The sequence below is a fragment of the Gossypium arboreum genome, chromosome 12, assembly GCF_025698485.1.
Source record: "Gossypium arboreum isolate Shixiya-1 chromosome 12, ASM2569848v2, whole genome shotgun sequence".
Taxonomy (NCBI): Eukaryota; Viridiplantae; Streptophyta; class Magnoliopsida; order Malvales; family Malvaceae; genus Gossypium; species Gossypium arboreum.
The window spans coordinates 88,425,486-88,487,783 of NC_069081.1; the positions used below are offsets into that span (position 1 = coordinate 88,425,486).

The 62,298-nt window shown below is 30.8% G+C and overlaps 3 protein-coding genes and 1 pseudogene across 3 annotated transcripts; 2 read left to right on the plus strand and 2 right to left on the minus strand.

Moving 5' to 3' along the window:
* The first annotated feature begins 7,396 nt into the window (after positions 1-7,396).
* Positions 7,397-10,590, plus strand: LOC108460712 (4-hydroxy-tetrahydrodipicolinate synthase, chloroplastic-like). The gene is made up of 3 exons (XM_017760317.2): positions 7,397-7,918; positions 8,483-8,566; positions 9,368-10,590. The coding sequence occupies exons 1-3, from the start codon at positions 7,833-7,835 to the stop codon at positions 10,293-10,295; spliced, it is 1,098 nt and encodes a 365-aa protein (XP_017615806.1). The 5' UTR covers positions 7,397-7,832; the 3' UTR covers positions 10,296-10,590.
* An 8,803-nt stretch (positions 10,591-19,393) lies between these two features.
* Positions 19,394-24,472, minus strand: LOC108458633 (uncharacterized; annotated as a pseudogene).
* A 9,148-nt stretch (positions 24,473-33,620) lies between these two features.
* Positions 33,621-36,625, plus strand: LOC108458634 (uncharacterized). Its single transcript, XM_017758039.2, has 4 exons — positions 33,621-34,127; positions 34,525-34,761; positions 35,213-35,430; positions 36,084-36,625. The coding sequence occupies exons 1-4, from the start codon at positions 33,852-33,854 to the stop codon at positions 36,283-36,285; spliced, it is 933 nt and encodes a 310-aa protein (XP_017613528.1). The 5' UTR covers positions 33,621-33,851; the 3' UTR covers positions 36,286-36,625.
* A 10,728-nt stretch (positions 36,626-47,353) lies between these two features.
* On the minus strand, positions 47,354-48,967 carry LOC108460631 (fasciclin-like arabinogalactan protein 8). The gene has a single exon (XM_017760198.2). It carries the CDS (start codon positions 48,883-48,885, stop codon positions 47,638-47,640), a length of 1,248 nt encoding a protein of 415 aa, XP_017615687.1. The 5' UTR covers positions 48,886-48,967; the 3' UTR covers positions 47,354-47,637.
* Between the last annotated feature and the right edge of the window lie 13,331 nt (positions 48,968-62,298).

Genomic DNA, 62,298 nt, shown 5'->3' on the forward strand with positions numbered 1-62,298 from the left:
TGTCAAAAAAATCAACTCATATTGCGAGAGGTGAGTTGAGCCTCAGGGCACGCTGAGGTATTTTCGATTTTTGCTTTCCAATTTCTGCTCTTCAAAAAAATCAACTCATATTACGAGAGGTGAGTTGAGCCTCAGGACACGCTGAAGTAATTTCAATTTCTGTTTGTCAAAAATCAACTCATATCGCGAGAGGTGAGTTAAGCCTCGGCTCACATGCTGAGGTCTTTTCAATTCATTTTTCAATTTACGTTCACAAAATCAACTCATATTGCGAGAGGTGAGTTGAGCCTCGAGGCACGTTGAGGTATTTTCAATTAATGTTTTTTCAATTTATGCTTTTCAAGAATCAACTCATATTACGAGAGGTGAGTTGAGCCTCGGGTCACATGCCGAGGTATTTTCAAAATCTGTTTGGCAAATTCTGTTTTCAAAAATCAACTCATATTGCGAGAAGTGAGTTGAGCCTTTGCTCACGTGCTGAGCTATTTTTCAATTTCTGTTTTTAATGTCTAGTTTTTAAAAGTCAATTCATATTGCGAAAAATGAGTTGAGCTCAGGATCACACACCGAGTAAAGAATAAAGATTGGAGCCGATTGAAGGCACCAGATTTTGTCTCCCTGAAGTTGCAGTGGAGCTGGTCGAGGATATCAGATCTTGCCTTTCTGAAGTGGCAGAAGAGAAGACCAAAAGCTTATCTCATGAAAGCAATAGAAGAGAAGACCAAAACCTTATCTCACTGAAGCGATAGAAGAGCGGATTGAAGTTGTAGATTTTATTTTTCTAAAGTTACAGTGAAGCGGATCGAAGCCACAAATCTCATATCCTTGAAGTTACATTGGAATAGATTGAAGCTACAAGGCATATCTCCGAATTTGCAGTGGATTGAACCAAAGCTACAAGATGCGATAGACTGGAAAGAGATTACCTAGATGAGAAGACCACCAAAGAAGTCCATACTTAGCAAGACCAGGCAAAATTGGCCTTTCTTTATATCTTTGCTCTATTCTCGTTACACGATAATAAGCAAAGAGGGGCAGCTGTTGTAGGCCAATTTTAGCCCATTTACATCAAAACCCAATTTAGCCTTACCTAACCCACCAAAATTAAACCCAAAACCCAAAATCTTAACTACCCAAAGCCCAATTTACATCAAAACCCCAATGGCCCAAACCCTAAGCCCAAATCAAAATAAAAAACCCTAGCCCACAACTTAAACTTTTCTCAACTAGCCACACTTTTTCCACCACCAACTCCACTAGCCACACCTTTTCCACCACCAACTCCACTAGCCACTCCTTCTCCACCACCAAATCCACTAGCCACACTTGCTCCATTACCTACTCCACTAACCACACTTGCTCCACCACCACTTGTACCTACAAATGAAGACATAAACAATAAAAAATTATTTTATAAATGGCTATATAAGCCTTCTCATATTTTGTATATGGGGGGATTTTTTTTTTTTGGAGAGTTTTTGGGAGAGAAAGTTATTGTAAAGGATTTTTGGAGAGGTTTCTTTTTAAAGTAATCAAGGAGAAGAGTTATTGTGAAGGCTAGTTTTTGAAGAAGCTAGTTTTTTTTTTGGAGATTAATCAAAGATCAAAGCAAAAGAGGTTTCTTTGTCTATTCTCATTTTAAGTTCTTTGTTTACTTATTGTTTTCCTTTCAATCTTATTTTGTTTCTTTTATACGAAAGTAAAAAATAAAAGGAAGAAGCTTACCCATTTTTACCGAAAAGTTTTTGAGGTCCCATTGCCGTGTCTGATGCCGTGCATGTCCCATGACCGGACGATGGCTTGACCTTGTGGCCGAAAATCACCCACCCTCTCCCTCTCTTTTTTTTGTTATTATTATATTTCTTAATATTATATTATATATATTCTTTTAATATATTAGGTATATTTTAAATTCTATATTACGTATATATATATTTTTTATACTATTTTATTTATATATCTTTAATATTATATTATTTATATATATATATTTTTTTCTACATGTTATCTTATGTATATATCTTAACTATATTATGTATGTATTTTTAACACTATATTATGTACATATTTTTAATATTATCACGTATTTATTTTTTATATATGTACATATTGATGTAGTATTATTAATAGTATTTTTTAAACATCATTATTATTTCTAATATATATATTATGTACATCTTTTTATTTCTATTTTATTTTTATTTGTCAATATTAATTATTATTATTCTAATATTTTGATATTTTAATATTTTATATTTTATATATTTTATTATTCACATCATTGTTCGCATTTTTGACAATAATATTCTTAGATTTTTTTACTATCATTTTAAAATTTTTACATTTTAATTTTAAGAATAAGGCAATGTACCAATTTTAACATTAAGTCATCGATTTCATCGCTATGTTGGGTAAAATTAATCGGCTCGTGTTAAAAGCAGGACGTCCTTCTAAAAACAAAAAACTTACAACTTCTCATTTCCTTCAATCGGATCACACTTAAATGTCAAATTGAATTCGTATTTTTGAAAATCAAGACAACATGTGTTTAATAAGATACCAATTTTGGGCGTCGCGGGGGTGCTAATACCTTTCTCGCGCGTAACCGACTCCCGAACCCTAAATTTTCTCTGGATTTTAACGTAGACCTAAACTCAGCCTTTTATTTGTTTTAATAAGAGATCTAATAGGTGCCCGATCACACCTAGGAAAAAGGATCAGTGGCAACTCCCTGTTTATTTCAAAAATCAAACATCAAATTTTAAACTTTTTTTCAATAAATCGCCACAATTAGCGACCAAGCTAAGCTAAAATTTTTACGTCGCTACAACCGTAGTCTCCGTAGACATCCTAAAAGTCGACCACAATTGACGAGAATTCAAAATGACATGGATGTCAAGGAGACAGGCGAACCCAAACTATGCATTGTGTGTCAAACATCCGAACATAACCGATCAAAATGCGAACATTGTGTCTATGTTTTCGGCCATCGTCTTTTAATGTTGGACTCGAAGATGACGAATGATATATTATTGAACTCATATTCTTGAAAAAAAATTGTAAAAATATAAAAAAAATTAGATAAATGATATACTTTATTCAAATAATACACTTGATTAAATATAATTTAATACACATACATATTTACTTTAAAACACATTAAAATGAAATAAATGACAATGAGAGAAAATTAATAAGAAAAAATGTAAATTAAAATGGAAAGAAAGATAATTTAAATGAAAAGAGAAAAAATTAAATTTAAATGGAATGAGAAAAACATTAAATTTAAATGGGAAGATAGATAAATTAAATGAAATGACAAAAAAAAACTTAAATGAAATGAGAAAAAAATTAAAATGGGAAGAAAGATAATATAAATGAAATGAGGAAAAAATTAAATTTAAATTAAAAATAATATAAATGAAATGAGAAAAATTTAAATTAAAATGGGAAGATAGATAAATTAAATGAAATGAGAAAAAAAATTAAATTTAAATGGAAAAAATATAAATTAAATAAAATGGAAATGGAAATAAAATGAAATGGAAATTCAAATGAAATGAAATGAAATGAAAATTCAAATTTAATTTAATTGAAATTGAAATGAAATGAAAAAAAAGTGATATGACATTTTAGGCAAGCGTGCTCCAGCCTGAGAAATGGGATTGCATTGGTTTAAATGAAATGAGAATTTTTTTGAGAATTTTTTTAGTTTAAATGAAATTTAAAATTTTGTAATGGAATGATATTTAAATTGACAAAAATTTAAATAAAATATGAAAAATTTTAAATGACCCGATATTGAGACAACTTATAATTAATATGAAAAAAATGAAATGAATTTAAAAAAATTGCATTGAAAAAGATAACTTGAATTGATACTAGTTGTGATTAATATGAAAAAAATTGTATATCAGAAAAAAAATAAATTTAAATTAAAATAAGTAATAAAATGAAATTTTAAATGAAAAATGAATATGAAATGAAATGTAATTTGTCATGAATATGAAATGAAATGAAATAATGGTTATGAAATGGAATAAAAGTTTAAATGAAAATAAATTATAAATTTAAATGAAAATAAATACTGAAATAAAAAAATTGAAATGGTAAATAAATAAATTGAAATGGAAAATTTAAATTTAAATGAAATAAAATGTAAATGAAATGAAATGGAAATTAAAATAGAAATGAAACAAAAAACAAAAAAAATGTTGAAATGATAGGGCCTGTGCCTGTTTCAAGCCTGCATCACTGACCGAGGCCAATTTGGCCTTTAAATGGCCGGTTATAGGATGTCATTTAACACAATTTTTTTTTCCAATTTTGCCTTTGCTCACCCCACTATGGTCCCCCACTATAAATTGGCTACTTCAACCCACAATCGCCGACTAAAGACCACCAAACACCTCCGACAACCGTCATTCACCATCAACCACCGCCGACCACCACCGATCACTCCATGAATCCTAATCATAATATAATTTTAAAGGACAACAACCACATTTCAGCCTATGTGCATAAGGTAAACGAGAAGAAAAATGTTTCATTATTTTTAAATGATCATTTAAATTCATTACATGGCCAGCACCCAAAGATAATTTTTTTTACATATCTGGTGCCGGCCATCAGTGTACCAAAGTAAAAAAAATTGCATTGGGACACGACAAAGGTGCCTAGTGCCAACCATCTACTGACTAGCACCATTTTTTTTTTACATCTCTGGTGTCGGCCATTACATGGTCAGAACAAATTTTTTTTTAAATACTGGTATTTTCGTATACCGTTATGATAAGATTTTAAAAAAAAATACCCTGGTGCTTGCCATTAGGTTCCCAAAGTAAAAAAAAAACTCAAATTTTTAAAGCCTGACACAATCATCAGGCAATCATGGGGCCAAAACACTAGGTAGTGCCGGCCATTAGGTTTCCAAAATCCCATTCTACTATTCATTTTAGGTCATTTTGGTGATTGTTTTTTAACCTGAGTTATTTTTATAAATATCAAAAAATTTTAGGCTAAATTAGTAAAATAGTCAATTTCCTATCATCTTTCCACCTTAAATTTAGTTTTGATTACAAACTTATGAGTTTTTTGAACTCATGTTATCTGAGCGTTAGTTGGGAGTTTTAAATATCAATAGAAATTTATGCTTTCGTATTGTCGGTTAATTCAATTGATTTTTCGAATTTAATCAACTTAATCGATCACTTTACATATTAATTGAATGACCGATTTAGATTTAACTAACTTAATTGAATTAACTTAACTTTGATCAAGAAAGTTAGTTAATTGATTTAATTTTATATATTATAAAAATATTTAATATAATTATAATATATTATATATTAAGTTGGTTAAGTCAGTTGATTTGATTATGAATTGTAGTAACTAGTAACAACTGAACTTAACTAAGACCATAACCAACCATTGATTTTAATCAAATAGGTTAACAAAATTCTTCTTTTTTTTTTTTTTTGTTCTTTTCAAAGTTTTGATTGCAATTACAAGCAACATAATCGAACTGATATCTCGAGCCAAATCAAAATAGCTATATATAGAAAGGACCAACACGTGATATGATTCAAGCCGGAATAAATATAGAAACAATCAGTACATGATTTACGTAGGGTAGTAGTTAAGTTTTGATCATTAATATAACAAGACATCCTACTTTGCCAACAGTATCGAGACTCCATCTTAGCTTATTAGGTCAAACAATGAAAAAGAAAAATTATGGGCCCAAATTAGATGGGCCTCCTTTTCTAATCCTAGTCATTGTGATTGTAAGTGAATGAGAATTGCGGGTACAAATATCCAAAACCCACGAATAAAAAGGTATAACTATGCTTTTGGTTCCTGCATTCTTAACACATTTGAAATTTAGTCCAATTATTTGACAGTGGACTTGACTCCCAAAAATGACAAAATTGAATTTTGTAATATTATAAAAAAAATTCACATTTTGCCGAATTTTATTCTTTAATTCTGGCCCCATAATTTTTTTTTGATTTCGCCCCTAAAGCAAGTCAGCCCATGACAAATTGCTTTTGGCCTCTTTTTAGCCTCGAACATATGTGACAAGTTGCAATGCTAACAAATTGGCCTTCGCACCGCAACAGCTACCTAGTCAAGGTCGAAGACAAAAATGGATAGCTTTAACTTAGCTTCCAAGATGTTATATTTATCTCCACCCTCTTCTCTTTACCATTACCATTTTCCTTAAACTCGATTTAAAAATTGGAAAGCGTTCAAAGTCTGATCTTTGATGGTCTCAAGCTCGATCAATTTAGATTTAGATTGAAAAATTCGAGTTATTGTTTGTAAATTCAAATTAATTTAAATTTTGATCCTTATTTAACATAACTTAATAATAGTGGTTATAGTCTCTTATTGAGCATCATAAAATTGAATTATTTATGAATCTATTACAACCTCTGGGTAGCCCAATTAGTAAGGCCTTGGTTGGGTTTAGGCCCATTTTTTATTTGGATCCTTCCAAATTACAGGGAGTTGTTAATAAATGCATGAGGCTCAACAAAGATTGTTCAAATTTTGGGCTTATAAATCTGAATTTTAGTCTTTCTGTTTTTTATATTTCAAAATTCAGGTTGAATTGTTAACATTTTTTTATTAAACCCGTTAATTTGACATTTTAGAATAAAAAATAATCATTTGATAGAAATTTAACTAAAAAACGATGTTGTAATGTTGAATTTAACAAAATAATTTTAACAATATTAACAATTAAACCTGGAATTTGAAATTAAAAGGGATTAAATTCTTATAAATAAAATTACAATCACTAAATTCTATATACACAAAGAATGCAAAGGTTTGTGGCATATTTTAACAATAAATGTATAAGGCTCATTCAAATTTTATGTGAGCGAGTTGACTGGTCTTTACTAGCTCAATGATAAGATCTAGACATTGAGAACATTGAAATATCATATTTGAATTTCAATATATGTAAGAATATGGGTTTTGACACGTATCTATTCTAATTAATTAGTTTGAGTTAGTCAATTTAGTGTTTGTAATGGTTAATTTTGATTGGAATTGAGAGAAAGTAAGGATTATTCATTGATCTAACTCAACATTGATGTACAATAAAATAATATCATCACATGTCCTCGAACAATGATTTAGATTATTCATTAATTTTAACTTAAATTATCAATATCATATCAATCAAGTTATTTCATCATTTTAATAGTTAAATTTGACATTAAATATTAACTTAAATTTGATGTTAAACATATTCAAAATACGCGAATCAATATCTACCATATTAAATCAATTGATATTAATATTATTATCATCTCGATTGAAATCATATTTTTATTAATACAGAAAAATATAAATTTGAGTATACTAATCTTAGGAGTAATTGGAATCAATTTTTTATTTTTGATTTTATCATCCCTACCCGTAGCTGCGCCCCACGAGTCAAAAAGATGGTGCGAAATTTGCATGTAGAAATTAGGCACAAAACTACAAAAAGCATACGAATCAGAGCCGCGGCCATTTCCAACCCTAAAACCCACATCAATTTCTAGCAGCCTCCATTACGTTTCCCCTTCAACCCCTTCACCTCATCACCGGAATCTGAAGTCATGGCTCAAAGCCATCGCCGTGGCGTAACCTCCGCCGTCTTCCTCCGATCGACCATCTTCACCACTGTTATCACCACCATTACCATTCATTGAATCAACCTCCCATTTATCTCATTTTCCACACATTTTCAATTTCTAAGCATAAAAATCCTTATCCAACTCAAATTCAAACGTTATCTAGACTTTGGGTTGCTGTTTTCATTTGGTTTAAAAATGGCTATTTTGAAGAGCTATGGAGCTTGCTTGAGAGAGTCTTCCTTCCAGTTTCCTCGCTCCCATCGCATCGATAACTACAAGAGGTATTTTAAAAAAAAAAACAAATTTAACACTCACTATTTAAGATAAGATATTTGTTCTTTTTCCTTTGTTTTTAATTGCAGTAATTGTTGAATTCATTAATTACTTTATAATCATGTATTATTCCTTGTTTCTTATTTGTAAAACAGTTCAATTTTGTACTTGTTTAAAAGATTATGGGTTTGTTTGATTTAGTGCTTGATGGGTGCTACTGATAATCAAAGGTTAATATCTTAGTTGAACTTTATATCTGCATAGTTTATTTGCTCCTATGTTAAATGTGGATCGATCCTGGGGAACAAAAATTAGAACTCAATTTGAGTTCGTTTAATGTAAAATAGGTTTTTTGAACTTATATGTATTGTTTTTTTGTTTATATAAATACATACTTCTAAATATATAATTTTATAATGAACTATAGGCTAGTAGTAATTATAGTTTTACTGAATTGGATCGCTAGTGTTCCTTGTTTCAAAATATACTTACCAATTCGAAAATCTCTAGGGAGATAATGATTTATGGTAACAGAGATTTGCTTATCATCCTGTTTGCTTGCTTTGTATCAGGAGAAATGTGAAATGGAGGTCGCCCCAAGCAGCAATAATACCCGATTTCCACCTCCCTATGCGTAGCTTCGAGGTTAAAAATAGGTAGCTAATAAAATTTTTCGTTATCTGAATGTGGTTTGATGTTTTGCTGGGAAGAATTTGTTGTTAATTTGCTTATAGTTTCTCTGCATCTCTACCTATGTTCGTTCTTGGAATGTTACTGTTGGCGGTGTTATTGTACCTGTTTATCATCTTTCTTATAGCTGGTCCAAGCGATATGTGCTTTGAATGTGCTGTTGACATTGTTCTGTTATTCAAACCTTTATTTATGGAGCCTTTCTGTGCATAAACTCAATTAGGATCTCTTCGTGCTTGTAATATTATCTTATGTTTGGTGTTGGTACTTGTGTAATGCACCATGCATGGTGAATGCATAAGATATATTAGTCCTTGATGATGATGATATGGTATGTGGGATAAAGTTGTGGTGACTGTTAATATTTTCGTGTCCTGATCTATGCTGCCCGGACTCTTCATTTTTCTTGAAATACCTGTTTTTAACAATTGGATATGGGGATATGACCTCAGGGGCAAAGCCAGGAAATTGCTCTTTTTTTTTTTTTTGGGGGGGGGGGGGTGGGGGGAGGAAGGCCACTGCTTGCCCCCCTCTCCCTCTGCCTTTGTCTGACCTCCAAGGATCCTCCAAATACGTAACTTAGAAAAATCCAACTGTACTTGTGTCATATATGTGCTCATAATCGTATCTGATACTCAGACCTGAGTCTGAGTAACGTAGGTCCTAATTGATGGAGAGATGGTTTATATGTAGCTTTAGATTTGTTGGAAATGAAGCTTTCTTTTGAAAGAATAATTGCTCTTGATGATTTGCCTAATGCTTTCCAGGACATCGGCCGAAGATATAAAGGCTCTTCGACTGATAACAGCCATCAAAACCCCATATCTACCTGATGGAAGGTTTGATCTCGAAGCATACGATGGTTTGGTGAATATGCAGATTGAAAACGGTGCCGAAGGGGTAATTGTTGGTGGCACAACCGGTGAAGGCCAGCTAATGAGCTGGGATGAACACATAATGCTTATCGGTCATACTGTCAACTGTTTTGGCGGATCCGTTAAAGTAATTGGTAACACGGGAAGTAACTCAACCAGGGAAGCGATTCACGCCACCGAACAAGGTTTTGCTGTTGGAATGCATGCCGCTCTTCACATCAATCCTTACTATGGCAAAACCTCTCTAGAGGGCTTGGTTTCTCACTTTAATAGTGTACTACCAATGGGCCCTACTATCATATACAACGTCCCGTCACGAACTGGCCAAGATATTCCTCCGCGTGTCGTCAATACTGTGGCGCAAAGTCCTAGCTTGGCTGGTATCAAAGAATGTGTTGGAAATGACCGAATTGAGCAATATACAGGTAACGGAATTGTAGTGTGGAGTGGGAACGATGATCAGTGTCATGATGCTAGGTGGAGCCATGGGGCTACTGGGGTAATTTCCGTTACTAGTAATCTGGTTCCCGGTTTGATGCACGAACTCATGTTCAATGGGAAAAACGCTTCACTTAATGCGAAGCTCTTACCTTTGATTCAATGGCTCTTTGAGGAACCTAACCCCATTGGTCTTAACACAGCCCTTGCACAACTCGGGGTTGTGAGGCCGGTTTTTAGGTTACCGTATGTACCTCTTCCGCTGGAAAAGAGGGTCATATTTGTTCAACTGGTCAATGAAATCGGGCGAGAGAATTTTGTTGGAGAAAAAGATGTTCAGGTACTTGATGACAACGATTTCATCTTGGTTGGTCGATATTAGTTTTTTTTTTTTTTTATGTCTATGTTCAGGACTCGATGCCGGTGTCTCGATTTTCGACTCTGTTTCGTTTATAGGACTACAGATAAAGTCTACCCGGTTGTTTATAAGAAAAAATATATATATATATGGTAAAGATCAAGGTTTGTTTTTGTTAAAAGTTGTCTTTTTGGATAATGTTTGTCTTTCTTGTAAGCCCAGATCAATGTGTTTCTCTGGCCTACGTATAAGTATCTTGTGATGTTAGGCCTGGTCCGTAAATAAACCGAGCTTGAATGAATGAGTTTTTGTTTATGCATCTTTGTTCAATTTTAGGTCTATTTTTGTTTGGTTCATGTTTGTTACTGAAAACTATTTTAGTAGTCATTTAATTATAAATTAGTTTTTTGGTTACTTAATTATGAAAATTACAAAATGGTCATTCAATGATCAGTATTTTTTTATTACTCAAATGTAAAAAGTTACAAAATGATCACTCAATTATTTAATTTTGTCTATTTTAGTCACCTAACTATTTTGAATTTTTAGATGTTTACATTTTTGTTGGCTAGTTGGTGACCAAAATAGAAAAAATTAAATTTGTAGTTGGTTGATAAAAAGAAATTAATTAATAGTTGGATGATCATTTTGTAAATTTTTATAGTTGAGTGACTAAAAATAAACAAAAACCATAATATTGTAGTTTACCCTTAAAATTATCAGCAAACATACTTATGAATATATAATTAAATATATTTATGGATGTTTATCATAAATAATGGACAATAAATAAATACATATTTTAATATTTTAGATATAATAAAATCAAATATAAATATAAATATAAAGAATAGATGAGTTTTAAACAAAATTTAAATGAACATTATTATGTGTGAATTTTTTTTGTATAAATGTAATATACATAAAAACAATTAATAAAAAGCCAAAATAATTAATAAAACAAAAGTGGATATCCATTATTGTTTGGGCTACAAATAATTGATTTGGCTAGGTTTCCTCTATACAATAATCGAATATATCCCCTTTTTATTATAAAATATTAAAATAAATGTTGGTTTGAAAAAAATTTATTTTATTAATAAAAATGGTTAAAATTTTAAAGATTTTCAATTTGGTACTCATAATTTTAATTAGAGACCCATAGTGACTCCATTCACTAAAATTAATGATTCAATTTGCTTAAAATTTATATGTATTAAGTTAAAAAATCCTATTTCATTCTTACTAAATTAATCAAAGAATACTATTTAGGGGTATAAATAAGATACTGATATTTACAAGCTACTCGAATTCAATTAAAAAAAACTCAAATTCGATTCAGTAATTATCGAACCGAGCTTGAACATGGACAAATCTAAAGGGGCAAGCAGAGACATTCCCCACTCAAATGGAAAATCACTATTTAAATCCTTAAGAAATGATTAAATTAAAAGTTAATTTATGATAAAATATTCCGAATTTACCCTCTTTACTTAAGATCAAACTTAATCTTAATTATTATGTTAAGTTCGAGTTCAAATAATTAAATTAAAAAAAAAAAACTATTTCATCTATCAAATACACAAAATTAAAAAAAAACTTATTTCCAAACTCAGATATCCATAAAATAAAATAAAAAGCAAAATAAAGAAGATGATGTTGATAGATGGTAACGAATAATTTCTAATTATTAATGGAGAAGTTGTGTTGTAATTGAGCCAACAAAGTAAGGTTCTCTTGATGAAGAAGAAGAGCTTTGTTCCTTAACCTCTCATTTTCTTTTATAATGCTTTGATTCTCCATGAACAACTTCAAGTTCTTCATTTCCATTTCATTTGTTTTTTCAATACCCATTTTTGCCATCTTCTTCTTCTTCTTCTTGTTTAATCTTCTCCACCTGTTTTTGATACTTTTTGTTAAGGACCAAAAGGAAAATACAGTATAATATATGAACAACAACAACAACAATAACAACAAAGAAACCCGAACCTGTTGAGTGTTGGAATTAAACGAATGTTATGGCTGTTGTAAGGATGTTTTTGAGACAGAGAATTGCTTGGAGCTGAGTTAATGCACATCTTTAGATTGAGTGGACAAAAATGGTGGGGTTTTTTTTTTGGTTCTAAAAAAAAATCTTGAGATGGAAAAAAGAAGAGGATTTGGGACTTGGAAATGGAAAAGATTAAGTTTTGAGATAGAAAGTGTTATATAGATGAATTTTTTAGGGTAAATTAGACTCGAGGCCACTAAATTATTAATAAGTTTATGTTTTGGTTACTTAATTTTAAAAAGTTACAGAATTATCATTAAATTATTCGAAAGTTTTTATTTAAGTTACTTGCTTGTGGTTAAGTTTTTTTTTTTTTTTAAGTACGGCTAGCAAGCTCTAAGAATCAATTCGATGAGTAAAAGAACATACTTTAGATTCAAGTTGATTTGACGATCAGTGTCGGAGATTGGAGAAGAGATTTATTTAGATTTTGATTTGTAGACTCGTGCCACTTAAAGTTGTATCAGGAAAAAAACTGAACTGTAAAAGAAAAAGAAAAGGAAAATTTTCAATTGATGCAGGTGGTGAGAAGAAAGAAGGTCATTTAACAGTCCAGTGATTTGAATGAAAATTTTGAAATAGTTTATAACTATTGTGTAACTTATTAAAATTGAGAGAACAAAATATAAACTTCCTAATAATCTAATGATCTGTAATGTAATTTACCCAACAAATAAAAATGAGAGAGAAAGAGAGGGGTAATGATGACAAAAGGACTCATCATTACAAAAGGGGGGCAGCAATGGATGGATGAATGGAACAATTGCTGAGAGAAGAAGGAAGAAGATTTAATGTGCTTCTCAACTCTTTTCAATGGCATCGATTAATTTTGAAAAAAGAAATTAACATTATTTATATTTAAGGTAAAATATATTTAAAACACATGAAAAGATGTGTATCAATTGTGTGGTTAAAGTTTAGATGGACTACATTAGTTGAACATAGTAGATTCAAATACCTAATTATACCCAATCTAATACTTAAACCTTATAAAATGATTTTAATTTGCTTTAAAATTTTGGTTGTAGTTTGAGGAGATCAAGTCAATTATTACAATATTAACACAGTAACACTCTTATTATGATTTGTATTTTTAAATTTCAAAAATAGAGGCAATAAGTTCTCTTAAATACAAGTAAAAAATTATTTTAATACGATATTTTAATTTGAGGACTCAATTAAAATGACTTTAAAGAATAATTTAAAATTTTCAGAACAAAAATAATAATCAAACCGATTAGGTTACTAATTTACTTGTCCAATCCAATTAAATAAATTTTTAAAATTTTAATTCAATCTAATCCAATTAAATAACTTTTTCAAAACTAATACTCCTCTAAGTTGCTAGTGATTCCCTCTCCAATTGTTCATTAACCCTCACAACTTTCCCTTTTCAGTTCTTTAACGTTTCAACATTGTGGGCTCCCTTTTTTCCACCATTTACTGCCAAAATTACAACATGGAATATAAGTTTTGAGACATATAATTAATAACAGGTTAAATTCTATTATAAGTTTTTCTACTTTTTATAATTTATAATTTAATCCTCTATCTTTACAAATAATTATATTTATCCAATATAAAAATAAACTGATATATTTGTTTAAAGTGTATGTAATTGAATCAAAACTAAAATTTTATGTATACATTTGAATCACAATCAAAATTTCACGTGTATAATTACACTAAATCAAATTTATATATAGATTTATACCAAAATAAAAAACTTAAAATATATTTTAACCTTAATAACTTCAACTTTTTACATTTTTAATCCTCAATAAATGCTTGATTGCTGGCCCCAACATAGATGTGATCATGGGTTGGGCTACCTGGCTTGGCCCGAAGGCCCGCCCGAAAAATGAGAGAGTTCGGGTAAAAATATAGACCCAAAATATAGGTTTTGGGAAAAAAATGAGGCCCGTTTAGAAAATGGGCCGAGCCTCATGTAAAACTTTTTGGCCCGGCCCGCCCAATTATATACTAAATAATTTTTTTTATTTTAATCATATTTTCTTTTTATTTTCAATTTTAATATAACTACTTTTTATTATATTTTCAATTTGTGTATTGTTTTAAGAATTATTTTAGTCTCATTTTTATTTGTTTCTTGTTTTAATATTTGTTTTAAGTTTTAAACATATTTGATTTATTATATTTTAATTTTTTATTTAATGAAATAAGCTAAAAAATTTAATATGGGCGGACTTTGTAATTTTATTTTGGTAGGGCTTGGACAAATTTTTAGGCCCATATTTCAGTGAGGCAAGGCAGAGCCTAAAAACGGGCTTAAAATTTTGTGCGGACTGGCCCGACCCATGACCACCTCTACCCCAACAGCAGCTAAGCCAAAAATGTCGGCTAATAAAAGAACCCAATAAAAAAAGAATAAATATTAAAGCTAGTAACATCATATTTTAATTTTAATTTTATGTTGATTTTATATATCAATTGATTTGATTCAATTTTCACGAAATCACGAATAATATTATTAAATTAGCATAATTTTATGTTGATATGTTGTATACACAAACAATTATATTAATCCAATATGAAAATAAATATTTATATTCATTTATTTAAATATATGCAATTTAATCAAAATCAAAGTTTCATATATACATATGAACCATAATTCCAATTTCATGTGTATAATTGTAATAAATCAACATTCATGTATCAAATTGCAGATTAAACCAAGTTCATATATAAATTTAATATTTATTCATAAAAGATCTATACATAGGATTAGTATATGATACACTAATCACAAATTTTATTTTCATAAACATACTATTATATGTTCAATTTTAAAAAAAACATTTTTTTTATTTTATTATATTCTAAAAAGATTGTGTTACTCATTTAATCTCATGGAATTTTTAAAACAATTTTATATATATATTAAAAAATACTTTTAAGGTACATAAAAATAGAAAAAAACTAAATTTTTACTCATAGCTTCGTGTTAGGTTAATTATTTATTTCTTGATTAAAGTATAGAGTAAAAATTTAAAGGTTACAATTTGCTCAAATTTTTTCTCTTTGTAGATTTGGATCTTCATATTTTTATTTTTAGGAATTTAGTCCTCTACATTTCAAATTTAAAAATTTAGATCCATTTATTAACATTGTTAAAATTCTTTTGTTAATTTACTGGTGTGACATTTTGAAATTAAAAAAACCCACTGGCATCCATGTAACAAAAAAAAAACATTGTAACAGACCTAAATTTAATAGAGCATTTTAACAGTGCTAACAAGTCTTAAAAATTCACATAATCATTTTAATTAGAATAAAGTATTTAGACTAACTAATGACATTATAAAAGTTGAGCTACCAAAATTATGTTAAATCTCAAATTTGAGTGAAATATAGGAATAAGATTGAATTTAAATCATTCTTATAATCTAAAAAAGTAGAAAGATCGAAATTCAAATTTAACTATTATACTCTCATGTAAAGAAAAATGAAAGGAAAAAACAATGGACGACCTAAGGCCTTCCTAGTATATAATCTAAAAAAGGAGAGGGATTGAAATTGAAATTTACCCATTATATTTTCATGTAAAAAAAAAAAAAGAGGAGAAAATAGAAGGGACAAAAGCCTTGGGGTCTTCTCTTTATATATAGTAGTATAGATGTCTACTTTGTAGTTGGGTTTTAGATTTGCCTTTTTCATAGAAATTAAAGTAGAAATAAATGTAAATCCAAAAACAAATCCATTGCCTTTAAACATTATTATTAATCATGATTTATCAACAACACAACTAGCTTATGATTGTTTCTGTTAATTTTATGATTAGCCATGTTGTTTGCATCTATATTATCAACTTTATGATGATGCCTTGGATTTATTTCATCAAAGGTATAATTTTTTATCAAAAAAAGTGTCCACAAAAAGCTATGTACAGAAGGACATATGTTTTAATGTTCCCTGTTCACTGCTTCTATAAGATTCAGTTCGAGTGAAATAATAAAAAAATAATTTGGAGGGCATATTTTTATAAAATTATCATTTAAGGGAGAAGGTGTAATTTTATTATATTACAATTTAAATTTTTATATATTTTAGCTAGGAAAAAATTTTAAGGGCAAGGCGCTTGCCTACCTTTCTTTGGTAGCCCGCGCCTTTGGGGGTCATTTAGAAGTTCAGCCTCCCAAAGCTTAAGGCTGGAAGAAGTTCAAAATATTAATTTTTAATTTTTAAGAAGCTCAAAAATTTATTTATTTTTTAAACTTTTAAAAGTGAAAAAAAAAAAACTTTTAAGGGCTTAAAAATTATTATTTTTTAGCTTTTAAGAGCTCAAAAATTTCTTTTACCAATTTTTAAAGAACCTAAAACTCCATTTTATTATTTTGCCTAAGGCCTTAAAAATGTCAAGAACAGACATCTTCTTTGGCATCACCTTGATCATTTTCTCTACTTTGATTTTGATTGTTTATGATTTTGTTATATCCTAGAAGTATAATAAAAACTTTAAAGAAAAGTGATTCACGACTTAAGACCTTATTCTCATTTCCTTACTCTACTTTTTTACCTTATTGTTCTAATAATGAGAGTTTCATCAGGTTCAACTCAGCTCGACTTTATATTTGATTGAGACCTAATACGATCTTGGAAAGTATATGGGAATTCACATGCAAGTCACGTGAGGACGTAGAAAAGGTGGTGGGGGTGGAGAAAAGTCCAAAAGAAAATTGAGTGTAGGGTTGGGGGGAGGTGGGGAAGAGAAGGCCATAAAGGGTTTAGTGAGAGAGAGGGTAGTCAATGTGGTTAGATCCTTTCTTTTGTTCATTTTCTTTCATGCAATTGAGTACCCCAAACCCATGCTTATTTATTAGGAAAATGAACCCTCAATTTTTGGACTTTTTGCCCAAAACAAAAAGAAAAAATCCCAGCCCTTCCTCCATTTGAGAGACTTATCTTCATCATTATGATGGAGTATTGGCATTTTTTGGCATCATCATGAGGTGAATGCGTGGGAGCTTCATTTTGGTCCATTTTCTCCTTACACACACTACTCAAATGGTCCTCCTTCAATTGCTGAATTGGGGGTACTTTGGGCTTTCTCAGCCCACATAAAGTCCACTCCAATCAACCTTTAGGTCCAACTCTGGTATTAATTTATAATTTATGTACTATGATTATATTACAATTTAATCTTTATACTTTAATTTGATTCATTTTAATTTTTATATTAGATTTTAAAATTTCAATCATAACTTATACAATAATAGTTAAATTCATTATGTCAAATTCTACTATTAATCATATACTATGTATAAGTTGTGAATTTAATCTAAAGTCGCCAATTTAATAATTTTTAATCTCGATATTTTTAAATTTTGAGATTTTAATCATGACTCAAACAATAGCCATTAAATTATTTAATTAAAATAACAATTTTCAATGAATATTATGTGAAAATAACAAACTAATATATCATATATACATGATTATATGTTTGTTGCATAAGATTTTAAAAATGACACAATTTAACTTTAACAATTTTAATAGCTACTGTTTTGTCAAGATTGATTTTTTGAATTGAAAAATACTAAAACTAAAATGATCAAACTAAAACATATGAACTAAATCCACAACTCACACAGAATAAAGAATAATAAAAATTTAATCACATCTTTATATATTTTCCATTTAAAGAATAAAATTATGTTCATCAATCAAGGCATAAATTTGTCAATTGCATTTAATGGTTTTTTTTTTAAAGTTACTAACTACATCAATTGTTTCAATAAGAATCAATTACTACAGGGACTAAACTAAATAATTTAAAGAAAAACCCACACAGATTGAGCTCAAATCTGTAATCCTAAAGTTTCCAAAACTTCAACTTTTATCATTGATCCAATGCCTTATTAACCTTTTTTTTTCCACAAAAGGCATCCAAATGAAAAGGGTATTGAAAAAGAAAAATAAAAACCCTTATCATGTTGGTTTGAAGAAATGGTTGTGGAAATTGATGGGGGACGAAGATCCATTGATAGCCTAGCCTAATCTATTAACCCAACCCTAGGCTTTCATTCATTTGTTGTATTACTTACTAAGGCAAAGTATTCGAATACTAGAAAATGCGAATACTAGAAAATGGAGTGATATCAAGTAGTCAACAATGAAATGAATCCCCCCCCCCCCCCCCAAATCCATTCCAAAACGATTTAATTGCCATATTTTTGGATTTTTCTATTGGTATTTGTAACTTTAGGATTGGGAATATGAGATATGTTGCGTTTTATACTTTGTTTCTCTTGATTTGATAGTGTCTTAAGTGACTAGTGAGCAACGTTGCATGATGGGTTTCACATGCACCATTGATGAGCAAGGTGGAGCCCCTAGGGTAAAAATATTATAAAGGAAATATTATGAAAATTTTTATATGAAGAGTTAAATTATGTTTTGTTTTCTCTATTAAACTATATAAGTAAATTAATTCCTTATATTAGACCAAAATGTAAACTGATTCTTCTGTTAAAAATTCTATCAATTTCTACTGTTAAAAATTGATTTTGTACATCAAAATGAGATATGCACGACCCTTCACGTATAACTATCTAGTTATTTTGTCAATCAAGTCATTAATAGTAGAAATGGATGGAATTTTAACAAAAATGACTATTTGCTCTTTGATTTAACATAGAAAAACTAATTTGTCTATTTTCTAAGTAAATGAGACAAAATGCAATTTGACTTCTAGAACAAGAGTTTTATTGAGGAGCTAGCTAGCTTTCACCCTCTATCAGGTCCCTATCTCAACCACGTGGTCCAAATCATCTATCCCCGTGCTCTCTAAATTTCAAACAAGACATCTATGAATATCTCTTTCTAATAGTGAATTACACTTGACACTTTTCCCTAACATTTCTCTTTTTAATCATTATGTTTGAATCAATCCCGAACCTAAATTGATCCAAACCTAAATCTGTAATAAACCAACTTGGAAACACAAGTCTTAAAGTTGAATGACTTGAACCCATGACGAGTCTACCTATGTTCATTAAAATGAATTATGAATGGAGATGAGAATGAAGAAATTAAGAGAGATAAAAGATTAAAGATAATATACCATATAGACAGATAATGAATGACGACCGTTCAAGATGAAGATTTGATATGAGGATATTCACTGTTAGTTTCATCCTCCTCCATTACATCATTATGGTTTCGATCCTCATTAGCCTGCTTACTACTCCCCTCTGTCTCTGCATCCGATATTGAACCACTCTTAGCAGCTACTTCGTTGTTATTTTCATCGTTGCTGTCAGTACAATCCCCAGTGTCTGAGTCAGAAATAAAACTCTGTTAGTCCTCTGTTGATCAAGATCATCAGTAGTAGCACCCAGAAATTGCTCCTTTAAATCAGGAGCCACAATCCCAATCATCTCACTTAATGCTTGACGTTCGACAATACGTCTGGAAGGAGCAGCCTTGGAAGACGGTGTACTTTGGCTCTCAGCTACCACACCACTAGAATCATGGAGAGCTAAGAGAGCCATGGCACAATTATCATTGTTGTCCCCAATTTTAGGGGATTCCTTTTCTCCGTGGACAGAGGGATTAGTACTATAAGCCCAACTACCCAAAACTTCAGAAGCTAAAAGCTGTGCTGTTTTAATTGTGCCTCCAGGTTCTGTGTCTGCCACCGAATTTTGAGTCTTGTAATGTTTATTTGACTGAGAATGTATGGAAGCATCCGAACGAGTTATTTGAATTTGATTGTTGCTTTCATGTGCATCAGTTTCACAATCAAACTGCATTGTATCTCTGCTTAAAGTTCCACACCTGTTTAAATCAACATTTCGTTCAACCTCGATTCCCAAGCTTTCAGTTTCAAGAACACGCTCAGTTCCAATGGTATCTCATTCATAAACAGGAGCTGTACCAACACCATCTATGTCAGAACCAAAGCCACCTTTAACAAAAGGACCGGCACTCGTAAATTCTGCCTCCTGAGTGTTTTCACCAACTTCTTGACTTCTTATGCCACAGTCATTCTTCTCAGTAGCACTGACTTTATCACTAGAACTATCAACCCTCTGAGCTGAAGTACTGGAGCCTGCCTTTGTGGCACCGTTCCTATTGTAGCCGGTAGCAGTCTTTTCTCTGCCTATGGTTCTATAGGTGGTCATGTTAGGAGCATTTAGGTCAATATCAATAGAAGTATTCTCATCTTCCAGAGTTCTCTGTATTGGCTTCAGTTGTTCCTGCTGCTTCGCAAACAGTATGTAGATTTCCTCGGTTGTGGAATAGAATGCTCGTAGCTGAGTTTCTCTGCAAAGCAACCACACAAATATCACCATCTAAATGAAAAACTCCACAAGATGTTTGAACAGCATCCATGTTAACACACACAATATTAAAAAAGGATCAAACCTTGATCAGTAAGATGCTTAGGACCAACAGTGCAACTAAAGATCAAACAATTGCTATTGTCATAGAAATCATACCGAAGCATAATTCTTTCCCTAGCACCTTTCAGCCTCCTCTTTTCATAATCAAGATCCCGTATTGCAGCATTTATTTCAAGCTCAAGAGCAAAAACTTTACTCTATGCTTCTTTTCGGGTTGCCTGCTACCAACAGTAAAGGAAACCTCAGCTTAACAATACAGTAACTCAGTAAACATGACAACACCGAGGTCTACAATACCCAGATTGATTTATTATTTAGTAGATTAAGTTGTATCTAAACTGATCTATTATGCCTTCAAAAGCTGCTGGCACAAACTAGATTTACCTGAAGATTTAAGAAAGTGTGATAGCGAGTTATCAACAAATTAATAGACAATCTCAATCTTGAGCAGCAGAGTGAATGGCATATAGTCCATATCATACAAGATAACATCTTAAATAAGTAAAAATAATATAATATAAAATTATACCTTCTCAGTCTCAAGATGTTTCCTCAATCCTTTAATTTCATGTTCAAGTTCTTCCACTTGCTGCTCAAAAGCACATTAAATGTCAGATTTAGAAAAATCTATTTGCATATGTCTGTCCATATGGACAGGAACAAAAAAGAAAAAGGGTTTACTTTTCTTGCATTTGCTGAGGCCTGTTTTGCTTCAGAAACTTGAGCTTCTAGTTGGCGAACCTTATTATCAGAGTTGACCCATTTCTGCCTAGTGTCTTCCTGAAGTAGATAAAGGAATTAAGACACAAGCCCTTCAAAATTCAGATTAAAAAGTGGTATCATGTGTGTAAATTCAAAATCAAACAGCAATGCAGATAATACTAGTCTGGACACCAGATCTTCCTGAGAATTGTGATACATAACATTTCATTTCTTAGTTCCATTGATATAAATTACACATGAAGGACATCCAAGTAAGCAAACAAAAGACAGTAGTCTGACTTCAAGCTTATTAATTGCTTATTCTAGCTCCTTTTCTCGTTTTAAAGCAATATCTGACAGTCTTTGCAGTTCCTCTTGAGGACTGCGCTCTTTGCACTGCTGCTTTTAAATCAACAACGGCCTTTTCTCGTTCTTCTCGTCTTTGATCTCGCTCTTCCTCTAACTGAACCTTGAGTTCAACTATAGATGCCTTCTGATTGAAAATATGAAATTAAGCCATCATATCTTCTATTCTATTTGGTGCCATAAATTGACTAAAAGTAAAAAAGCCAACAGCAACTCATTACTTACTTCATTATTCTTTCATTTGCTTCAGTACATGACTGCATGGAAGCACTAAATCTTTCATTAAGGTCTTCAATAGCACGCTTTTGTTCAGCTGATACCCTATTGACCTCTATAAGCTTCTTCTGTTTAACATCCAGCAAAATTTTCATTTCTTTGATTTGATCAAGGTATGAATTTGCAACTGATTCTTTTATCTCTTTGATTTCCTGCAGAAACAGATTAGAATATATCTAAATTACCAAGGATCCAAATAAATAGTAGCAACTTGTCAAATTGAAGAAATGGCACCAATCTCAGAAAGAGCTCCAAGAAATATCATAAACACTTTATTCACCATTGCACATTAACTTTCTCTTTGTTAAAGGTCATTTCTAGCTGAACTTAGCTATAGTGGAATGATTGTTAACAAAAGATAAAATATGAATATAATATAATTTAATGTTGCAAGCAGGTTTAACCACCATTCACAATAACTGCATGAAATCAAAGTGGGGTGCTGCATCAATTGAATTTATGCCATTAAAAGAACCATGGTATCCAGTAACATAGGCACTCAGCAATACCAACTTAAAGATAGACATAAATCAGAGAGAAAGGTTAGAGTCTGTCAGAAGAGCATACATTTTACACAATTTCATTACGCAATTTATCTATTGCAAGCACTTGATCTTCTAATTGCTTCCTCAATTCCTGCAAGCGTCAGTTTTATTACTATTTATTGTGTGATGGAACTCAAAGGTTTGATGGTTTGAGCAATCAAAAGACTCATGAATCCAAAATAGGATACCTTGTTTGACCGCTGAAGACTCCGAAAATCATCAAGAGATATAGGACCCTCAGGAGCACCAATGTCAAGACCTTTTTGTCTCTTGTTTTCACAAGTAAGTTCATCTACATGATAAGGGGCAATTGTTTCAGGTAGTAGTAGCTTAGTATCTCTTTCTTCAATAAAAACCAACAAAATTATGAAAGCTCCGAAAAGAAAGCAGTGGATTTTGAAGATATACCCACTTTTTGTTTTGCATATGCACCTTCCACCGAGAGAGCCAACTTAAGAGCATCTCTATATACGAAGGCAAAAGCAAGTTCTGCATCCAAAAAGGGTAATTGCTTACTGTGAAAGACGGTTCAAGCATTGAACCTCAATTGAATTGAAAGAAATAAAAGAAAAGTTCATTGATGATATAGATAATAGTAGTACCATGATGTGGATGAGCATTAAATGAAATGATGTCACCATGTTGAACTTTCAACTCAGGACTATTCTTCCTCAACCTCTCCCAATTAAAAAACGTCCCATTCACACTACAAATACGCATAACACAATCAGAACCCGAAAACTACAAAAAATCCCCACAAAAGAAAACACAAACAGAACAATAACCTCATATCCTTTAAGTAAACAGATACATCACAGTTCAACAACTGCTCCGCGCCTTCATTGTTCACTCTCTTCACATATATTCTGCAATGTTTCATACTAACCCAGCGTGATTCAATTCGAAAACTCGTATCCTCCACTAATCTGCCAATCCAGTGCTCATCTGCACTCAAAAGCATATTCATACCTTAGGAAACAAAAAATAATCTCTTCATCAGTCTTTCACTTACATAATACAATTTTAACATATATTCATGTCAAGCTTAAACGTAATTTCAAAAAGATGATTCACAATATGATCTAAACAAAATGGTTGAAAATTTACTAAAATTTTAAAATTTTACTACTGAAATAAAATGGTTAAAATATGTCATAAATCCCTGTACTCTTCGTAGATTTGAAATTTAATCACTGTACTTCTATTTTTAGGAATTTAGTCCCTCTCAGGTCCAATTATTAACTCTGTTAAGATTCGTTACAACATCATCGTCATTTTTCAGTTAAATTTCTACTAAGTGAGTTTTTTTTTAACAAATTTAACCAAAAAAATTATCAGTATTAACAATTGTACTTGAATTTTGAAATTCAAAAAGTAGAAGAACTAAATTCCTGGAAATAAAAGTGCAGGACTACATTCCAAATTTGTGAAAACTACAGGGACCTAAGGTATATTTCAACCAAATAAAATTGAGGGAGAGACAGGACCTGAGGGCGTTTACGGGCATTGTTAGAGATAGCGGTGAGGAAGCCCCAAACGTTGGGATCGTAAGTAGGGAGGCTGAGAGGAGATATTGGCGGCAACGGAGAGTATGAATTGCTTGGCATCCACAAGCTTCGAAGACGGAGAGGTGTCGACCTGCTTAGCTGGTGCCGACGCCGGTGCCGATTGAGGCACATTGTCTTAGGGGCTTTGACTGTGCTTTGAAGAAATTGAGGTATCCGGTTTTTCAATTTCATTAGTAGCCATTGATGAGAGTGGAGTAGACTGAGTCAACAAATGAAGTAAAATAAAAATGGGGGGGATTTTGAAACCCTAACTACTTTTTTATAGTAGCGGGATTCTTCTTGTTGCGTTAGACGGAATCTTGTTTTGGAAGACTCTTCTCTTTTTGTTAAAATATATTTTAAGTACTTGTACTCTTTATATATTTACAATTTAGTCCACATACTTTTATCTCTCGATTTTAAAAATGCAAGTGGAATTGTTAATATTTTTATAATTCTTCTACTAATTTCAGATTCATTACAACATCACTTTCTTTTTTGTTTTATGTCTACCGAGTTAGTATTTTGTTTAGGAATAATATAATTTTTTGCCCTTTAACTGGACAACTAGGTCCACTTTGGTATCTGTATATTTTTTGTCGACTTTAGTCCTTAAACGTAGAATCTAGTTCCATTTTTGTCCTTGAAGTTGGATTTTTTCAAGATTTGATAATGTGATCGTTGTTACTACAATAAGACCGAATTTAACGGACTGAGAATTGATTGATATAACCATCCAAACAAAGGGGTTGAATCGATTGACTCATAAATTACTTGAAATTGGTAAAAATAAAAAATTGGGACAAAAATCGATAGTTGAACAAGTTGAACCGGTTTAATAATTTTTTAGGTTTGTATGAATTTTTAATTTTTTATATAATTATTATTGTTCCAATGGTCAAACTGGTCAAACTGGTTGAATCAGGAATTGATAGTCTAATCTGTTCAACTATTAGTCCGGTTATTAAAACACTAAATGCGACACTTTGAGTCTACCACACTACTTGAGAATTTATATAGTTTTTTAAGGCATAATGACTAATTGGGCTCTCCAATCTTATAAAAAAAATTCATTTTAACCCTCTATTTAATTTTTCGCCTCTTTTAGCCCTTAAACTTGTATTATTTGTCAAATCATCCAAAAATGGATGGAAAAGTTAACCTTTGTTAACTTTGTTGACGCAGCATACATGTGGATTGCCATTGTATGCCACATTTACAATGAATTAATATTTTAAAATTATAAAAAATATATAAAAAATTTTAAAAATATATTATATATTATATATATTTTAATATTTTTAAGATTTTTAAAAAATAATTAATTGCTAACATGGCATACAATAGCAATCTATGTGTATTCTACGTCAGCAAAGTTAACAAACATTAACTTTTCTATTCATTTTGGGATGATTTGACAAACAATGCAAGTTCAAGGGCTAAAAGAGGTAAAAAAAAATTAAATGAAGGGCTAAAATTGTAACACCCCTAACCCGTATCCATCACCGGAATAGGGTTATGGAGTATTACTAGAATTAATAGATCAAATTCAGATATTTCATATTATTTAACATTCATGTAAGATATTATTCTTAAAGTCCCTTATTTGAGCCCTCGATGCCCAAAGCATACATTAGAAACAAGTCGGGACTAAACTGGGTACTCAGAGAATTTTTCGCAAAATCTCAAAATTTTTTAAGGTGCAGGGGACACACGCTCGTGTCCCAGGCCTTATGGGCATTTGAAATAGGGCACACGGCCATGTCCCAACCTGTGTCCGTACCTGTGTAACTCTTTGACTTAGGTCACACAGCCAAGTCACCCGCCCGTGTGCTAGGCCGTGTGTAGGTGCAGGGGTCACACGGCCAAGCCACACGCCTGTGTACCAGGCCGTGTGATCAATTTTAAGCATTTTGTTTTGAAATTTTAAAGATGCAGGGGACACACGCCCGAAACATATGCCCATGCACTAGGCCATGTGTCACACACGACTGAGACAAACGCCTGTGTCTCTACTTGTGTGGACAAAATAAGGTCATTTCCGAGCTTTATTTCTCACCCAAAGTTGCCTTCCATCTACATAAACACTTAAACATATTCTCAAGCCAAACTAAGACATTTATACCAAGCCAAAAATCAAGTCTTATGCATGACATACGACTTCATAAATCTATATATCCAAACTTACTTATTTGACCAAAATATATATAAACATACTTATGAAGTTTACTATTAATTAACCATACTAAACACTCATATCAAACATGACATTATCTCATATATTTATATCAAAACACATTCATCATAAGCCATTCCAATGGCTAATTACAACCAAAACATTTATATGCCAAGATTGGCTATTTATATCAATACATGCCATTATAACCAAAATTAATTTACTATTTATACCGAAATAAGCCGATAGATAATGTGATGTGTCTCCGACTAGCTTCCAACCTTAACGAGCTTCCGAGCTACTATAAAACAGAGTAAGCATTTAATGCTTAGTAAGTTCGTATACCATGAAATAAACTTACCATTCATTTACATTTAAGTTAAGCATACAAAATGCATCCAAGCAATTTGGCTAATAGCCTAAACATACAACTTCATCAATATGTTAGTCATGTATTTTATGTAAATATCAAGAATCAGGGATGAGCTCATCAATATCAAATTTCCATTTATTTCGTGTATATATAGGTAACATTTCATCTTGAATTCATTTATTTTCTCATATTAGGATTTTGCCCGTTGAATCATTTAAAATATCGATGGATACCTGGGTAGTACACATGAAGTGTATGAATCAGTAATCCATTAATTCATATTCAGGAGTGATCATTAAAGTACATAATCGGGAAGCCCTCTTTCAAGCCTTATAACGGGAAGCTCATGTGAGCTATGTAACGGGAAGCTTATCCGGGCTATATAACAAGAAGCTCATAAGAGCCATAATCAGGAAGCTCATGCGAGCCAATAATGGGTAGCTCCAAAAAGCCATTAATGGGAAGCTCCGGATAGCTATATATCGGGAAGTTCAACCTAGCCATATTGGGAAGCTTCGGAGAGCTATTAATCAAGAAGCTCACAGAGAGCCTTTAAGTAGGAAGCTCACGAAGAGCCATATATCGGGACGCTCATAAGAGTTGTGGTGTGTCTACAACACATGCAGAATCACAACCACTCGGGATGCTCCAAAGAGCTATTAATGGGAAGCTTGCAAGAACCATATAATGGAAAGCTCAAGAGGGCTAATAATGGGACGCTCTTTCAAGTTGTGGTGTGTCTACAACACATGCAGGACAACAACCTGTAACACCCCCTACCCGTATCCGTCGCCGGAACAGAGTACGAGGCATTACCGAGGAGTACAAAACACTTACAGATAATTTAAATATATTTTCATAACAACTTGTCTTGATTTCATACTATTTCATATTTAAGCTTTACTCACCAAAGTATTTGAAATATCATCTTTATGCAAATAGCACACATGAGTTACATAATTCCATAGTTAAGAATGAACACATTTATCAAACATATTCCACATTCATATATCAATGTCTTACATTTCCATATATCAATAACAATCATTTTTCTTGTTTTTTAGATAATTATGTGTAACCATTGATAAGCATGTAATTCAACTGCTTTCTTCTCACAATCACAATTTCAAATGAAAAATTCGTGTGAATCAGCTCAACCTCATTAGGTGTTTAAATTCATCACTTTGATTCACATACTCATAATTTACTAACATATCTTGTCAAACACAATCTCTGAATGATAAAATCACATAATTGAGCTTAATAATAATAATGATAACATTACTTACATTTCTTTTTCCACATGTTACATTTATGACTTACCAACTTGTCCATGCAAGGAACAGCTTACGGATTTGAGTACATCGTGATCTGAAGCCCGAAATCTAGCTGAAGCACATAAGTGCTAAACGGAAGCCCGGAGGCTAACTGAAGCACATAAGTACTAAACGGAAGCCCGGAGACTAACTGAAGCTTATCAAAGCTGAACTGAAACCCCAAAAAGGTTAACTGAAACTCATATGAGTTAATGGAAGCTCGTAAGAGCTAAACGGAAAGTAAACACGAGAATTCGCAACAAATGCTGAATCTCGGTTTACTTGGGTAATTACAATCAATTCATCTTTTTCACTTGAAAGATTGTACTCATTTCTGCGTTAGTTCCTCCAAATTCTCGGTTTAATTTCATAACTTTTGTACATAATTTACTTATTTTCAACAATTAACATACATAAATATTAATCACCATTCATAAAATAATATTGAAATTTAATAATATTAACAAATGGGTCACTAAATTTAGTTATATAAACTCACAAGTTCGATTTTTGTATTATAGCGATAATCATAATTTCATAATAAATATTCCAAATAAAACATTATATCGTTTCTAATTCAACACCTATCGATTATAATCGGGCATGTGATCAATTTATACAGGAGTCATTCATATATTTTTGTATATTTTCCTCCTCCTCCTCTCCATCCACATCCTTAGTATAAACAACACACTTGTAGGTAACATTATCTATAATTTTCACTATCTACTTATGTGAATATTCAAGCTGTCTATCTGTGTCATAGTCACTAAATTATTTTTATCTTGAGCTACAGAACTCAAAATTAAGATCCATAAATTTTCCCAGAAACTAGATTCACATATCTTCTTACCATAAAATTTTCATAATTTTTGGTTGGGCCAATTAATACAGTTTATTCATTGAAGTCTCCCTTGTTCTGCTGTCTGACAGTTCCGATCCTTCTTCACTAAAAATTAATTATCTCTTCGTACAGGATTCGAATGATATTCCTGTTTGTTTCTCTTGAAAATAGACTCATTCAGAATTCTAAATATATAAACTTAAGCCCCTAATTATTTTTATCAAATTTTTTATGATTTTACAAAGTCAGAATAGGGGAACCCGAAATCATTCTGACCTTGTCTCACAAAATTTATCATATCTCATGATTTACAACTCCATTGCTTATATTATTTCTTCTATAAGAAACTAGACTCAATAATATTTAATTTTATATTTTATTCATCCTCTAATTCCATTTCTACAATTTTTGGTGATTTTTCAAAGTTAGACTACTGCTGCTGTCCAAAACAGTTTTAGTGCAAAATGTTGATTTCCATTTTGCCCCAAATTTCACAATTCATACAATTCAGTCCTTGCTCAATTAACCCCTCAATTAAGATAATTTTCTCAATTAATACTTTTTCTAAACATTATAAGTTATTTCATAACTATTGAATTTCAGAATTTCCACATAAAACTCTAACTTCAAACTCTTTTACAATTAGGTCCCAAACATTCACTTTCTATTCAATTCTTACAATAAAATTAACATATAAACAATTTAAAGTTCTAATTCCATGCCAAATAATCATATACTTCCAGCACATATGTATATAAACTTTCAATTTCTTTCATAGAATCAAAAACTAATGAATTCAACAATAGGACCTAGTTGTAAAAGTCACAAAAACACAAAAATTTCAAGAAATAATCAAGAATTGAACTTACTTGAAGTAAAAATATGAAAAACCAGCTTAACAGAACTCTTCCATGGCGTTTTTCTGATGAGAATGCAGAAAAATAAAGAGAAATCTAGATAATTCCACTTTAGTCCTAGCTTTATTAAGTAAATTTTGCAATTTTCCAATTTTACCCTTAATTCTCCTTATTTTCTTGCTGATTTCATGCCCTTGCCGTCCAGCCCAAATAGAATTTGGGTCTATTTTCCTTTTAAACCCTCTTTCTTTTATCAATTAAGCTATTTAATCATTTCCCACAATTTTACATTTGATACAATTTAGTCCTTTTTGTTCAATTAACTATCAGAACTTTAAAATTTCTTTACGAAACTTTAATACTAACATATTAACACTCCATAAATATTTATAAAAATATTTATGGCTCGATTTAAAATTATCGAGGTCTCGATACCTCATTTTCGATTTTAATTATTTTAATATTTATTTTTAGTACACTATTCACTATTTTAAATTTTTTCCTAACTTCACATTTAATTTATACTCACTAAATTAATAATATTTCCTACTCATTTGTCAGATTTAATGATCTCGAATCACTGTTCCGACACCACTGAAAATTAAGCTGCTACACAACCAATACGAGAAATCTTATATCCATCGAATTTCATTTATTCAATCGAGACTTGATGTTTGTTAGGCATTGTTGGATATAATATTAATTTCATATTCATAGCAACAATATAATCACATACACAACATTCAATTCAAGCATATAAATATATACAATTTAGTTACATTAACTTACCTTGACAAGTGTTTGTGAATTGTAATCTACTAATCTGATACTTTTTCTTTTTCTCGATCCAATTCCGTATTTGGTCTATCTGAATCTATATGAGTAAATTTAACTCAATTTAATACAATTCATATTCAATTCAATCCAATCCAATTCACGTCTTAGGCAAAATTACCATTTTGCCCATATACTTTTTATTTAATTACTATTTCGTCCCTGAGCTCGGAAAATGAAATTCATGCAATTTAATCCTTGTTCCAAGCCTAATCGATTTTTATATGTCACAATAGTAGCCCATGTTTTCATAAAATTTAGAATTTTTCCATGAATTTTATAACTTTTTAATTTAGTCCCTAAATCACAATTTCATCAAAATTCACTTTACAAAAGTTGTTTATCTATCAAAAACCTTTCATTTTCTACCATAAATTTCATAGTTCATATATATTAATCCATGGAAAAACTTTAATACTTTGATAACTTTACAAATTAATTCCCGAAATAGCTAAATTAAGCTATTACGATCTTGGAAACATAAAAATTACTAAAAACGGAACAAGATTACTTACACAATTAAGCCAAGTAAGCTTGCTTGAGTTCTCTTCTCTTAGTTAGGGTTTCCATGTATTTTGATTTTAGGAAAGATGATAAATGATGATATTTTGTTTTATTTTTATTATTTATCATCTTTCCAATTTTATCCTTTTCTTTTCTTAATTTTCCATTGATGAATCATCATACTTATCTACTAACTCCTCTTAATGGTCTATTTACCATATAAGGACCTCTGATTTTGAATTCCATAGCTATTTGATACTTATAGCTACTAGAACTCAACTTTTGCATTTCATGCAATTTGGTCCTTTTATCAATTAAATACGTAATCGGTAAAATTTTCTTAATGAAATTTTCATACAATATTTATATCATAATTCAGACCATAAAATAATATTAAAATAATTTTTCTTTTTAGACTCGAATTTGTGGTCCCGATACCACTGTTTCGATTTCACTGAAAATGGGCTATTACAAAAATGATCTTTTTTTTGTTTAGTTGAAGGGCCAAAAGGTTATTATGCCAATTTTTAATTTGCAAGTGATGATGTGGCACAATTTTAGAGTGTTGTGCCATCAAACTTTTATATTTTCAAAGTTAAGGGACCAAAATGAACCTTTTTTTTAAGTTCATGTGTCAAAGTGAACAAAAAAAAGTACAGGTACTAAAATGAACCTAGTTACTAAGTTCAAGGGCAAAATTTATATTATCCTTTTTTTTATTTCAAGATATTATACCATTGAATTTAACAAAATATAACGACATTAACAATTTAACTTAAATTTTTAAATCTAAAAAGTATAAGAACAAAAATTTTAAAAATAAAGTAAATGAACTAAATTTTAAACGTCGATAGGTACAATAACTTAAAGCATATTTTAACTCTTTTTTTGTAAAAACCTTAGTGTTTGATGAACACATTAAACCCAAAGTACTAATCAACTCAATAAATATTAATATTATTTGGCATATTTTTAATATATAAAGTTGATGTTTGAAATTATATTTAGTTTTTTTTATGACTTGATAAATATAGTGTTATTAATACTCTAAGGACTCGATTAAAATGTTTTGATCATAAATTGATGACATTCAATTATAATTCAAGTACAAAATTTTGGCATAAGCCTAAAATTCATATCCATCTTATATCTAGTTAAATTCCAAGTTTGTATATTCATTTCCATGAGGACCTTGTTGATGCCAAAAAGAGTGGCAAGAAGGTCATTGACCGTTCACTTTGTATGGACTGAAAGCTGTATGATATAGGTGACGAAGGTTGGATGAGGAAGGGGAAGCTAGGAAGGAGAGAGGTGAAGATGTGTTAGAGGATTTCAAGTTGAAGAAAGAATATATATATATATATATATATATATATATATAGCAAGTGATAGATGTCTTGTTAGTAGTATTTAGGTTGTACACTCTTTATGATCTGGTAAAACAATTCCTGCAACGAAAGGAGTATGTACAACAAAATTAGACGATCTTTAATTTCACTATCACCGTTGTTTTTAATCTCACCGGAACTTTCTCACAGCCCATCCAAAGAAAGCCTTGGTTATACCTTGATGGTGAAGCATATACATATAACAAACTTAAACTAAACCAAAAAAGAAATTTTTAATGCTATAAATGAACATGATTTATTAACACTACTAAACTATTTTGAACCCAATAGAAAGATAATAACTTATATTCCTTTTTATAACATTCTCATTAACAATCTAAAAAACACAAAACATTTTTCCCAATGTTTAAGTATAAAATTAAATATTTCGTTTTAATGGATTGTTGTGGAGTTATATATTGTATTTTTTTGGCTTTTCTTCTTCTAGTTAAACTTTGATTAACACAAATTATTTTAATATTATTTGACCTATAAATTTAGCCTATAAAAAAGCCTTCTTTCCATCCTAAAAAGATAATCCATTACATATATAGGTATTAGCTTTTACAAGCTTCCAGAGAAGTTTATGTTTACGTTTTGAGCGTTCTTATTTCGAGCTTCGGGAGTTAGTTTTATCTCCATCTTTTGGACTCTTTGTTTTTGTCGATTTAGTGAAATTATCTTTACCCGTGATTTTTCCACATAAAATATTTGTCTTCGATTTTTTCAATTTCTTCATTATTTTACATGTTTGTTGCTTAACTAGGTTTATCCCAAACAATTGTTAAAGTTCAAGTTTTTAATTTAAAAAAATGATTTCTTTTTGTAAACAAAAAAGTTAAATACATTTAGCTATAAAAGGAATTGAATCTAACACCAACACTATCTTATAGAATATCCATCTCAATCATCTTAAGAGAACATTGTACATTTCTTTCTAATGCTGCTATGGCATCGACAGCCATATTTGTTGTACGTGGAGTAAACATCCCCTTCATATATCAATCCTTTGCTAACTGCTCATTAACTATCCATGTATTATCATACTTATGTCCTAACATTTTTAGAACTTATTATGATCCATATTCATATCGTGTGGTATTTATGAATTTCTAATTAATAATTAATAAGGGTTAATTTTGGTAGCCAGTTTCAACAGACCATTAAAAAACTTGATAGATTGTAGAGAATTTATGGCCGAATATCTTGTAAAAAACAGTTTTTTGTAATTGTGTACCTTAAAAAATTTAATTTCCTAATAGGAAAAAAGAAAGCTATCTCTCCCTTCACAACGACTGTAATTCTTTGATTTCATTTCATATAATCATATAAGAAAGGATCAAATTCCTTTTTTCTCTTTTTGTTATTTGATAGGTTGGTAAAAAAAAATTATCATTGTTAAGCATGCAAAACAACAATCTTGACGTTCAATGGAAATTAATAATGTAGCCTATATTAGGATCAAAGAAGAAGAAACAGAACTCGAACCTGAGAAACAGCGAAAAGAAGAAAAAGAGGAAGAAGAAGAAGAAGAAAATTCTTGTAGCTCCGAGGTCGAGTTTCCCTTACAGGAAGAACCTTTACCTCAAATCCTTATCGATGAGAAATGGTCGAATCGCTTGTTCAAGTTCATCGCCATTGGCATTCCTTCAGCCATTTTGGTCATAATTGCAATTAAATGGGTTGGACCCCTTATGTTGAAAAAGGTACCTAATTAAAACCCCAAATCTATTTTCATGATGGGATTATAAACATTGAGATTTGGATATAAAAACCATCTTTTATAGATGATAGTTGTTGATGTGTTTCTAGTGAAGGTGACACAAAACCAGACATCTTTTAAAGGTGATTGTTGTTGATGAACTAGGCTGAAGCTTATGCTCTTGCTAGCTTTTGGACATTTTTCGATACTTAAATCATCACAATCCCACCATGGAGTATTCTTGTAGGGTTGTTTGAGGGTTTGCAGACTATTTATAAGCTTGGTTGTTTATTTATGGTGTCAAGCTTTTTGATAGTTCACTTTGTTGATATTTTGACATATCAATTGTATAAACCAATTGGACTGATATGAATGTTTTATGTTGTTAATGGTGATGGTAGGTGATTGTCCCTGCTTTACAATGGGAGGCCCATGCATTCAGCACAACCGAGAGAATACTTGTAATTGTAACTTCATTAGCTCTGTTTCCAACTTTATGTTTGCCATCCACACCTTCAATGTGGATGGCTGGAATGGCTTATGGATACATTAAAGGGTTGCTACTAGTCATGATGGGGGTTTCTCTTGGTGTATCATTGCCTTTTTTTGTTGGTTCCATGTTTCACACTAAAATTCAAGTAAGTTTTGATTCTCTCTTTCTACAAGTGTTTATTATCTATGAATTTGTCTTGTTTAAGTAAATAATTAGGTTCAGAATAAATTATAATTACGAAAAGTTTTATTCATGGATTGAACTAGATCATAACTCAATTCTAAAGCTTTTTCAAGCTTGTGCCCAAGCTCAACCTATCCAAATATGCTAACGGTCCCATTGGATAGGCAATGAGTGTAGTGTAAAAACAGCGGTGGCGGTGAAATTAGATATTATAGTGATACTGTAGCATGAGAAAAAAAACTAAACGCATCACACTGAAGATAAACACCCAACTAAAAGGGCCTGATAAAATATAAAGACTAAAATCTCAAACTTGAATATCAATAAAAGGACCAAAACTATAATTCGATTTTTTACTTTTAATAAATGTTGATTTAATATTTTGTGATTTTTCTCTTGTGGTTATAACATAGCGACTATTAGGAAAATATCCAAAGGAAGCTTCAATACTAAGACTCGCAGGAGAAGGTAACTTGCTTCATCAATTTCGAACAGTGACATTGATTAGGATCAGTCCATTGCCGTACATTATGTTTAACTACGCCGCCGTGGCGACCAACGTCCGCTACATCCCATACATGATGGGGACATGGGTGGGGATGTTGCCTGAAGTTTTTATTGCACTTTACAGGTTAGAACATCCTACATTGGTTAAAATAGATTAAGTCGGTGGTTTATAATTTATAATTTTCATAATTAGAGGTGTTCATGATTAAATCGAAGCTAACCGAAGTTCGGTTTCAACCCAAGCTCAACTCACTTAAGCTTGCCTAAATAGTTTGATTTACTATTCAAAAAATAATTAATTTTTTAGTTAATTTAATTGTAAAAATTTAAGTATTATATAAAATTATTTTTTATTATTTCTAAAGAGTAAAGAGGGTCAAGTCAAGTCAGCTAAGGTTTAAAAACATAAACCTAAGCCTAGTCCAAAACGGGTCGAATCACTCGACCCATGAACATCTCTATTAGAAAATCACAGTCGAACTGGAAAACTTTTCCAACTTTTAAATATATATAATATATATTATGTATAATGTATAAAAATGTATAAAATTTCAACCAAAACTTAAATCGCTTTTTATTTGAAAAATCAATTTATTCTGCTCACGGGATCGATCTAATTAATATATTGATTTGATTAATAGATTAAGCCTTAAATTGGTCGATTAAAATATAAAATTGGTAGGTTAAATCGATTTTTTGATTTTTAACCAAACATTATTTACTTGCTCTAACTAATATATTTTAATGGTTTTTAGTCGTTTGATTCTTTTTTTTCAGTGGGATTTTGATACGATCTTTTGCTGAGGCAACACAATACAAAAGGAGCCTTACTCCAAGACAAATAATATACAACATCGTTGGATTCTGTGCATCTGTGACAGCAACAATTTTCATTGGCATCCGTACCAAAAAGCGACTCGACCGGCTACAAGAGGAAGAATTAATTCGAGTGCACGAGGAAGAGCCGACGCCTGAGTAGGCTATATTTTTTAATACAAGTTGGAGCTTGAAAAAGCTTTGAATGATATAATTAGGAAAACCAAAATAGAATACATATATAAATATATAGTTCATTGGATTCAACCCTAGTGAAAAAGAATGAAGTGCAATGGAAGATTATGATCAACTATCTCAATTTGTGGTTTTTACTAAAAAAATATAAAAAAATTAAAAAAATTCAAAAATAATACAGTAAAAAAAGTAAATACGAAAATAGTATAGTCAGGGTGGTCACGCCCTTTGTGACAAAGCACACCACCGACACACGACCCAAACAAAAAAAAAAAAAAAAAAAAAAAAAAAAAAAAAAAAAAAAAAAAAAAAAGGGACATGTTGGTGCCAAAGGCGGCACAGTGTTGCCTTTGGCAGAGGCGGCACGGTGTTGCCTCTGCGGAGGCGGCACTAGTAATGGGTCCCACAAAGCGGCACCTAAGCACTATAAAACCAAGCGAACCAAAGAACCCTGGAGCAAGATTCAAAGATGAGATAAGAAAATAAAAGGAAAGAAAGGAGAAGAGAAGGAAGAAAAGAAGGAGAAGAAAAAAAGAAGGTATAATTTTTTTAAATAATAAATTTTATATTGTTAATGTGCTTTTCTTTGTTATTATTATTGTTGATTTTATTATTTTTGTTGTCGATTATGAATATTGTTATTATTGTTAGTAAAAACCATAATTATTGTTAGTTATTATTATTGTTAAAAAACCTAAAACAGCCTATTTATGTAATGTAAAGAATATATTATTTTCTTATATGTGTTTTAGGTAGATTTTTTACCCATATTATATAAAAATAAAAAATAGCGAAATAAGTTGTTTAAAAGATTAAGTACCATTTTGGCACTTTTGGCATAATCTTTCAAACAACCTATTTTAGTATTTTATTTTATTTTTATATTATTAGGTAAAAACTCGTTTTAGGTTGATTTTAAATGATTAAATGTAAAGATAAATGTTATTTATGTATAAAATGAGAACTGAAAACTATGAGCTTATGAATGACAAAAATTGCATATTGAGTAATTAAATTTTTATTTAAGTAGTTTATTTGGTGTTCAAATTATTTTGAGAAAGTTTATTTATTTTTAATGATTGAGCATTGAAGATGGATAATCGGTTTTTCAGTATGCGTTTATTTCGATGGAATTATCTTGACAACAACTGTTGGATGTATATTTGAATGTCGGCAACAAATAGCAATGAGATTTAATAGAAATGTCTCGTTGGATGATATGAAGGAAGAATTAATGTAAAATTGTCGACGTTGTGGGAGAAGGATCTCTAAACTTTTCTACAAGTTTCCGGTTTGACAGATCCAATCAAATTCAACGCAATGGAACTTGTAGACGACGAAGACGTGGAGACAATGATCGCTCTTTCTTTGTGGGAATGGGAGTGACAAAATACACCGATTCACTTATTTGCTTGAGTTAGCGGTATGGAGGAAAATGAAAATCTCACGCATATGGTGAAGAACATAGAGCTCAAGAACCGTGCATGGTGGCTCCAATATCGTGCGTTGATAGTGAATCGACTATAGGTGGGATCGATATCGATCTTAATGTTACACCGATATGGATGTGGTTGGTGATGATGGTTACGATAGTAGTGATCCTTGTTATCAAGAAGTCGATAGTGATAGTGATCCCGATGTTGACGATGTCCCTGATGATATTGATGATGAAGACGTGAATGATGATAGAAACATTAACGCGTCTTCGATCGGGAACCGATCGACGTGTTGTGATTCACAATAATCTGGGCCACACATGTCGCTCATAGACCCGACGCGGCGCATGTAGCCGAGTTTCCAGAGTACCCTGAAATACTTCCTACTCACCGACTGGCCGTAAATTCTAATCTGAGGAGTTATTCGTCGGCGGAGATTCAAAGTAAAGAAGAGTGCGTGTTGCTATTAAGCGGTATAGCATGAATATATCGATGAGATTATAAAGTTGCGATGTCGAAACCGACATTATATATTGGGGAGTGTTGGAAGTCGGGGAAGGCTGCAATTGGCGGTACGAGTTGCATTTATTCAAAATTCGCAGATGTGGGAGATACGCAAATTTGTTGGGCCTCACATGCGCATCAACACGATATATGAAGATCATCGAAAACTTGATTCTAAAACTATCTCATGCGTGTATCATGCCAATAGTGAAGGACATGCCGACCATTAAAGTTTGATCGATTGCGAAATACAAGCACGATTCGATGTCGAGTGTCATATCGAAAGGCATGGATAGCAAAACAGATGGCAATGGAGCAATTGTATGGGGATTTCGATCGTCGTATAACGAGCTACGAGGATGGATAGTCGCTATGCGAGAGTGCGTACGAGGACCGTTATTGAGTTCTGAACCACGACCTTATTACGGCCCGGATGACCAACTATAGTTGGGAAAACAAATTTTCCATCGGATGTTTTGGATGTTTGATCTATGTGTGCGCGCATTTCCCCACTGCAAGCCATTTGTGCAAGTGGATGGGACTGGCTATATGGAAAATATACGATCTTACTTATTGCGGTTGCTCAAGGCGGCAATAGGAACGTGCTCGATAGCATTTGCCATTGTAGATAAGGAGAACATGGAATCGTGGAATTCTTCCTTACCAACTGCGGAGGTATGTTATTAGCGGCGATAATATTTGTATTATCTCGATAGAGGAAAGGATTAATTGCCGCCATTAGGCGTTCCGGTGTACCATGGAGATCCGTTCTTGCATCCGTCACATCGCAGACTAACTTCATTAGAGATTATAAAAATGCGATGGAAAAGACAATTTGTGAAAATAGGTAAACGATTGCCTTATCCTTTCAATATAAGTTTTTAGGGCAATCAGTAACTTATCTATTCTTAATACATATCTGACGTCGAGCTAGAGCCACACATTTTTCGCCAAATGATGACTCGACTTGAGAGTGACATGGAGGGTCAAACAAATACATCTTTCCGATGGTGGTTGGGAACTATGGAGCCGTGGCAATGGGCTCAAATTTTTGATTTAGGGCTTTCGTTATGGTCAAATGACCACAAACTTAGTTGAGGGGGTCAATGCTATATTGTTGAAAACACGACACCTTCCGATTTCAACAGTCTTCTCGTCTACATTCTACAGGTTGGCTACCTTGATGCCAAGAATGGGTCAGCAACAAGTTAACCAGATTGAGGCGGGACACATATTTGTCGAAGATATTAGGGATGCAATGGTTGCAAACCGTCGGATGGCGAGGTCGATGAATGTAGAAATATATTCACGACGCCTTGAAACGTTTCGAGTTACAGAGACCATTGGTCGTCGACCCGGTCTACCACCTAGGTCCTACAGAGTTGATCTCCGGAATAGACAATGCGATTGTAGGAGATTCCAAACACTTCATTACCCGTGTGCACATGTCGTTGCAGCGTGTGCTAAAGTGAACCTTAATGTTGAACAATTTGTCGAAGATGTGTACACACTCAATCGCACGTTACGTGTATGGGAAAACGAATTCCCTGTCCTGCCCGACCTGTCTACATGGGAAGTGCCTCCGATAACTTTCGAACTTGTCCTAGACAGAGGGCTACGCAGGAATCCAAGAGGTCGTCCGCAATCAACTAGAATCCGTAATGAAATGGACATTAGGGAGAAATCGTGATGCACGTTGTGGATTATGCGAGTTAGTGGTCATAATTAGAGTAAATGCCCGCATGAAACTATCATGTCGGACAATCGTCACGATCGGTAGGAATTGAACTTATGTTGTAATGTATTTATTTTATATGAAAAAATTATATTGTAAATATTCCTCTATTTGTTAAAAATCTATCAAGCTATTTTTGGAGTTGCGATTCTGAATTTATTTATATCTGAGCTACTGAACTTCAAATTAAGATCCATTAATTTTTCTAGAAACTAAGCTAACATATCTTTTTACCATAAAATTTTTAGAATTTTTATTTAGCCAATTATTACAATTTATTCTTTAAAGTTACCCTTGCTTTGTTGTTCCACACTCAGGCCATTATTAACTAAAACAAATTATATTATAGTACGGATTTGGATAATGATATTTATCATAATATCATTTACAACTAAGCATGAACTCACCATTTCATGGATCCCATGGTCAATTACACAATAAAACTTAATATAATCATCATTTAATTCTCATAAAGCACACATAACCAAACATTTTTACCAATTACCTACACTCAATCAACAAATTGACATATACAAACAAGGTCTTGGTTGAGTTTACATTTACTCAACTTGCATATATAACCAAACCAAGAAACCCTAAAATTGATGGTTCGATGGTGTGGTCCTAGGGATATATTTCTGCGAGGTCGACGTTCACGTTGTGGGTGATCGCGACGACCAACATCCTCTTCAATCGCGGTGAGGTGTATCGATACATAGAAGAAAAATCATATGGCTCGAATGGCATCGATGAACTTGAGCCGGAGGAGTGCCATCTTGCGGTGGATACAACCCGGTGGGAGTGGAGTCTTCGCGGTGGATACGGGTAGGGCGATCTATAATGCGGTGGATATGGGCCGGAGAGGTGCTATCTGCGGTGTGTACGACCCAAACATATCAAATCTGTAATGGTATCCGCCCCCCGATGAGCCCGAGAAATTGTCATTGCCCGCAAAATCCGGATGATAAGAAGTATTAGCCGAAAGTGAATGCGATGATGAGCCCGGAAATAGTCATTGCTCGCCAAATCCGGATGATAAAAGTATCGGTCGAATGTGAATCGATCGCTCGGACTCGGCCTCCGGCTGCACCTCGCTCCGGCTCGGGTCATGCTCGCATCTGGTCGTGGATCGGGCTCTATATCGCCATCGCTCGTATGCCCCGATCATCGCTGCGTCGGGGGACTATAGTCGATCGCCCACCAAGTAAATATGGCTTCCCATACTAAAGTACCATTGTATGTACTCTAACGATGGGCGCAAATCGGAAGACATATCCATCGAGGTCTTCGAGCCATCCGACTCTCCCACACCGTAATATATCTCCGGTCGTAACCCCCAATGCTGTCCATGTCTCCTCTCTTGTTCTTCTGTGAACCTCCTCCCCACCGCATTGGCGGATCCGGATGTCTTGGATGCAACCAAACCGTCGTAGTACTCGATCTCCGTGGTACCACTCGACTACATTGAAACTAATAATTGGTGCGTTTGTGCACCACAACCGAGAATCAACGTGGGCGACGAGGTATAATAGCCGCAATTTCGGTCTACGGTATGGCATCCATATAAACTGCACAATTAATACCATGATTAAAATTTAACACGGTTGGAGTAAGATATAAAAAGCAATTACATGTCACGAATATTTGAATAGCTTACCCCTTCCCCGGCATGTTGTTCAATCATCAGACGATATATCGGGACAGTGTACGACCTCCCAATACCCGGATAAATACTCCATCTACGAGAACAATTTTCAAGTAAATATAGTTTCATTAGAATAGTATTATTATAAAGAAATTGCCAATTACTAACAAGTTAAATTTTATCACCTGTTAAGTAGCGGATATACGTATGGTTGGTGACTAACAGATGCCAAGAATGGCATCCGATAAAGAGCCCATGATTGCAACAATATAAGGCATCCGCCCATGTCTACAGCATTAGGCTTTGTCGTCCGACAAAGCTCACGATACAACATTGCCAGAACTGCGGAACCCCAACTATAGGAGCGAACACTACGCAGATCAGTTAACAGAGGTAAATACTGGATATGAACCTTGTTGTTGTTCGAATTGGGCATCAATACACCCCCTATGATATGCATAATGTACGCCGAGTTACGCACACCAATCGTTCTTCGGTGGCATTATCTGATAAATGTTGAAAATTGGCTTTTAGCCATGTAAATTTCAACTCCGAAAAAGTAGACTCAGCATCGCCGGGCGAGGCTCCTAGTAGGCTGTAACAAAGTGCAGCCGGCTCATCTATCGCACTTACGCCCGTGACGGCATCCCCGTCGATTGGAAGCCCAAACTGCAATGCAACATCCTCCAGAGTAACTGTGCACTCCCCACACGGTAAATGAAAAGTGTGGGTTTCCGGTCGCCAACGCTCGACCAATGCGGATATTAAATCGTACCGCAAATCGAACGTCCGGGTCAATCTTGCGATCCGAATCCATTAGCTCTAAATGCGGCATCGATCGTGCATCCGGGAATATCCTACACCATTCACCACGCCTTAATATGCGGTACGAGTCCTGACAGTGTAATTACAAAAAATAGTTATAATAACATAATTTATTTTCTTAAATTACGTAAATTTTTTTTAATGAAACCCTTGCGTAACAAATAATAATATATTACCGTATTATTAACTGTGTCACATATGTGAGAAAGTTTCTTATTGATCAATGAAGCCATTGCGATGCCTGCAATTTCAAAATAAATTTCGGTTATTAATTTTATTGTTTGATAGATTTTAAATATTTATTAGAATAACTTAATAAAAAAATAGCAAACAATTTTTTCTACAACATTTTCTTTTGCTATACTACATTAAAAAATTAAATATATCCAATTTAAATACAAATATTATTATTATTTTAAAATGATAATAAGTAAAATATTTTCAGTATATTATTTTTATATTATTTTAGCAAAATGTTTTAAATGTATTATTATGTAAGTATTTTTTATATTAATTTAATAAATAACACTGATTTTGACACTTTTTCGTATTTTTTCAGTATCTTTTTTAAATATATTACTTTCAGATTATTTAATTTTAAAACCCTTATTTTAGTACATAATGTTTTAAATATATTATTTAAGTGTTTTAAATATTTTTTAATAAATAACCCTGATTTTAGCACTTTATTAATATTTTTTCAGTATATTATTTTTAAAATATATTATTTTCCTATTTTATTTTTTATATTATTTTAGCAAAAATGTTTCAAATGTATTATGTATATTATGTAAGTGTTTTTTATACTAATTTAATAAATAACCCTGATTTTGACACTTTTTTCGTATTTTTTGTATCTTATTTTTAAAATATATTATTTTCAGTATTTTATTTCTTCATATTATTTTAGTACATAATGTTTCAAATGTATTATTTCAATATTTTTATATTAATTTAATAAATAACACTGATTTTGACACTTTTTCATATTTTTTTGTATCTTTTTTAAATATATTACTTTCAGATTATTTAATTTTAAAACCCTTATTTTAGTACATAATGTTTTAAATATATTATTTAAGTGTTTTAAATATTTTTTAATAAATAACCTGATTTTAGCACTTTATTCATATTTTTTCAGTATATTATTTTTTAAAATATATTATTTTCCTATTTTATTTTTTATATTATTTTAGCAAAAATGTTTCAAATGTATTATGTATATTATGTAAGTGTTTTTTATACTAATTTAATAAATAACCCTGATTTTGACACTTTTTCGTATTTTTTGTATCTTATTTTTAAAATATATTATTTTCGTATTTTATTTCTTCATATTATTTTAGTACATAATGTTTCAAATGTATTATTTCAATATTTTTATATTAATTTAATAAATAACACTGATTTTGACACTTTTCATATTTTTTTGTATCTTTTTTTAAATATATTACTTTCAGATTATTTAATTTTAAAACCCTTATTTTAGTACATAATGTTTTAAATATATTATTTAAGTGTTTTAAATATTTTTTAATAAATAACCCTGATTTTAGCACTTTATTCATATTTTTTCAGTATATTATTTTTAAAATATATTATTTTCCTATTTTATTTTTTATATTATTTTAGCAAAAATGTTTCAAATGTATTATGTATATTATGTAAGTGTTTTTTATACTAATTTAATAAATAATCCTGATTTTGACACTTTTTTCGTATTTTTTGTATCTTATTTTTAAAATATATTATTTTCGTATTTTATTTCTTCATATTATTTTAGTACATAATGTTTCAAATGTATTATTTCAATATTTTTATATTTTTCAATAAATATCCCTGATTTTAGCACTTTATTCGTATTTTTTTCAGTATATTATTTTTTAAAATATATTTTTCTTATTTTATTTTTATATTATTTTAGCAAAAAAAATTCAAATGTATTAATTAACTGTTTCTTTATATTAAGGGTTTTTACTAAATAACCCCGATTTTGATACTTTCTTCGTAATTTTTTATTTTCGTATATTATTTTTTAATATATATTATTTTCGTTTTTATTTCTTTATATTATTTTAGTACATAATGCTTCAAATGTATTATTTAAGTATTTTTATATTTTTTTAATAAATAACCCTGATTTTAGCACTTTATTCGTATTTTTTTGTATATTATTTTTTAAAATATATTATTTTGGTATTTTATTTTAGCATAAAATCATTCAAATGTATTATTTAAGTTTTTTATATTAATTTAATAAGTAACTGACTTTGGCACCTTGTTCGTATTTTTTTATTTTCAAATTTTATTTTTTAATTATACTATTTTCATATTTTATTTTTTATATTATTTTAACAAAAACTCGTCACCACCACTTTCCCCAATAAAGTTTTTTTCAGTATTTTATTTCTTCTCGTATTTTTTCATTAATATATTTTAATTTTTAATTTTTTACTATTTTTGTAAAAAGTTTAAAACTCCGATCACATAAAAATTAAAAAATAAAAAATTCTATAATAAATCAAATAAATTAAAAAATCTTTTAAACAACCTAAAACACACACTTAACAAATAAATTATATAAAATAATAACAAAAATATTCTTTACACATAAATGCTTAATACTTCAATGAAAATATAAAATAAATACTGAACATACCTTAATATCTCTTCTTAACCAAATAACACCTTAGAAAAAATAAAAATAAAAATTATATCGATTTAAATTTAAAACGTTATTAAACTAACATTAATTACTCAAATTTATAAAAAATTACCTTTTTCTTTCCTTCTTTTCCTTCCCTCTTCTTCTTCTCCTTCTCTTTTCTTTTCTTTTTTTCTTCTCTCAGCCGTAGGTATCCTTCTCCTCCTCTCCTTCTTTTCTTTCTTCTTCTTCTCTTCTTCCCTTCTTCCTTCTTCCTTCTTCTCTCTTTTCTTTGCTGAAAATGAAGCTTGGGGACCATAATATATGGTCCCCAAACAAAATAACAAAACCCTCTGCATGAGGGTCAATCGGACAAAAGTAGACACCAGGTGCCGCCTCTGCAGAGGCAACACTGTGCCGCCTCTGCACCAACATGTCCCTTTTTTTTTTTTTTCGTTTTCACTTTTTTTTTTTCGAGTTTTTTTTTTTCTTGTTTGGGTCTGTGTGTCGGGGTGGTGCTCATTACACGATGGCGTGACCACTCGACTATACCATTTTTGTATTTACTTTTTTTTTGTATTATTTTCGAATTTTTTAATTTTTTTTATATTTTTTTAGTAAAAAACCCTCAATTTCATGATTTCAAATAAAAGGATTTGATTTGATTTGATTTGATATTGTGATTTTTAGAAAAATGGTATAGGTTTTTATTGTTTTTATGAAAAAAGAAGAAGCAAAAGTTTATATCAGGGTTTATATGATTTAGAGAAATATTGAAAGAATAAATATTTTTCATTTTGATTGATGCATAATATCATGAAACATATTTTCTATATTTGGATAAAAATTAATTAAGATTGCGTCTATTTTCAACGTGAACTGATATTAAGATTATTTTTTTGTGCAATTATCCTAAGTCCTCAAAGGAGGATCCTCAAACAATCTTAAATCGAGCCTTTTTTGTCCCGAATCATTTTGACAATATTATCAGTAATTGTATTTACTTCTCGGGGAATATGTTGGATTTTCCATTGTTTGACCATCGGCAAGGTTTGTCATATTCTTCTGATAGGAGTAGAATTAGAGTTACCAGCCGAATCATCCTAAATGACCTTAGTTGCTTCAAGACTATCCTTTTGAATTAATACCCTTTCGTCCCTCCTACCTACGATGAGCTTCAACCCATCCAAAATGCCCTAAAATTTCACCTTCATCACTGTACAGTTTCTCAAGTATTTGGAAAACCCAATGCTCCATCTACCATCTTGGTCCTGCACCAAACCCCTGGCTGCAACAAAACCTTCATCATGTCTAACCGAACCATTTGTGTTTAGGCATACCCAACTTTTATCTATGCATGAACAAGTGGGAGAGCTTTTGATCATGTGAGGTCATACCTTCAACGTTGAAATATATTGCTTTGCCCAGTTGAAGTATATTGAGATTTTTAATATTATTATACCATCACATTGAATTTAATCTCATTTAATGATTCTAAGCTCGTCAACCTTTAGGAAAGTAACATATGACTCATTCTCAAGGCTCATTAACTTCAAGAAAAAATATATTTGGCATGCACTTAAGTCAAGTTTAAGATTATACTTTACAAGAAAATCACCATAAAACTTTAATGGTAAGTTTGGATGGACGGTGCGTGTATTTGCAGTTAGTGTAAAAATAGCGGTAGTGGTAAAATTAGATACTGTAGCGTGAAACAAAATGTAAACTAAACGCATAGCACATAATCACCCATCCAAAACCACCCTAAGTCAACCATCAACCACCAGCCATCGCTTCTCCTCATTGTACTTAACCTTCTTCTTTTTCATACTGTTCGGATGTATAAATATAAAACTTTGATGGATCCATTGTTTTTTTTTCTTCGGTCTCTAGCTTGTGGATGAAGCCTAGTGAATCATTTTGATCGGTGGTCTTATGATCATTGTTGCTTGGATGCTTTCTCTCTCCCCTTGGTACGCCTCCTAAATCTTTAACAAAATTTATTGGAATCGAATTAAATTGATGGATCAAATTAGTTAATTCAGCTATACTAAAAATCGATTGATTTTTTTTTTAATTTTTAATAAAAATAATCCAAGAATAATTGTTATTCAAAAGAAATTGAAAAGTGGAGCCCACCACAATATCTTTCCACGTGGGCTAACAGACAAATCCTGACTATTTCCCACTTCCCATAGTCAATTAAATTATAATATAACTATTTATTGTCGGATTAACTCAATCAAATTTAAATAAAAATAAAGCGTTATAAAATTTATAAATAAAGATCCAAAAATCCTTAACATCAAAAATAAATAAATAAACGAACACTAAGAAAATGTAATTAAACAAAAATAAAAGAGAAAAAAATAACAAGGTTCCAGTATTCTTCTTCAGACCCATATGGTCGCCGGAGGCGGCGCCGTCGAGCTATCACCGTTTATCCCATAAATTGAAACCCAAATACATTTAAAAAAAAGAAGCAAACTCTAAAGAAAATAAGCAAAATAGCAAACCCAGAAAAGATCAAATTAACATAGTGAATAACCGACAATGGCCAACACAGTGAAGATAACAGTGGGACTCACGTGACCGGCAGCATCATCGGAGGTGCTGTTCTCCGACGAACCAGCCGGCGAATCAGCTGGAGATCCGGCGGGAGTGTCGGTTGGTGGAGCTGGGGGTGAAGCGGCTAATGGCGATGGTGCTTCGGATAATGGAGAAGGTGTCGGTGAAGGTGAAGAAACTGGTTCAGGAGCAGGTGCTGGCGACGGTGACTTTCCGAACAACTCAGAGGGTAACAAAATATTGTCGACGGTGAATATCACGACCGGTGGGGAGTCAAAAACTGCTTCAGCGACTCTAGATGGACTGATTCCAGTATGAAGCGTGACGGAATCACCGGCGGCGGTGACCGTCAAATCGAACTTCCCGGCACCTCTAGTAGCCAATGTAGTAATCGGATCTTTCGTCGTCTTTAAAGTCCCCTTTGGTTTATAATCCGGCGAGGCATGGTATTCTAACAGCGAAACTTGATCGGCATTGGTCAACTTACTCAGATCAGGTACACCGTCGGCTTTAAAAGCTTCATCGGACGGCGCAAAAATAGTCAACCCTTTATCAAGCGCCGCTTCATAAGTCTTCAACACACCACTACTGGTAAGCAAATTAGCAAACGTCTTACAACCAGCTTTCTCAAGTAAGCCGGTAATGTTAACACCGGAAGCCGAAGGTGCAGGAGCTGATAAAACACCGGGAGCAATAATCGGCGCACTGATCTCCAGTATAGAAATATTATACGGTACCTGTTTAACAGACTTAGTATAAGACGAATCAAGTTTAGACCCAGGAGCGGCTGACCCAAACCCGACTTTCCCACCTTGTAGATCGGTGATATTAACGAAACCCAAATTTCCGGGAGCATTTCCGGTGGTTTGGTAAAGAGTAGTAGTAAGTGTAGTACCATCGGAAATTTTATGGAGTTTTTGTGGGTCATAATAATCTAAAAGAACATGAAGGCTAAGGATGTTTTTAACGACGGAAAGTGGGTGTTTAGCAGTGAGAGCAGACATAGCTCCATTATTAAGAACAAGGCAAGTGATGGTTTGTCGAGTATTGATCTCATCGGCGAGCTTGGTTTTAGTGAGGAAATCGTTGTAAACGGAGTAATCAGGGAAACCTTCGAGTATGGCGGTGATGTTGTGAGCATTGACAGCGACGGCGAGTAAAGAGAGGGTTAAAAGGGTAAGGTCTAGCCGGCGAAATGTGGGCGTCGCCATTGTTGAAGACAGTGTGGGAGTGAAGTGAAAAATTAGTAGCAGTATGGAAGAGGAAGAAAGGGTGGTTAATAAAAAAAGAAAAGAAAAGAAAAACAAAGATGGGTTAGGATTTTTAACTATGGTTGAGTTATTTTAACTATGGTTGAGTTATTTTAACTATGGTTTGGTTAATTGTTGGAAGGGAAAATTGGGGCCACGTGAATGGCACCTGGACACAGCTGGAAAATATAAAGGGGTTCTGTGGGTGAAATGCTTCCTTATTTGGTTCCCCTTTCCTTTGGGGTTAATTGCACTAGATATCCCTAAACTATGACTTATTCTAAACCGTTATCTAAACTTCAAAGTATTTTAATAAAAGCCTCAAATTATCAATATTATATCAATCAGGTCTTTTTTATTTAATTTGTTAAATGACACATCAAACTTATGTTGCTAAATTTAAAATGAACATTTTTTAAAAATAAAATATTGTCGCATAGAAAAACTAAAAAAAAAGAATGATAAAATTTTTGTAAAAGCTTCATAAATCTCAAAACTAAGATTCTTAAAACATCAATTTTTTTTTTTTGCATATGCCGCATATGATTTTATGTGTCATTTAACAATTAAATTAATGATTTTAGCAATGAAAGGATCTAATAGATATAATCTCGATAATTTAGGGATGTAATTAGAATGATTTGAAGTTTAAGGACTAATTTAGAATGAATGTCATATTTTGGGGGTGTTTGGTGCAACTAACTCTTTCTTTTTCTAATACATTTCTTTGTGTTTGGGTTTGTGGTTTTTCCTTTCAATAGTATTATCATCAAAATTCGAACATGCATTCTCTCATTAAGAATGTAATTTATTTTATAATTGCACTCAACATTTGTAGGTTTCAAATTAAGGTTTTCTCTTTCTCTTTTGTGGGTTGTGAATTGACAATAATGGATTTAGTTAATCTAAATCATTTGGAGTATTTTCGAGTTTGAGTCATTTTAGATTTTCAGTTGTTTTGTGGTTAAATTATTTTGAATTCAGATTATTTGTTAACTTTGCTGATGTGAGACACATATGGATTGTCATGTGGATGTCACATCAATAATTAATTATTTTTAAAAAATAAAATTTATAAATTAGTTTTAAAATTAAAATAATTAAAATAATTTTTTATAATTTTATATTTAAAAATAATTCTTGACGTGACATATATGTGGCATACATTTGAAATCTCCAAATGAAAATGGTTTTATATATTAATTTGATTAAATTAAGTATATTTTTAATTTTACTTTTAATTTTGATTTAATCAATCTAAACGATTAAAAAATTTTATTTTTTATTATATATCACAAATTTACAGTTGAATGTGATTTTAATTCAACCAACTTAATTTAAGTTAATTTCGTTTGATTTAGACTGATTAAAATATCCATTTAAAAATAATATTGAACTGATTGAATTAAAAATTAAACTAATAAATTTAATTACTTGACTGATTTAATTATTAATCCAATTCTAAAAATATTGATCCACATTTAGAAATACACCTCCAAATGATTTCGGGTTGTGTTTGCTAGCCACGTATCTCAATCATGACTAGGGTTGCCTAGGACCCATAAGGTCCAACAAATTTCGCATTGATTAAATGTATAATGTCCTTATAAAATTCTTATGGGGTTGGAAAACCGACACACCAAAATTTGTTTATTATAATGATAAATTTTATTGAATGTGAGGATTATTATTTAAGCATCGAGTTACTGAGATTTACTTGTTTTTTTACTAGTTTTATAGTTTAGTTGGTGAATTTGGATATTATTATTAATACTAGAGGATATGAGTTTAAATACGCTGAAACGTATTATCTTCTAATTTATGGGTTGGGGAGGGACTATAAATAGTTCTAAGTATGGGGTCAAAAAGAGCAAATATGATTAGAATCTATAATAAAATTATTTAATAAATTAATTATTATGTATAATTAATATGTGTGGGTCTTCGGTTTTATTATGTGTATATGTCTTGTGTGGGTTTCGTCTGATTCTTCGTCTGTTGTGTTTTTATATTGGTTGGTTTAATTATATTTTATAATTTTTTGTACTTGTATTGTACCTCTGAATGCATTATATTATGGTAAAACACATCTTCAGTTCCTCTTAATTTCAATATTAAGTAAATTAGTTTCTCTCAAAAAAATTAGAGCAATTTAGTCACTATTAATTTCAAAAGTAAATAACTAAAGACAATTAATCATGGTGTGTTTTCCATCAAGTGTACATAGTTTTGATTGATATAATAGCAATTTTAACCCTTGATGTTTATATATTCTGTGTAAATGTTGCAGGCTAAATTTGTTAAATTAGGACCAAATTAATAGAACATGTAAGTTTTAAAGGTTAAATTTATTATTATATTGATAAAATGTACATTTATAATAATAACACTTTTAAAAAAATAATAATTAATTGCATCAAAACTTTAATGATAATTTCATTCCATACAGCTTGTACTGTACCCCACACTAATTCCCATATCCCCCCCCCCCACCCATAATCTCCAGATTCTCCCTTTTGCTATTTTATTTTTCTATTTTGGTCCATCTTTATGTGCTCTCCATGTCCAATATTTTAGATTCGATTAATCTAAATTGAATATTTACATTTCGGTCATTTAGCTTTAAAAATTTATAAAATAGTCATTAAACTATTCAAAATTTTCAATTAAGTCATTAAGCTATTAAATATTATGCTGTATGGCCTTCTCTCTTCTCTCTTCTACAATTCATTTTTTTCATGAAATAACTTTGAACGTCACAAATCTACCAACCAAAATCTAAATCCCCAACATTAACTATCAGATCAACTTAGATATAAAGTATATTCATCTACTCATCGATAGATATTGATCCATCGCACTTTTACCTTAAATCCTCTATATATCATAATTAAATTCAAAGTCTCAAAAAAGATGAAGCAGCCTACATGGATTACCAAAAATTTTTACACATGATGGGTTGAAATTCCACTTTATACTATGCATTTAATTTCATATAATTTTCTTTCAATAATCAATTACCAATTATGTGGAAAACATTCCATATATATAATATTTATATAATTGGTTTTCTTAAAAGGAAAATTATTCTAATTGATTGATTAAAGATAAACTATTAATCAATTTAATTATAAAAAAATAAAATAAAAGTTCAATCACAGGATTTAGGTGAGATGACAAGGGTCTCTTTTACCTTAATCAATAATCGAGGGTTCAATCATTACCCTGTGTATGGAGCAGCTTTAAAATTTGTGGTCAACATCTACCCCCTTAATGGACCTACAGAATGTGGAAGGTTAGTTAAAAAAAATAAAATAAAATAAAGCTCAACTATAATCAATTTAATGGATCAAATTTATCTTTGTATTAATTGAATCGAAATTTCTAATTGATTTTCAAATTCATTTAAAAAATCACAAGTCTAATTGAAACCCTAATCCATACACACGAATAAATAAACAATTTTGAATATCATATATCTAAATTTTAGAACCCTAAACCCCAATTTCATATCTCAATGTTAGTTCAAAAACAATGTTTAATTTAGCTTGATGTGAGCAATTAAGCATGTAGGTAAATCTTTTAATATGTGTTTGCCGTTTATGGATTAGACAATCATAAAAAGTAGGATCTTTTCCATTCCTCTAATTTGAAGCAAATGCAACCAAAATCATGTAAAAATAATTAGTAGCATAGTATAAAAAGTGTATATTTCTTCAATTTTTTTCCTTTTACTTTTCATGGGTTAAGAAAAGTGAATATTTCTTGGTTCACAAGATTTAGCCTTTTGACAAAGTTAAAGCAAGGAGAATATATTTCACTTGTTAAGGTACATTTTTCAGCATTATTTAGACCAAATCAAATTGGTCAGACTAGGAATTAATTGGTGTATCAATGTAGACATAAGAATTGAATCGATTTTTAAATGAACTACTTGGAACTAATAAAATAACAGGACAAATGATTGACGATTGAAATGTTTTTCTCTTTTTTAATAATTTTTAATCTTTATGATTTTTTAATTATCTATTCAATTATTGTTGGACCGACTGTTAAATTGAGAATCAGTGATCTGACCAATTCAACCATCAATTCGTTCTTTAAAATATTGACGTTTGTTTACAAGTTGGAATATGCTATAGATTTGAAAATTTTAATTTTAATTTAATTGATTTTGAAATGATTTAATTCGATCTAATCTAGTTTATAATTTGTTTTAAGATTAATTGAACAAAACGTATCTAAATTATCGTACAAATTTTATGTTAGATTTCTAAATTTAAAACATTTTAATTGAATATTTAAAATATTGTATAAATCGGTCTTTCATCAATCTAATCATTAATCTAGACTTTAAATGTTAGTTCGAATATGATGTCGAATATTTTTAAAGCATGTGAATCAAAGTATAAACATGTGTATTTATTGTGTGGATAACTTGAATTTAAAGTATTAAAAACATACATTATTATTAAAATATACTCCACGTCATATTTGAATTAGCATTTCAAAGCTAATAGTTAGGTCAACAAAAGGATTTGATTGATAAGATATCAATACATTGAGGGCTCAATTGAAATATTTTGAAGTTTAGAGAGAAATCTAAACCCTAGTTTGAAGACATTCGATGCAACTAAGCCTTTTTTTTCTTTTTATAAATCCAATTAACAATCATTTCTTATACAATGCTTAAACTACCCGTAACCCATCCTTAAAGTGGAAAGTACATCAAATCCACATTTTCTAAATTGTTACAACAACAAAATTAAAACTCGGCTCGGGAATAAACAACAATTTATTTTTTAATAATTTTTATATTAATTTTACAATTCATATTCGAGAATCAAAAATCAGATTTTGAAGCTAGAAGCTACGGCAATTGACTGTAAGATTGATTGTGATAACTAAAATTGTCGGCAGCAAAATAGAATGACACTAGGAATCAAACAAAGGGGGGACAATATGCAAAGATTGTTTGCCTTAAGATGCCATGTGAATTCCTCATTATGATTTTATAAAATCAACATATATGGTCCACTCCACTCGTGTTGACACCCGAAGAACATATATTTTGCATTACAAAGTTCAATTATCTTTGCATTTATTTTAGATTTTGGGATAGTCAAAATAAATATATAAATAATATTAAAAATATGTAAAATATAAATAAAGTTTTACTTAAAATGGTAAAATCAAAATTTTAAATTATGGTTTCTTAGTGAAATAAAATTAGTAAGATGTAATGAAACACTCAATTTTACTAATATTCGTTGCAGCGTGTGATGGAACGGAAATCATAAATTCATAAAGAAAAACAGAAAGTAGTATGAAAAAGGAACAACAAAACCAAGCTTTGTTAAAGCAATTCAAATACAATGGTCTTACGTCTGCAGAGTATCACTTAAGAGTATAATCTTATTCAAGCAATCAATCAAAACATGTCTCTATCGGCTAAAGCCCAATAGAGAACAATAAATCAACTAACATACATCCAATGTCACTTCTCTTGTACAACATACAAGAATTCTCAATACTAAAGAGCATATGAAAATTTCAACACAAAGATACAAATAAAAGCTGGAAATAAGTACTTTAACCAGATTGATTCAATCTTCCAGCTTACCAAAATCATACCCACATCAAGTGAATGAGCCTCCTATATATAGAATCAATCAACAAGATGCAATGAACTTGATAAGCCTTGCTAACCAGCTGATAAGTCTTTTCAAATTCAAGAGTGGCCAAGAAAGATAAAGTATTGATCTTTATCCATAAAACTACTATGATCAGCAATCTATTTGGTTAAGGAGATAATGAAAGAGATAAAGTTCCTCATATCCAGATAACCAACCCAACGGTCTACAATATTCATTTTGTCAAAGATGCCATTAGTACCTTTTATCCTAAGAAAAATTGAAATCACCACCTGTTTGAACAACACATAGAACAGGGAGATAATACCTTAGTTTGAACAGAACATGGAATAAACAAAGATTCTAACACTTAGATTCATAATATAATATTTTTTAGTCATATATTGCTATAGAACAAAATATGTGGATGGCTTGTTATAATGGTTCACATCGTGAGAGTACGGAGAGTTGTTAGGATAAGGGCAATTCATATTGTAGAAAGTGCGGAGAGATACTATAATTGGGAATTCTAAAAAGACTATTGGAAGAAGTTTAGGCCACTATTTTCATAATTGGGCAAGAATTGGTGAGAGTAATGGTCTGGAATAAGGGGTTAGATTGGATGACCTATGAATTGGGCTAAAAAATCGATTGAACCACTTTTCACTATTTTTTATTTTTTTTATGATTTCTTAAACAATTTGTTCAATTGAACTGAATAAATCAATCAAACTGGGAACCAATAATCTAATTAGTTAATCATCGTTTTGGTTTTGGCAAAGTAATGTTGCTTGTGTTCTCATTGTCCTTTTTACCCTAATGATGAGTGGGTATTTATAGAAGAATAGAAGTTGGGTGTGGGTCTCAACTCTCAACCACTTGAGTTCCCTTTAATTGGGTGCAGTGATAGGATGGCATGTATCAACTTAGGACATTCTTGAAGTTGACTTGAAGAGGCTAGACAATGGGTTTGATGTTTAGGTGAGGGTGTAAGGTCAAGCTCGTCTAGCAAAACATTGGTGAAGTTATGTTGTCAAGCTTCTAGGATGGTCATTGTTTTGGCAATGTGGCGTGAAGTAGAGGTATAACATATATCAATTAACTTAGTATCTAGTTAACCCAAGATACCATGCATGTGTGTGTATGTGCTCTATATTTGGACCAATGTTGTTTGAAATGGATCAGCTGGTCTGACCGATTGGACCGAGAATCAAGTGATCGGTCCAAAAAAGGCTTTGAATCAGTTGGCTCGAAAATCGATACGGACCGATTGAACCAAGCGGTTGAACCAGGTTTTTTAATTTATTATTATTTTTTGAATTTTTAACTTTTTAATAATTTTTAATTGGATCGGTTGAACTGGTCGGACTGTTTGAACCGACGAATTGGTGATTTGACTAGTTCGACCACTGGTTCGGTTTAAAAAACCATTGATTTTGACCTTCTTGTACTGACACGTGGATGCCTGTTGTCTTCTTCTTCTTTTTTGAACTATAAATAAATGGTTAAATTCCGTTTTTTGTTCTTTTATTATGCTCAAATTTGATATTTACTTTTTATACTTTAATTTCTAATGAAAATTCATCTCTATATTTTTATAATATTATTAATTAGTCCAAATAGTTAATAACGTTAACTTTTTTATTAAAATGTTATGTGGTTTTATATAATTTGAAAGTAAATTTTTAAATTCAAAAAGTGATTAAATTCTTGAAAAAAAAAATACAGGGACTAAAATTCAAATGTATGAAATGTATAGAGACTTGAGCCATGGTTGTTTGAACTGGGCTAAATTGGATGGCTAAAGCGAGAATCGATTGGAGTACTAGTTCGAAAAGAGGCATTAGTTCAATTGACTCACAAACTGATATGGACCAGTTGAACTAGACTAAACTATTTTTTTAATGATTTTTTAATGACTTATTTAATTGATCCGTACGAATCAATGCTTGACTTATTCGACCTCTAATCCGATTTTGAAAACTTTGCTCAAAGTATATTTTAATCTTTAAAGTTTTATTCTATAATTTAAGATAAACAAATAATCAATTCAATCAATTCAACATAAAGTGGGGAAATTTTATTCTATAATTTAAGATAAATAAATAATCAATTCAATCAATTCAACATAAAGTGGGGATGGATGATTCTAATATATATATATATATATATATATAAATATATATTAAAAGTCGTTGGGAGAGCTCAATTTAAGATTGTGGGATGCTGATTTTAAGACAACTAAGGTAAGGAATTAATAAATTTTAGGTTTTGTTTTTTCATTCTTTTTTAAATATTATAAGTTTATCTTATTTTTACTAATACATTTTAAATATTAATGTTATTTTTCATTTTATATTGTATTTTAATTAATTTTCGTGTTGTTTTTGTATGATGTATTCATCTCAAATTTTATATAATTCGCTATAATAATTTAATTTTAACTTTAAATTCGTTATTTGAAATTAATTAATTTTGAATGTTATATATTAATACAAAATATAATATTCAAAACTTCACTACAAATTTCCCAAACATGGGTAACGTTTGGTACCATGGAAATTAGTCACTCTCCTAAAAATTTAATTAGTTGAAAAATGATTTCAATGTTTGTTATGTCAAATTTTATTTATTTTATTTGGAATTTAACTTTTCCTTGAGAGTTACTTTCTTATAATAAAAGGTGGAAAAGTTACTTTTCCATATAGATTAGAAAGTTAAATATATATATATATATATATATATATTAAGATAAAATTAACCTTATATATATTGGTTTAAGGTATTAGTCTATTAATCAACGAAAAAGAAAAAAGTAGCTATTGCCTTATTCCTTCATCCTACTACTTAATTTTTCCTACTATTTCAATGGATAATTCATAAGTATTATATATACATATTTTTTTAAATTTATTCTAAAATAAGTTTTATATATACATAATTTTATATTGTATTATTGTATTTAGAAAATATATGTAGGAAAACTTGAAACAATTTTGCTTTCAATTAACATTATCTAAATTTTTAAAAAGTATCAATTAAAATTTTTATTAAATAATTGTTAAGAATAAAGTTTCTTATAAAAATTAAGGGTAAACTATTAAAAAAATTTGGTTTGAAAATAGTTTTCTTGTTCAGCGGAAAATAAAAATTTTGAAAACGATTCGGTTTGTGATATTTATAGCAATAAACCCTAGAACGAAATCGTACATGTGTTTTTGAATAGATGGATCCTTGTCGTTCCTAGCTTTCAACCAAATGATCTTCTCTACTATTCTCGTACTACGAATTGCTTCGAGTGTGGGCCCGAACAAAACAAATCAAGCACATAAAATAGAAATAGTTTTTTTTTGTGAAAATGAAAATTGTCTCTTCAAAATAGAAACCGACAAAATTGTTATTCCGAAAAATATATTTAATTCTTAGAGAATAAAAGTCTCTATTTTCGGGCAGAATAACAAAATTTGAAAGTTGTGTTTATAACCTTATTGGTGCCATCTATTTATATGAATAGAAGGTAGAACCCTTATTGAATTAAAGAAGTTTATTTCAACTAGAAAAATGAAATTGTAGTTCAACTAGGATGTAGGGAGTGACAACCCTAGTTAAATATATTACGGTTTGTCGTCCTCCTTTATTACATAAGAGGCTTTTGGGCCTCTTCCATATCGAGTGCAGTTTACAAGTACTTCATGGGCTTTTAACCCAATATTTTATAATTTGATTCATCCCAATATTTGTTTTTCTATTTCCCAAAGAAAAACTTCAATATATTTTCAATTAAATAATTTTTTCAACCCTGTAACAACCCATTTTTCAATGGTATCGAGAATGGTGGCTTCGGAACCTTGTTTTCTGATAATCGAGTCAGTAAATATTATTTATTAATATTTATGAGTCTATTATGGTGATATATTGAGTTTTGGTCAGGTAATTTTATTGAATGGTTAGTAATTAATGTATAAGAACTAAATAGTAAAAATCGTAAAAGTTAATCGCTATATATTTTTATTAGTTAAAAAGTTCATTTAGTAATTAAGCAAGGACTTAGAAGGCAATTAGACCCTAGTATATTATAGTGGACGGTTGGTGACCCTATTATTTGGTAATTATCTTAGGTTATAATATTATTTAATTATAACAATAAAATATGTTTTATAATGTAAAAGAAAAAGAAAAGAAGAAAACATTCATCCATTTTTCATTCCAGAATCGATTTTTAAGGAAGAAGAAGACCTAACCTTCGGTCAAGCTTTTCTCTTCAATTGGTGAGTCGATTTTTGTTCATGTCTTGTAATTTTTATGTTTTTGGAAATTCGGGAGCTTAATTTAGTTCGCTCAGAGACTAATTCGTAAAATTGCCAAAGATTTTGAAAGTTTTCATTGATGATTTTTGAAGCTTGTGGTGTTAAATTATTGCATGTTAAGCTTAGATGTTAAATAAGACTAATTTATAAAGTAAAATTTGTTAGTTTTGAGTTCAGGGGCTAAAATGTAAATGCTTCAAATTTAATATGAAATTTTTGCAATTTATGTTTCTATTGAGTAATATAAGGATGAAATTAAAAATGGGTTGAAAAAGAAGCTTAAATGTAAAAGTTATAGTGGTTTCGTTTTTATGGACTAAATTGAATAAAATGTAAAAGTTCAGGAATTTTTTGTAAAATAAAATTAAAAGGTCATATGCATGTATTTGAATGTTGTAAGATAATTGAAATTGATAATTTGAACTTAATTATCATATATATCAAGGATTAAATCAAGACGAGAAAATTGTAGAATAATCCCTATGATCCAACTTGCTAGCTAATCATATTAGGTAAGTTCATAGGAATAATTATGCATTTATTGTGGTTGAATTGTGAATTTATACTATTAGAATGTATTTAACAATGTTTGCAAATTAGTATGAAAGGTGATAAATAGATTAATGACTTAATTATAAAGTTTTGCATACGTGATAATTATAGTTCATGTTGAATGCTAAATGAATATGATATAGTTATGACATATGATTTGATTCATGAAAATGCTTCAGCAATGTGAATGTTTTGAATTCTGTATAAATATCCATTTGAACGTAGTAAACGATTAGGATACGATTAGCATGCCAATAGGGTTAGTTGTGCAATTGTACGGGATTGACGAGTTGACGAATCATATTTATCATCCAAATTTGATTTGAAATTTTCTCGAATCTATTCGAATGAGATGGAATCTGAATCGAATTGAATCGAATCGAATATATTTGTTCGAGTTAAAATTTAAAAAATGATTTTGGGTCCTTGAAACCACTGTCACCCATCGTAATAAAATTTTTCCACCTTAATCAAAATTTTTATTAACTTTCATCACCTCATAATTTATTTATTAAACTTTTATGTATGGGTTAGCTTCTTTGCTTGCTTAGTTGTTTCAATTATCTTCAACTTCTTGTCATTATATATTTTGGAATTAAAAATATATTAAATGTAAAATGTGATTTTTAATAAAATTTATTTTAAAGAAAAATGTGAAATTGATACCAATATAAAATTTTAACATGAATATTTAATGGCATAATTAATAATTCAATTTTAATATAAATATTCAATATGACTAAACAATTCAATAATATAAATAATATAAAATGTGAAATTTAATTTAATAATATAAATAGTAGATATAAATAAAATTATTACTATTTATGTTTAGTGATTTTTGGATAATTTTATTTTTAGTTGAGACTAAAGGGTGAGAAGTAAAAGTTTAGGGGAAAATAAAAGTTTTGAGGATTAAAAGTTTGAGGGAAAGTAAATAAATAGGGGGAGTAAAATTTTGGAGGGAAAATATTAAAAAAATTTAGGGGGATGGGTTTGGGTAGATGGGATGTGAGATGGGAAGGAAGTAAAAATTTTAGGGGGAAAGTAGGAGGGAGTAAAAATTTTGGGGGAAAATGAAAAATTTTGAGGGTTTTGGGGAGTAAAATTTTGAGAAAAAGTACATGAGATAGAAAAATTTTGGTGAGAAATGAATTATGGGTAGATTGGGGGGTTGGGATAGAAGGGGAGTAAAAGTTTTGGGAGAAAGTGGGAATGAGTAAAAGTTTTGAGGGAAAAGTAAAAATGTTTGGAAGTTTAGGGTAAAAATGTAAAATATTATAGTTTGATATTCGAATTATTCAAATTCGAAAACTCAACTCGATTCGAACTTGAAATTCGAAAAAAATTCGAGTTGACTTGAATAACTTGATAAACTCGAATAACTCGATTCGTTTAACTCGAAATTCGAATTTTTTTCAATTTTTTCGAGTCGAATCGAGTTTTGCTCACCCCTATGTATAGCATTTTAATGCTCTCTAATGTGGTGTAGGTACCCAAGTATTTGAACCTAATTACTATAATTCATCGGGCTAGTTTGAATTGAGAGTAAATTATATATGTTATAAATGAAAGTAATGTATCTATGTGAATGGATTAAATTAAATGATACGGACAAGTGATAAAACTTTTTGTTATCTGGTAATGTGATGAACTCGCCTATCTTTTGTGGACTATTATGTTAGGTTATAGTATTACGTTAATTGTTTTATTGCATATTTCTGATTCGAGGTAAGTTATGTATATTTTAACCTGTGAATTTACTAAGCTTACTTAAAGCTTACTTTGTTTCATTTTCTATTTTTTTGTGGTTGGCATTTTGTGTAACGTGTCTATTGGATTATTTTCAGAGCTCACACTATCCTGCCTTAATCTTGGTAGACTTTTGAATCGTTCTAACTCAGTTATGTGGCATGTATATAGGTTGGTTATGATTGTAACAGCCCGTTTTTAGGTTCAATTGGAACAGTGGTTTCGGAACCACCTAACCGAGTCAAAATATTTATTTTATTATTTTATTAAGGCCTACAACATGATAGATTAATTATGTGAAAGTTTTGTTAAGAAATTTTACCGTTTAAATGCTTAATTCAGTAAAAAGGACTAAATCGTGTAACGAGTAAAAGTTGAGTACTATTGTTCAAAGGTATTAAATTGCTATGGTTTATTAATATGAGAGTCCTTGCATGTCAATTAGACCATTATAAGGGTTAGTGGAATTCATGGCTTGGTAATTTGGTAAATTGAATTATTTTTAAAGGTTGGTTAGGTAAATTGAATAATAATAGATTAAATAAATAAAACAAATACAAAAACATGGCTAATATGCTTCATTCTTGCCAAAAATGCAGAGAAAAGAAAAGGAGAATAGAGTTCTAGGGTTCGGCACTCTTGAAGCTTAATTCGGGTATCTTTTTTGTTCGATTTTTGATAATTTTTACATTTTTGAAATCGTTGTTTAGTAGTCTATCAAACCCAGGCCTTAATTTGTGAAATTTTTAATGTTTTCATGAGATGATGTTGATGAATATGTGATCTTTGTGGTGTTTCTTTAAGAATTATGAAAGCTTAGTGATGGATAAATATGTTTTGTATTGGGATTTTTAATGATTTTTCTAGTTGTGGATTAAATTGTGAAAATGAGAAATTGAGGGGTTAAAATATAAAATTAATAAAAGATATGGGTTTATATGGAATACATGAATATTCGGCTAGACATGGGTTTCATAAAAATTTATCGAATTTACATTTTTACGAGCTGAGGACTAAATTGTAAACAATGTGAAAGTATAGGGTTAATTGTGTAATTTGCCAAAAATATGAATTATTGACTAATTTGAATTGATTGAATACTAAGAATGTTGAATTTGATAATATATAGA

Bases quoted from the DNA above. Each gene is read 5' to 3' on its own strand.
- LOC108460712 (XM_017760317.2), top strand. From the start codon at position 7,833: ATGGCTATTTTGAAGAGCTATGGAGCTTGCTTGAGAGAGTCTTCCTTC. The intron at 7,919-8,482 runs GTATTTTAAAAA...GCTTTGTATCAG, and splicing joins CGCATCGATAACTACAAGAG to GAGAAATGTGAAATGGAGGT. The intron at 8,567-9,367 runs GTAGCTAATAAA...AATGCTTTCCAG, and splicing joins AGCTTCGAGGTTAAAAATAG to GACATCGGCCGAAGATATAA.
- LOC108458634 (XM_017758039.2), top strand. From the start codon at position 33,852: ATGGAAATTAATAATGTAGCCTATATTAGGATCAAAGAAGAAGAAACA. The intron at 34,128-34,524 runs GTACCTAATTAA...TGGTGATGGTAG, and splicing joins GACCCCTTATGTTGAAAAAG to GTGATTGTCCCTGCTTTACA. The intron at 34,762-35,212 runs GTAAGTTTTGAT...GTTATAACATAG, and splicing joins TGTTTCACACTAAAATTCAA to CGACTATTAGGAAAATATCC.
- LOC108460631 (XM_017760198.2), bottom strand. From the start codon at position 48,885: ATGGCGACGCCCACATTTCGCCGGCTAGACCTTACCCTTTTAACCCTC.